The 72,089-nt window shown below is 43.6% G+C and overlaps 3 protein-coding genes across 9 annotated transcripts; 2 read left to right on the forward strand and 1 right to left on the reverse strand.

The window, feature by feature from the left end:
- Positions 1-3,004: 3,004 nt before the first annotated feature.
- On the reverse strand, positions 3,005-38,567 carry CtBP (C-terminal binding protein). Of its 7 annotated transcripts, none has more exons than XM_069334346.1 (12): positions 38,473-38,566; positions 37,761-37,813; positions 37,300-37,377; positions 34,067-34,350; positions 33,690-33,818; positions 22,471-22,629; positions 22,021-22,084; positions 21,006-21,130; positions 16,217-16,306; positions 15,809-15,992; positions 11,357-11,791; positions 3,005-3,599 (listed from the first exon to the last, which is right to left on the reverse strand). In XM_069334346.1, the coding sequence occupies exons 4-11, from the start codon at positions 34,325-34,327 to the stop codon at positions 11,400-11,402; spliced, it is 1,404 nt and encodes a 467-aa protein (XP_069190447.1). In that variant the 5' UTR covers positions 34,328-34,350; positions 37,300-37,377; positions 37,761-37,813; positions 38,473-38,566; the 3' UTR covers positions 3,005-3,599; positions 11,357-11,399. The 7 variants fall into 7 exon arrangements, with proteins under 7 accessions (XP_069190447.1, XP_069190445.1, XP_069190451.1 ...); XM_069334344.1 differs by having other exon boundaries at positions 22,462-22,629; XM_069334350.1 differs by having other exon boundaries at positions 15,851-15,992; positions 34,067-34,347; positions 38,473-38,561.
- A 26,156-nt stretch (positions 38,568-64,723) lies between these two features.
- Positions 64,724-65,119, forward strand: LOC138370176 (uncharacterized). The gene has a single exon (XM_069334164.1). It carries the CDS (start codon positions 64,724-64,726, stop codon positions 65,117-65,119), a length of 396 nt encoding a protein of 131 aa, XP_069190265.1.
- Positions 65,120-69,062: 3,943 nt separating this feature from the next.
- On the forward strand, positions 69,063-70,706 carry LOC123758588 (prisilkin-39-like). Its single transcript, XM_045743031.2, has one exon. The coding sequence runs from the start codon at positions 69,063-69,065 to the stop codon at positions 70,704-70,706; it is 1,644 nt and encodes a 547-aa protein (XP_045598987.2).
- Positions 70,707-72,089: the final 1,383 nt, after the last annotated feature.

Here is a 72,089-nt window from a genome sequence, read left to right on the forward strand (position 1 = left end):
ACAAGTAGCAAGACACCACAAGTAGCAAGACACCACAAGTAGCAAGACACACAAAGTAGCAAGACACCACAAGTAGCAAGACACCCCAAATAGCAAGATACCCCAATTAGCAACATAGCACAAGAAGCAAGAACCCAAATTAGCAAGATACCCTAAGTAGCAAGATACCCCAAGTAGCAAGAACCCAAAGTAGCAAGATACCCCAAGTAGCAAAATAGCACAAGTTGAAAGATATCCCAAGTAGCAAGATAAAATAAGACGAGCAATGTCAGAGGAATCAGATTCGACAAGAATTTTATTGAGGGACACTGGGGGTAGGGGAATTTTTTATTATCCTAAAAAAATCAGAACCCGTAAGTCATTATCGACAAAAAGCGCTAAGCCAGAATGGCTACATAGCACTGTCAGTGGTACAGAATTCTGAAGACATCGTAGATATCATTCACGATGCCAATACTGTATAAGAGCAGAAAGGCGAGTGATGTTGTGGCATTAATCACACCCATGCAGTATTCATTAAATCACCATCTTCACCTGCAGAACATCCTGACATTTAATAAATAAGTATGATGGAAAGTATAAGCTATTTTATAAAATTTATTTTCAAATAAGGTGGAAGATCATATCTTCAGTGGTCTTCCTACATTCTAACTAGAAAACTTAAGGTTTCAGAACAGCTGAGTAGCAAGAACTTCAGATGGCATCATGGAACAAGAGGTAACATTTAACAAATTGGCAAAATATAAAAAAATAAAAAGTATTGGACAGCCAATATTGCATTATGCGTATTCAGTCACAGAGGTGTGAGTGTAGTTTCACTTTACTAAACAGGTCACCTCACAGTCTTGCTTTTGTAATGCTACCAGCTCAAGGGAACCATATCCACATGCATCCTGCTGAATGCTTCACTGCCAGCCGTTCTTTTCCCGCAGAATTTCAAGCGACTTCTTTACATTTTTTTAAATGGACAGATGTCTTAATAGCATATTGCAACAAAATCAAAACCAACCAAAAAAAAAATGACAAAAAAAAAAAAAAAAAGAGAGATTTCACCATCACTTCTCAGGTTCTGTGAGCCTGGGGGCTAATACACACACACACACACACCTCGGAATTAAGCTCCTCAAATTTCAATACGCAATCGAAAAAGAGTTTTGGTCAATTCAAATCTCGGCCCCTTCCCATCACAGCCCCAGAGACAAGAGGTTAACTAGATGGCAACAATACCAGTGTGTGTCTTTTATTGACAACTAAGATGTAGGAACTAACTTTTTTTTTTTTTTTTTTACAAAATCTTTACATATGCACAATATTCCTATGTATTCCTATAGAGGTTCAGTTAGAAATATGACTTTTGCAAAGAATCACAAAAAATAAAATGGTTTCATGATATATTATTTATAGCAAGTGTGATATATGTATATTATATATAATATAAATATAATATTATATAATATATATATATATATACACAGTATATATAAATAAGGTGAGTTTCATAGCAGGACATAACTTGGGGAGTGAATGATGAAAGCTACTCTCTGGCTGCTGCAGTTGTTACCTACAGTCATCTTACAGCCCTTGATTCCTGCTCAACTGTTTGAACAATGAACTGAGTATTTGCCACACGGCTCATTTCCACACTATCTGCTGATGACGACTCACTTTAGTATTACTATGTACACAAAGTCCTTTGATTTTAAGGCTTCCAACTCTTTAATGCCGAATATGACTACGAGTTTCAGGACTTGGCACTGAGCAAAATAAAGTTCTGAAATTGTGTTAAGCTTCTGAATACAAATTTTAAAGCTTTAGAATAAAGTTAGCCATGGAAATATTTGTAGTCCGAGTGAGGTTCCACCCGTGCGGGGACGACTGCACTATGTGATGTTACTTAACAACTTTACTTGAAAATGTATCTGTAACAAATAACCAAAGTCGGGTGCTACTTATTGTACGACAAGACAACAATACTGAGGAAACTCAATATTTAAACTCTCTCCCTTTATAATTACTTAACAATGGTAATATCCCGACGCCATTCACACGCGCGCACGCTGTCACATTCACAGACCAAGCTCAAGAATGGACATTTCTACCTGCTGGTCACAAGACCCGCTGCGGCATTTGACCTTTAAAACCCGAGTTTGTGTTCTGGCGATGCTGGACAGGTGTGAACATCACCACCACATGACAGCTTGCTGCTCAAAACTTTCCAGTCTCATCTTCTAAGGAACAAAATCATTCAACTGATAACATCACAAAAATACAAATTATAAAAAATTTCTTAGGATTAACAATCTATCCTTGATTGAAAAAAAATATAGTTATCAAATAATAATTGTGAAAATTTAATTCACAATTTTTTTCATGACTCCTATCATTCATTCATTCATATTGTGTGTGTGTGTGTGTATGTGTGTATGTGTGTATGTGTGTGTGTGTGTGTGTGTGTGTGTGTGTGTGTGTGTGTGTGTGTGTGTGTGTGTGTGTGTGTGTGTGTGCGCGCATGTGAGTGTGTGTCTGTGTGTATATACTATTATATATATATATTATATATACTATTATATATATATACATTATAAGAGGATTATATATATATATATATATATATATATATATATATATATATATATATTATATATATATATATATATATATATATATATATATATATATATATATATATATATATATATATATATATATATATATATATATATATGTATGTATATATATATACACATATATCATACATACATATATATGTCACACACACACACACACACACCTACTGTATATGAATATACACACACATACATACATATATACAAGTATGATGGGTATTGCAAGGTTCCCTGTTGATAACACGAGGAAGATATCTCCAAGATATCTATTCATCAGCCAGATATACTTAGGTAATGTTGTTGAGCTTCATGTCTGCATGAAGAACAGAACACACATTACATAGTTTCTGAAGAAAAAGGAGAATCACTAAGTAATCGTGTTACTTGGATCAATTTTCTTTTTTTTTTTACATTCGTAAGTAAACGACACTGATGATATTTAATCCCATCCGTCTTCCGAACAGGGAAGCCTAAGACCTAAAAATCTCTCCATTTTAGGATTCAATATTTTCATTACATACATTATAAGAGGATTGGAACCTGAGTTACACTATCTTGCCCTATTACAGGAGATGGCCTGTAGTAGCTAATATGGCCCCTTATCTATCTTGACTGGAAAAATAAAGTTAAAAAAAAAATTAACACAAAAAAATAACAAGCAGTGCCATGTTTTGATCCAATGACTTTCCAACACCTGGGCTGTACATAGTCTCGTGCTCAAGACGTCTCAGTCTCTCACTGTCACGACCTCAAACCATCAGCGTCCATTAGCACTTCACGAGGTGTGAGAGACTTCGTCCTTAAAACATCAAGGAACGTGGGAGGGAGGGGTGAGGTGAAGGGGAAGGAGGGCAAATTTGTACATAGACTTTGCACGATCTATGGGCGTCTCTTCGCCCAAGTAGTGTAGCAGCCATCTGCGATTATGTTGACTCAGCTTTCATGGTGGAATGACTCTTGGCTTGTGGTCACCTAAAGAATGAAATCAATCAGAATTAGGCTCAGACATAAATTACAGCATTTAAACATTATTTTTTAAATTGATAAGTATTGAAATAAACTAATACCTTTACTACCCATTATTCACTGTGAATTGTGTCGATTTATATATATATATATATAAAGTTCCATGTCCTCATATATATATTATATAATTGTGTGTGTGTGTGTTTGTGTAATTACCTAAGTCTAGTTACAGGATGAGAGCTACACTCGTGGTGTCCCGTCTTCCCAGCACTCTGTCATATAACGCTTTGAAACTACTGACGGTCTTGGCCTCCACCACCTTCTCACCTAACTTGTTCCAACCGTCTACCACTCTGTTTGCGAAAGTGAATTTTCTTGTACTATATTTCTTCGGCATCTTTGTTTAGTTAATTTAAATCTATGACCTCTGTTTGTACTTGAAGTTCCAGGTCTCAGGAACTCTTCCCTATTGATTTTATCAATTCCTGTTACTATTTTGTATGTAGTGATCATATCACCTCTTTCTTCCGTCTTCTAGATTTGGCATATTTAATGCCTCTAACCTCTCCTCGTAGCTCTTGCCCTTCAGTTCTGGGAGCCACTTAGTAGCATGTCTTTTTACACGATTTAGTTTTTATTATTTTTTTTTTTCAATATTTTCACAATTACACTTGCCAATGATACAGGTCTATAATTAAGAGGGGGTCTTCCCTGCTGCCACTTTTGTAGATTGGAGCTAGGTTAGCCTTTCTCCACACTTCTGCTATGACTCCTGTACACAGGGATGCCTGAAAGATCAGGTGAAGTGGAATGCTGAGCTCAGATGCACATTTTCTCAGAACCCATGGTGAAACTTCATCTGGACCAACTGCTTTGTTCTTACTTAGCTACTTTAGCATATTTTCCACTTCATCTCTAGACACCTCTATCCGCTCTATGTTGTTCTCTGGAATTCTTATTGTGTCTGGTTCTCTGAAGATTTCATTTTGTACAAACACACTTTGGAACTTTTCGTTTAATGTTTCACACATTTTCTTTTCATTTTGCGTGAATCTGTTTCCCATTTTCAACCTCTGGATATTATCCTTTACCTGCAATTTGTTGTTTATGAATTTGTAGAATAGGCCTGGTTCTGTTTTACATTTATCCGCTATCCCTTTTTCAAAATTTCTTTCTGCCTCTCTCCTTACTGCCGTATAGTTGTTTCTCGCATCTTTGTATCGCTGGTATGTTTGGGGGTTTGGCCTCTTCCTATATTGATTCCATTTTTGTGTCTTTTGGTCTCTGGCTCTCTCACAATTTCTGTTGAACCAATCCTATTTTCTGACCCTGCATCTCTGTTTTGGTAATTAATTACCTAAGTGTAATTACCTAAGTGTAATTACCTAAGTGTAGTTACAGGATGAGAGCTACGCTCGTGGTGTCCCGTCTTCCCAGCACTCTTTGTCATATAACGCTTTGAAACTACTGACGGTCTTGGCCTCCACCGTTACAGCAATTTAAAAAATATTACTCATATATTCAGTACATTATTTACACTATAGCAGCAGCACAGATAAGCACCACCACCTGGTATGAATGTTTGTGTGCCTTCATCATATATTTTGCAAAATTTGGCATACATTTCATTTACTTCCCTTCCTAGCAACAAGTCTGTCCAATTGCACTCACTAAAATTTTTTAGAAGTTCCCTATAGTGACGTCTTTTTAAATCGAGTTTATCAACTGTTTCAATGTCCCAAGTTTCTTCTATATGATATCTTGAAGCATATTTAATGTCTAACAGGACATGATCACTCTTTCCTAAGGGAGGAAGGTACTGGATGTCAATTATATCTTCTTTCCTAGTGAATACTAGATCCAGTACTGACGGTACATCTCCTTCCCTCATTCTTGTGGCCTGCTTGATGGGTTAATACAAGAATGACTCCAAAATGAGGTTCACAAATCTACATGTCCTAAAGTCCTCAGTTCTTGCTTCATAGGCCTCCCAGTCTATTGTTTTAAAGTCGAAGTCCCCCAGAATCAACAGTCATGATTTATCTTTATTTGCTTGTGCAATAATCTCTCTCATGACCATTATGAGGCCCTCTCGTTTGTCATCCAGTTCTTCCTTTGTCCATGTGATGCTTGCTGGTGGGCTGGGGTTCTGGGAGTTGTTCTACTCCCAAAGCCTGGCCAGGGCTAGGCTTGACTTGGTCCAACACGCTGTTGCTTAGAGTGGCCCAAAGGCCCAGATATCCACTACAGCCCAGTTGGTCTGGCACTTGCAGAAAACTGTCCAGTTTTTTCTTGAACACTTCCAATTTTGTTATGGGAATATTTCTTATATTTGTCGGGAGGATGTTGAACAACTGTGGACCTCTGATGTTCATACAGTGTTCTCTGTCTATATGGCATCCTCTACTCTTCCTTGGTTCTATTCAACATTTCCTTTCATATCGTTCACTCCAGTATGTTGTTATTTTACTGAAAACATTTGATGTTCTGAAAGCAGAAGAATTACACTATGTTTTGCCTTAGACATTAAGAGGTAGCAGATATACTGTGGCAATTATAATTATAGAAAACAGTACTCTAGGTGAGTAACATTTTAAAATGAGGACAGCTTGAAACACTTGAGATTGAAGGCGAGGGGCAACTGTTGGAACAGTTATCTTTCCCTGGCACCAGTTGAAAGCATATTTCCAAGAGGATTAAGGTTTAGTATGAAAATGGAAAACAGAGACAATAAGTGCAGTTGGATAGGGGCATCATCTCCAGTGTGATAACAAGCTTATATTAGGGAAAACAGTTAGCCATAGAGTTTTACCCCAAGAAGAAACTGGAATAACCCTACAGACAACCTGAGAGACACGAGTCCTGGAACAGGGAACCAGGCTAACCGGATCTACCCAGAGCACGTCCACAAGGTCAAGTAGCGACGCAAAGCCACAACCGGACACAAAACACGATGCACCTCCGGCAAAACTAGCCAAGCATCAACAACCCATGGATAGCTCCAGAAACCAGCCATCTCATTCTTTGCCAGAAAAGGTGGCTAAAAACGAACAAAATGAACCCCAGGACCAAAAAGAGCAAAAACCACTGCATCAGACAAGAGCATGAAGCTTCCCCCACCCGACTATCAGAGGCTGAAGCCAAAAATAACAAGGCCTTCAAAAAAACAATTCCGGACTGAAGGGGCCACTATAAACCAAAGAGAGGAAAGAAATGAGAACACCCAGTCCAAAGACCGAAGCACGGAAGAGTAAGCCAAACCAGTGAGGTACTGTACCTCTCCGGCCCAACCTGCTGAAAGAGGCAGAGCCGTGGAAAAATGCTCGGGTTCAGACACCCGAGCACCTGAAACCAATGCTAGGCTGGCCACCATGCGACCAGGAGAACCAATCTCCCCTAATAGGATTCAAGCCGAGCCAAAACCGGAAGCAACAGCTGGACCGGGGGATAAAGGTACAGGTACCGTCACCTCGACCAGCCCTGACAGAAAGCGTATAATGGGAGACGCCGTGGCTACACCGACATGAAGAAGGCCACCTTTAGGCTCCAAAACATCTGACAAAGCCAAAGGAAGGAAGAGGCATCGACCGTCCACTCATTGGAAAGAGGAATGAAGCAAGACAGGCCAACCGCCAGGACGTTGGAAACCCCCCAAATGTGAATGGTGCGAAGAGCTAAACCCAGAGAACTCGGCATAAGAGCCACCTGAAGTGACCAGTTCCAGAGCCACGGACTGCAGAAACCCCAGTTTAGACAATGAGCCACAGGGGAGCAGTCCCAATGGAGCCAGATCACAGAGCCCCGAGCTAAATAAAATCCACCACAGTACCTGTCACACAGCCGCAAACTCCCGCACTTTGCTGTGAGCCCAACAGAAGGACAGCCCAACGCTCCTGTCTAGCCTGGTGAGCACTGGTCACAAAACCCCAGCCAAGAGACGAGGCTTCAAAGAACATATCGAGTAAGGGAAGGGGAAGGCATCATGGCACCAAACCCCGAAAAACCCAAAGAGGAAGCCGGAGACACAGCAACCGACACAAGGACCCCAGAGGTTGAACCCACCAATCACGAGAGTGGCGAAAGGGCCTGCCCCGGGGATATCAGAACAGCCTTCGAAGCAAATCCCTGCCCAGCGGAAATATCAGCAAGGCAATGTTCAGGCTCCCGCACAGCTGCTCGAGCAACTGCTGAGTGAGGTCCGGGTTCCCCCTCCCTGAAGACAGCAGACGACGGGACTGCAGCCGGAGCAAAGTCACAGGAGGCAGAGAAACGGACATAGTCTCAGAATCCTACATGAGGTACAGCCAAGTCCGAACCAGGGACGGAACCAGATGGGACTTCCGCCAATTCACCAGGAACGCAAACCTGGCAATCTGGGAAAGAGCCAAAGCCCTGGCTAGAAGACATGCCAGACATGCAGACCAGCTGGGAGCCCACTCCAACCAGTCATTGAGGTAGGCCAGAACCTGAATACCTAGGAGATGAAATGGGCCACAACAAGCCTGGTTAAACATATGAATACATGAGGTGCCAGATTCAGACCGAATGGAAGGCAACAAAAGCAGTAAGCCTGATGCCCGGCCACGAAACCTAACCAATCCCTGAACCCCGGATGAATAGGAACGTGCCAATAAGCGTCCTTGAGGTCCAGGGAAATCATTCAAGTGCCCGACTCGAGAAGCCGGACCTGGGACAACATATTCATCCAAAAGGAGGGACAAGGATTTCAACAGTTCAGATGGGACAAGTCTAGAATGAACTGAAGATCTGCACAGTCCCATTTCGGAACCGGAAACAAGTGGGAAATCGACTTGAAGGACTAATCGTTTTGACCACGCCCAAGCGAACCCACTCCAAGATTACCAAACAAAGACGTGGGGAAGAAGACTGCCCTACCAGTCCCGAACCCTCGACATGAGGAGAAGCCACCCAACGCCACCAAACACCAAAAGAGACAACTAGAAAAGCTCACAATTCGTGGGACCAATCATGGACAAACAGAGCCAGCCTCCCCCCCCCATCACCCCTCGAAAGGGCCGATATGACCTCCGAGAAGCAAACTTCTGAACAGAAGGACCACTGTGCCAACCCGACAAAAAAAGCCCCGGAGGACATACTGGCTCATAAACTGGCACCAAAAGCCCACCTCTACCTACCGAAACCCAAGCCTTGACACGACCACCATGAAAGGAGTGATAACACCCCCCCCCCCCCTCCTGGGAGCACCAACAAATTGCAAATGGGGAAAAGCCACTGATAGAAACTGAGCAACACAGTCCTCTAGGAATAACGGGGGACAGAACGGAGATGAAGACTGCAAAGCCAGAGCCCCAAGCTAAATCCAAAGAGTGAGGACGGCTGTCGACACACTAAACGAGGTAAAAAAAAACATAGATATCCCCTCCCGGAGGATTGGCACAAACAGCTTCAGTAGGGCAGCCAACGCCTAAGCAGCTGAACTCAGAACCCCAGCTGAAGGCCCCCACTCAATGCCTCCACATCCTCCGAAAGCCAGTCTGAGGACAGCTCCAGAAGACCGAAAAAGCACAAGACCGAAGCCAAATGACCGCGAGTTTGATAGTCATCCGCCGCCAGGGCAGCCAACAGAGGGAATCTGAGCATGTAACTGCACCAGACCCACATCACAAGAACGCATAGGGGCAAAGAGGCACTCATTGAGAGGATCTCCAGCAAACCCCCCAAAAAACACCTGCAACACCAAAGAAACCGACCACCACTCAAGGGTGCGGGTTCGACAAAACCTGCGCCAAGCTCCAAAAGAGTAAGAGGGCAATCCGCCAGCCAGAAAGACTCCGGAACCACGTACCGCACCCAATACAGGAGACGGATCCATTATAGAGGCATAAACTAGGTCTCGCAGGAGGTAAGCACCAAAGGCCTTCCAAATCTACGTCAGGGGCAGCTCTGGGGCTTCCAAATCTACGTCAGGGGCAGCTCTGGGGCTTCCAACCGGGCTCGTTGCAACAAAGAATATGTAAATTGCAATGAAGCCACTGCTTGACTTTTCAATCGAGCTCGTTGCAAGAGAATATGTAGCATGCAATGAAGCCGCTGCTTGACCCCCTAACATCTTCGGGCAAGGAATGGGTAAAGTGAATAGCAAGCTGAGAATAAATCCCACAAGACTCAGGGTCACCGACTCAACAGGCAGCATAATGGAGGCAGGACGGATGATTGTCACCACGAGGCACAGGCAACGAACAACCTTCAGCATCGCACAAGGCGAGACAGGGCACAGAAATCCATAGTACCTCCAAGCCCAACTGGGTTTTCCAGGACCCGTAAGGTACATTAGCCCTACGGGAAGCCCAAGCACTGGGGCTAGCCAAGCCTGTAAGCCCTGTCTGTTGCAGGCAAACAGACAACCAGAAGTCGCCATGAAACCTCGAGGCAGCAAAGGAGGCCTACCAACACAACCTAGGCAGGCCTAATGGACAGTTAGGCAGACTTCCTCTGCCAAAATCAAGCAAATACATTAAAAACAAAACAAAAAACCCCAAAGCAACACACAAACAAACCGGTCCCCAGAGAATTGTTGACCACAACTGTAAGCAGGCCATGCCAGCAGCAGTGCGCCCCACCCAACAAAAACCCACTCCCAAACTCTCACAAGTTGAGCCTGGCCTCGGGCCGGGCATGGGGAGTAGAACTCCCAGAACCCCATCAAGCAGGTATCAAGCAAATATCCCTACCCGGGGCAAGACAGGAAGCCCAAGACCCCCCGACATACCCCAAGGACAACAACAACAAGTGACAAAGCCCTCAAGCGGGAGCGAGACCCGAACATTCCTGGGAAGATAACCCTGAAATGCAAGGGAAGTATTTACCGAGCACCTAGGTAAGGTAGCCCTAGGCGCATGCAGCCCAGCATACAGAAAACACCTGGCCACCACTCCACACAGCTGGCAAAGCCGCAAACGCAAAAGTCAGTCAGGAAAGCGAGGCCAGAGGAAACTTGTTGACACCAGGCACATCAGTCACGAACTGGGAGGTGAGCTGCCGGCTCGCATTAACGGGCTACCCCTTTTTCCCTTTCGGGGGTGGGGGGGGGGGGGAGGCACTAATGAGCAGGCACGCTGGTTGGATGATGATTTGCTTGTTTATTTTTTCTCTTATCTTTTTTTTTTTGGGGGGGGGGGGGAGTTCTTTGTGTCTGTTCAGACATAGGTTGCAATTTTAACCAATCGAGGGTTTGTATTGCTTAACCTACCTTTCTGGGGGTATTTCCCAGTCAATGGCAGACATGACAATACTCTAAATGTAGTGTTCATATGGCCATTGCTCCCTGCACCTCTCAGAGAGGGGCCAGGTTATGGCTTGTGGTCCCTGGTAGGCATGACAACTACCGGGACTGATGACACTAAACTAATATGGCACACGTCACTTTGGATAGCTTCAGGATGCCGACGGGGCTCCCCATAGTGTACACGCTTGCTGTGTGCCAGTAATTGTATAATGCAATGAACTTTATAATTGGGGACCTGTACTTCCTAGGCTGTAAGAACAGCTCATATTTAGCTACTGTCAAAGCCTTTTATAACTTCATATCACATGTTTACAAGGATGCAGCAACTGTGGCTTTACATATATCACTAAACTCCTCCACTTCACAGGAGCACTATTCTACCATACAAGTTACTTTAAAAAATATAACTGAAATAGCAATGTCAAGACACCTAAATATACTGATTACTTACAAAGTCAGAATGTACGGAGAAACTAAATAAAATGGTGCTACTCACAGCGGAGGGTTGGTAGTTGTAATGAAGGTGGAGGCAGTATGTGTTATGGAGAAGTGGAATCTCGAGGTCCGGGTGGGCCAGGAGGCCCAGTCTGTGGAGAAGCTCTTCCACTGACTGGGACATTAGGAGGCATATGTGGAGGTGGTGGTATCCCAGCCCCAACATGGCTGGTTGGAGGGGGACCAGTGGGCACAGAGTCGTGTGTCGTAGAATGAACCGGCACATAATATGGAGCAGTGCCATTGACTCCACTTTCGCTGTAGTTGCTCATAAAATACTCTTTGTTGACACAGTTGCGTAAAGCTTCGGGTATGCGGCCTATTATTGCACGACGTATTTCACTGGCGGCCATTTCTCGTAATTCATTACTCGAGGCGTCCGAATAATATGCTGCATGTGGAGTACAAATAAGATTTGGTGCATCCTTCAGTGGTCCTGTAAACAATATTAAACAGTGACATTAATTCAACAGTCTCCAAGTACTGTACTGTATTACATACTATCTAGAGGCTGAAATGAAAATCAAATGCTCATTATAAACCTCACATTGCTTTCAATCTTCTGCATACAAACTTGGAAGCATTTTCTTACACTGATGTGGACATACACACATACTAACAAGGTAAATGCATTACGCACCCAATGCCTACATCTTCGGCTGCAAGATACTGCACACTATACATAGAAAATATAGTGACTAATGCAAGTATGAAGTTCCCACCAAGCCATTGAAGGCATGGAAGAAATATAAGGAATACAATATGAATGTCAACAGGAAGGGACCAAGGAGAACCAGAGCCAAATGAGAGAGACGAAGGAATGTATCTTTGAGACCAACACAAGAGTTACACTACAAGAGCAGTACCAGCTGCAGCACAGTCAAGAGTTACACTACAAGAGCAGTACCAGCTGCAGCACAGTCAAGAGTTACACTACAAGAGCAGTACCAGCTGCAGCACAGTCAAGAGTTACACTACAAGAGCAGTACGAGCTGCAGCACAGTCAAATGAGGGTGAAAAAACTAAAAATCACATTTTTAATCACAAGATACAGAGAGAGGAATAAAACCCTAAAGAAAACTGACAGATGTGCGAGGAACTCTGTGAACAGCACAAGCAGACGCTGAGTAAGCCACAGACAGAACGAGTAGATGCTGGGTAAGCCACAGACAGCATGAGGGTTGATGCTGGGTAAGCCACAGACAGCATGAGGGGGGATGCTGAGTAAGCCACAGACAGCATGAGGGGGGATGCTGAGTAAGCCACAGACAGCATGGGGGGGATGTTCAGTAAGCCACAGACATTATAAGAGGATACAGAGTAAGCCACAGACAGTATGATACCTGCTTGATGGGGTTCTGGGAGTTCTTTTACTCCCCAAGATCGGCCCGAGGCCAGGCTTGACTTGTGAGTGTTTGGTCCACCAGGCTGTTGTTTGGAGCGGCCCGCAGGCCCTCATATCCACCACAGCCCGGTTGGTCCGGCACTCATTGAAGCAAACTATCTAGTTTTCTCTTGAAGATATCCACGGTTGTTCCAGGAATATTTCTTATGCTCGCTGGGAGGATGTTGAACAATCGCGGGCCTCTGATGTTTATACAGTGTTCTCTGATTGTGGCTATGGCACCCCTGCTCTTCACTGGTTCCATTCTGCATTTTCTTCCATATCGTTCACTCCAGTATGTTGTTATTTTACTGTGTAGATTTGGTACCTGGCCCTCCAGTATTTTCCACGTGTATATTATTTGATATCTCTCTCGTCTCCTTTCTAATGAGTACATTTGGAAAGCTTCGAGTCGATTCCAGTAATTTAGGTGCTTCATCGTATCTATGTATGCCGTATATGTTCTTCATACTCCCTCTATTTCAGCAATCTCTCTTGCTCTGAATGGGGGAGTGAGTAATGAGCAGTACTCAAGACAGGACAGCCAAAGTGATTTGAAGAGTACAACCATTGTGATGGGATCCCTGGATTTGAAAGTTCTCGTAATCCATCCTATCATTTTTCTGGTTGATGCAATATTTGCTTGGTTATGCTCCCTAAACGTTAGGTCATCAGATATCATTATTCCCAAATACTTTACATGTTGCTTTCCTATTATGGGCAAATTTGACTGCGTTTTGTACCCTGTATTATGTTTAAGTTCTCATTTTTACCGTATCTGAGAACCTGGAATTTATCGCTGTTAAACATCATGTTATTTAAACATCATGTACAGTACCTGGAATTTATCACTTTTAAACTTCATGTTATTTTCTATTGCCCAGTCAAAAACTTTATTAATAACTGCTTGAAGTTTTTCAATGTCTTCAGCAGAGGTAATTTTCATGCTGATTATTGTATCATCTGCAAAGAACGATACAAAGCTGTGACTTGTATTTTTTTCTATATCTGATATGAGAATAAGGAAAAGCAGTGGTGCAGGGATTGTACCTTGAGGTACAGAGTTTTTAACTGCGCTTGGACTCTATTTTAAATGGTTGACTGTTACTCTGTGTTCTGTTCGACAGAAAACTGAGTATCCAGCGTCCTACTTTACCGGTTATTTCCATTGATCTCATTTTGTGTTATCATTCCATGGTCACATTTATCGAATGCCTTTGAGAAGTCCGTGAATACCACATCTGCATTCTGTTTTTCTTCTAATGCCTCAATGATTTTGTTGTAGTGGTCAAGTAGCTGTGAGAGGCACAATCTTATCACTCTAAATCCATGTTGGCCTGGGTTGTCGAGGTCATTGGTCTCCATGAAACTGGTGACCCGACTCCTGATCACTCTCTCAAATACTTTTATTATGTGGGCCATTAGTGCAACTGCTCTATAATTCTTTGCCAATGATTTGCTCCCTCCCTTGTGTAGAGGAGCTGTCTGCTGCTTAAGTGCATCTGGTATCTCCCTCGTGTCCAAATCTGGACCTGGAGCCGAGTGCATGGGCATGTTTTAAATTTGTGAGTGCATGGGAATGAAATAATTAAATAAAAATATCTTAGTGGAAACTCGTGCCACATGGCTTGGCAAGAGCAGACCGGCCCGGGCAAGTGCTCGGCCAAACCCTGAATCTTGCCCGACTTCCTCGCTCCATCGCGGCCACAGTATGTCACATACATGTATTTTTTCCCGTGATCAGGAAATGCATTTTAGCAATACAATACTAGAAGGAAGGAAAATATTTTTTTTTTCTTGTGCACCGGGAGGCTATAGAATATTAACAGCAACACAGCCTTGGGGGTTAATAACACTGGCTCAGTTTATACTATATTCAAGCAATTTTTTTTTTTTTTTTTTTTTTTTTTTTTTGCTTTTGTTGTAGTCCTTCCTTGGCATCCTAGTTCAGAGTGGAGGGTTGTAAGTAAGTGCCGCCATCTTCATGGTTCCCGTTGCTGACATACTGTATGTGAAAGAATGGTGTTCTCTCAGCTAGTCTGGTACCCTATGGCTCTAACATAAGATAAAGTTAGAGAAGATTCAGAAGTATGCCCCAGACTAGAACTGAGAGGTATGAGTTTATGAGGAAAGGCTATGGTAATTAAACCTCACGCTCCTGGAAGACAGAAGAGTTAGGGGAGACTTGATCACCACCTACATAATTCTCAAGAGGAATTGACAGGGTGGACAAAAACTATTTAGCATGGGTGGAACACGAACAAGGGGACACAGGTGGGGACCGAGTACCCAAATGAGTCACAGAGACATTAGAAAGAATTTTTTCAGTGTCAGAGTAGTTAACAGATGGAATGCATTAGGCAGTGATGTGGTGGAGGCTGACTCCATACACAGTTTCAAATGTAGAGCCCAGTAGGCTCAGGAACCTGTACACCAGTTGAGAGGCAGGACCAACGAGCCAAAGCTCAACTCCCACAAGCACAACTAGGCAAGTAAACAGATGCTCGAGAGAAAGATGACAATAATCTTAAAGCACACTATGATTAAATGGGAAATTAATATAAACTATCAAGAGGAGGTACTTACATACCTGCTTACGTATTTGGTTATTAAAAGTTAAAAGGAGCCCTCTACAATGAGGATATTGAATTATCCCTCGTCATAACATCCTGGCAGCAAGTGCCCATACAGTAACTCAATTTCTAAGCTTTGCATACACATTGGTGGTAAGGATAATTATTAAAGTTTACATTTAAAACAGCGTTACTAAACAAAACAGCATTACTATGGTAGACGTTACAGGGAAACTCCTAGCTAGAAAAATATTAACACAATACACTAAGGGGAGAGGAATTAAAAGTAAGCATGCAGACAAGATAATAATCATGGGAAACTACTTGTAAAAGTGTCAAGAAGAGGTAACTTTATAGCTACCACAACACCTGAGAATGAAAAGTTAAAAATGACCTCTACCATAGGTAAACTCCTAGAAGGAAAATATTAACACTATAGACTAAGGGAGGGTGAATGAAGAGTATGACTAGGCAATACCGTGCACTGACAACTCACGCAGCGATTTTAGGGCCAAGGAACTAAATGCTAGAGCATTACCCTGGAAGGGGTTGTACGGTTCATTCTCATGAACATCAAGCGCTGCGGCTCGGATTCTTCCTTCTTTAAGTGCAGAAGCAAGGGCATTTTCGTCTACTAATGACCCCCGTGCTGTGTTCACTAGGAATGCTCCAGGACGCATCTGCAATGTTAAGCCAACTATTTATTATACCTAACATTTGTGGACAAATACGCTTACATACATGTAATATAAAAAGTTTGAATTAATGTACAGTATAGATAAAGAAGCCAACTCATATCACTTTGTAATGTTAATACCATATTTCAGAACAATACAAATATCAATGTGCAAACATCTTAAATACGATACGTAACCAAATACAGTAAAGATATTAAGTTTATTACCTGCTTGATGGTGAAGTCATTTATAAGATGGTTGTTATGTTCATTCAGAGAACAGTGGAGCGATACACAATCACTTCGATATAAGAGATCCTATAAAGATAATACAATATAGAGAGGATTATTTGAAGAAAGTCAAACCTACACCAATTTGTAATATCCTGACTTCTTGCATCTTACTGATACTATACCTACACAATATTATTACCAGAGTTACCATGTTCATGGGGCAGGTAGGGATCAGACAGGGAAGAAAAAACAGTGATGTAAGGTAATAGATATCAAGTGATAAAACATTAAAAATAACCATTATTACTAATCTTTTCATTAAATCTATATTTCCCTGATAGTGTACTCCTATCTGATGATGCACTCCCTCCCTGATGGCGCATTTCCTTCCTGATGATGCACTCCCTCCCTGATGACGCATTTCCTTCCTGATGATGCACTCCCTCCCTGATGGCGCATTTCCTTCCTGATGATGCACTCCCTCCCTGATGACGCATTTCCTTCCTGATGATGCACTCCCTCCCTGATGACGCATTTCCTTCCTGATGATGCACTCCCTCCCTGATGGCGCATTTCCTTCCTGATGATGCACTCCCTCCCTGATGACGCATTTCCTTCCTGATGATGCACTCCCTCCCTGATGACGCATTTCCTTCCTGATGATGCACTCTCTCCCTGATGACGCATTTCCTTCCTGATAATGCACTCCCTCCCTGATGACGCATTTCCTTCCTGATAATGCACTCCCTCCCTGATGACGCATTTCCTTCCTGATGATGCACTCTCTCCCTGATGACGCATTTCCTTCCTGATAATGCACTCCCTCCGGAGTCATAAGGAAGGGAGGGAGTGCGTCACTCCCTCCCTTCCTGATGACGCACACCCTCCCTGATGATGCACTTTTAGCCAAGTCAGAGTGGTCCAGTGGTTAAGTGTCAGCGGCTGGGATTTTCTCGGTCATGGGTTTGAGTCACCTCAGGGCTCCAATTGATTTTCTAACACCTAAGGATTCTATCGTCATACAGACTTTCATATCCATTCAAATTCTTCAACCACTCTTTATCCAACTTTCAATCTTGTCTTTCATGTAGCTTATAGTACTTCACTCTTCCCTTCAAAAATACTGGCTGCCTGCCTCTTCAATATAATCCCTTTTATTTTACCCCTTGTACCCTCTTCATGTTAAACAGTTCTCAAGCATTCTACTAACATTACCACTTTAGCATATTGTGCTTCACTCACTTCTCAGTTACTCCTTCGCTATATTCACTCATACCACTTCTCTCATACACTTCCTCACTGCTGTACCCTTCCCACGCACACTAGCCGTTATCACTAAACCACACATTTCCAGGGCTTAATACTCTTGAGTACTGCCTCTTTCCATGCCCAAGTGTCACTGTGTGTCAAGTTTGAGAGTAGTATACTATTGCTTGGTCCTTTCTTAACTTCTACATTAACATTCCATCCCTTTATTACACTAGCAACCTCTTGCACCACCTCTGCTCATTATCCCCTTATCTTATTTCATTGTACACATTCACTTTTTATTTAATACTGCTCCCAGATATTGAAAACATAATGGCTCCCAATATATCCTCTATCTCTTTTTTTTTTAACATTTCAGGTCACTATCTAGCCACTCTTAAGAATCTACAACGCTGCATTCTCTTCTCTTCTCTTTATACTATAATCTTATTTCTTCCTACTTTCACCTTTCTTCTCTTGCAAATACTATCAAACTGATTCACAATCTTTAGTAATTCTTTTTCCTGGAACATACCTGAAGAGGGCTCTGGCAGTTCTTCTACTCCCCAAGCCTGGCTTGAGGCCAGACTCAACTTGGGATAACATGGTCCAACAAGCTGTTGCTTGGAGCAGCCCGCAGGCCCACATATCAACTACAGCCTGGTTGGTCCAGCACTTCTTGCAAGAACTTGTCTAAGTGCTTCTTGAATTCATCCACCCTTGTTCCGGCAATATTTCTAATGCTTGCTGGTAGGGTGTTGAACAGCTCTGATGTTCAGACAGTGCTTTCTGATTGTGCCTATGGCACCTCTACTCCTAACTGGTTCTATTTTTTATTTCCTTCTGTATCTTTCACTCCAGTATGTTGTTATTCTACTGTGCAAATATGGGACTTGACCTTCAAGTATCTTCCATGTACAGTATATATTATTTGATACCTTTCTCATCTTTTTTTTTCGAAAGAGTACGTTTTGAGAGCTTTGAGACGGTCCCAATAATTTTGATGTTTTATCGTGTCTATTTATGCAGTATACGTTCTCTGCATTCCCTCTAATTCAGAGATCTCTCCTGCTCTAAAAGGGAAAGCGAGTACCAATACTCAAGATGGGACAGCACCAGTGATTTAAACAGTATTAGCATTGCTGTGAGGTCTCTGGATTTGAACGTTCTCATATTCCATCCTATCATTTTCCTGGCTGCCGCTATATTTGCTCAGTTATGTTCACTAAATGTCAGGTCTCTTGACATTATAATTGTCAGATCTTTTACATGTTGCTTTCCTTCTATGAGTAGGTCTGATTGTGTCTTGTACCCCGTGTTTCGTTTAAGTTCCTCGTTTCCACCATACCCAAGTACCATCTTCAGCATACAAACATGTCAATACCAATAACTTATTGCTATTACACTGAACTGTCACTCCAGGTGTTCTTGTTTCTACGTTTAGTAATAACCCATCCATATGTACAGTGTATCCAAGAACCAGGGAGACATTACACAACCCCGCATGCCCACCCTAACATTACAGTATATCCCTCTCCTGCTCTCTCATGTGCTCAGCTATTCATATACAGTAAATGAAATTTGCTGCTATACTGTAAATATACCCTCTCACACCTCATAGATCTTTCAATCTTCTTACAATACCTCACATTCAATGCTATAACACACATTTTTAATGCCATATTGGCAGCAAAAACCATTCTCCCCATTAATAGAAATGTTTCAAAAAAAAAACATTCTCACTGTACAAATCCCATTACCATTTTCTTATAAATAAACAGGCGATGAGTCACAATAACGTGGCTAAAGTATGATGACCAGACCACACACTAGAAGGTGAAGGGACGACGACGTTTCAGTCCGTCCTGGACCATTCTCAAGTCGAAACGTCGTCGTCCCTTCACCTCTTAGTGTGTGGTCTGGTCATCTTCTTATAAATAAGTACTGTACCACAATGACCATAGTCTAATCATCACACACTTTGTCTCCTGCTATGCCATCCGATGCACATCTTTATGGTCACCGCCACCTCAACATATCTAGTTATTAACCTATTCCAGTAGCCTCTTCCTCTAACTTACTCATTGCTTCTCTAATTTCCTCAATAGCCATTAACGTCTGTTCCACTGGTCTTCTTCCACACGCTCCATTCATTACGATACATGTTATCACCACCTATTCTTCACCCTTTGTAACTGTATTCTTTAACATTTCCATAAAATGTTTTCTTATTTCATCAAAAGTACAGTACTCACTCAAGGTTTTAACAAACTCTTTATACAAAACAGTACTGTACCTCTTTTCATTCCTAAACATTTACCATACAGTGTTTCTGCAACTGTTATATTCCATCTTTACACACACACACATCACTGATAACTAACACATCTACACTTAGATATCATCAATAGCACCCAATCACTTCACAAGAGCAGGTGTACAGTGACTTGGTATATACAGTACAGTACAGTATATACAATAATATTCTCTCCCTCCTTACAAACCACTTCTATCCAGCCTTGCCATGTACCATATCCCGGGTGTTGTTCACACTTACTTCCAGCTTTATCACACACTCGTCATGCCGGCTACCATCTTCCTGGTCTGGCTCCTCTCCTACCCTCAATTTCATTCAACCACAGTCTCGCCACCAGTCTACCATCAACCATTCCATCAACATGCTCAATCTCAATACGTTATCCTCAAAATTGTGATCTATTGACCTAAGAACACTCTTTGTGACATTTTCATTCCTGTTCTGTAAACTCTAATGCCATACTTGTTCTTCAGATTACACACTTCTACTGCGACTATACATAAGAGTTGGCACCACCACTCCATGCAGACCTCCAGCCACATTTAATCAAATTTTCTCTAACTTCTCAGCTTTCATTTCATAGGCCAATTTCCTTCCTTTGCTGGTACAGTACTAAACTACGAAGAAATTTCTTAAACCTATGCCATGTTACTGCTAACAAATTATTATATACAGTACTCTTGACACTTCTTTTTTTTATTATTGAAATTATTATTATATTGTAATATTTTTCATAATACGTCTTTTATGATGTGGTTGAGCTAAATTTATGACCATTATATTTTATTGTAGAGAGCAGGCTGCGGGGAGAGCCTCCAGGTGACCTCAAGGTAGGCAGCCGCTCTTATATGTTGTAATTAGAATAGAGAATGACTACAGCTGTATATGTGAACTAAACTGAAGTAGAATTACTGGACAGTGTCACAGGTACAAGCTGCACATTATATCACAACAACAAAATATAAATTACAAATAAAGTCTCTAAATAACAGATGCAAAGGCAAACGTGTACAGTACTTTAGATTATGGAGAACAGTGATGAAGACAAATATTTATGAATAACAATCAGCTGATGTGTATTATTGTCATCGGAGTGCTTACTGACAGAGTACGGACGATACATTTTAATGTCACTGGAATGCAAAAGTGTTAACCAGAGTAAGTGTAACAGTTTGTCTATTACTATGGGTGTGGAAGCCACCTTCAATGTCAACGTACCTGTAATGTGTAGACTCTGGTTATTCCCAGGCTCTTTTCTATACCATCTGATAGGTAGGGGTCATAGAATGTGACATTGAACCCAAACGCCTTTGCTCTTAGTGCCACCGCAGACCCGATGCGACCTGCAACAGATGTAAGTATTACAGTACCAGTTCATGAAAAACATTGTAGCATACCCATCAAAAGTTTCACTGGCCATCAATGGAGGAAGTTCGTCAAGAGTATGTAGCCCTATGTGACATTTGTATTGCATTTACTATATACCTTAACATTAAGCATTTTACGATGCTTATGGTAAAAGCATCACCATTTTCATTGCCCTAATCCTCACTTTGAATTCCTTTACCAAGAAAAGACAGCAGAGTCATGGCATCTGAGTGGGAGATGCTGGCATGCAAATTTGGTGCAGAAAGTATTTAGACTTTTAATGACTTCATTATTTATTTATAGACAAATGTGCCTCACTTCAGACACAAACATGTTACAGTTATGTCTTGAGGAATTGTGTACAATGAGGGATGATGCTCACTTGCCATTAATGTGAATTGTTGTCAATGTAATGAAAAAAAAAGGAAATGGAATGTAATGGAAACACAAATGGAGACGTTCAATTGGCAAAGACGGAAACAAATTTTTTCAAAGACTCAGATTTGAATGAGTCTGATCCCAGCAGTTTACAAGTACAGTATTGTGTAGTATTTCACTGTTAGCCAGAATATGAATGAACTTTACTTGGCAAAACATTTTGTTCAGCAATTTTACTATTACAGTATATAACACAATTAGCATATGTATTATTGGTATTTATGTATGGGCCAAAATGTGTTCAATCAATTGCTGCAAGAAAACTCAAAATTTGATGATAAATAGCCAAAATTCTCCAAAATTTGAATTGCTTCAATATCCTCAATAGGTCTAGACTGATACAGTCCATATCTTGGAGACATTATTGTACAAAATATAAAGGGGAATATAAGTAAAGGCCCAAGAGTGAACTATGCTCAGCACTCACCAAGACCAACAATACCCAGTGTGTCGTCACGTATCCGAGCGCATCCTTGGGCTGCCTCTCGAACCTGGTTTGGATAATAATTATTTGTAAATAGAGATCTCGTAGGTTCTTTATAAAAATGGAAATCAACATTTCTTAATGGACTGAATAAGTCCAGATGAAATTTAATGATGGTGTCAAATGAAATTTCCTCAGATTAAGCACCATACTGAAAATTTATCTTGAATTAAATTTAAAAAATGTGGAAATCTTTCTTTTCAAATACTGTACCATGTTACCTTAATACCTAATAATTCCATTTGAAGGACAAACTGTGATTACAAGCCGCAAACAAAGTTTCTACACACTTTAATGTTTCACAGTTATAACTGGGAAAGGTAAAGCCTGGCAGAACTTTTGTGCGGCACGTAATCACTTTTGATCACAAGTCTATCATCACACCTCCCACACCTGCTCGGGACCCGTAAATTTCTTCCCCTCGCGAACCATGTTGGCCAACCAGTATGTGCGACGATATAGATTTAGAATCAGGCACATGGTGGTGTCTGCCACTTCTTCCACGCCATAACCAGGAACGTTGCAGACAGCGATGCCCAACTCTCCTGCCGCCTGTCAACGACATGGTATGTTTAAATAACAGAAACAATATGAAGATTAGACAAATATTAAGAGGAAGCCTGGAAGGCTCAGGATAGTCACGAAATATTGTATACCCAATGCAAGAGAGATATCAGAATTTGGGTTCTTACTTTCAAATTGAAATTGTATATAAAAATTAGATTCCAGTGCAATAGTGCACTGTGTTTTAAAAGCTTAACCCATATTATACTATAATTTATCAGAATATTTACAAGATAAATAATGGTACAGCAACTGTAGTAGAATTTGCCTAAAAAGCATCCAATTATGCAGAAATTGAAGAAATGTTAACTAGATGTAAATAGAGGTACTGTACATACAAGTACTGTACCAAAATAGTAATCCTTATATCTTTTATCCATATCTTGCCCATGAATTAATTGCACTATAATCAGAATTAAAATTAAAATTTGAAAAGTACTCTGGCCTATGAATGTTTTAGTAAACCGTGTTATTTGTAATAAATTACAACAAGCACGTCTTTTCTAAAATAAATTAAATGATAATAGACCAAACAATATTGCAGGCTTTAGATCATTGGTTAGTGCTTAAGCTGGGAATATAATCAATAAGGGAAGCAACAACAAATTATTCACTCATTTTAATGAGCACTTAAACCATTAAACTACTCAGAACGTCTGAAGGCACTCTGAGGGTTGAGCTATTTTCACTAATTAGGCTACATTTCAATGTGTTTTTAATGTTTTCATCACTCTTTGTGATTTAAAATGAAAATGGTTTTGTTTGGAAACATTTTGACATTAACATTAGCTGAACATTTATAAAAACAACAAAAATATGTCCTTAACAATTGCACCGTGAAATTGTTACCAACAACAGGTGAGCAGTGCAGGGGTTAATACCGGGACAGATCATGAAATCAATGCTCAATATTCTTTTCAGACTGATGTCAGTCGGAGAACGTGTAATAACAAAATGAAAAGCTGTATGAATCTGCTTTGTGGGTTCTGTAGAGGATAAATTAGGAATTTTAGAATGTTAGAAATGTCTTGTTTGGAATGGAGTAGGGCGGTACACAGTACAGAGTGGAATAGAATGGGGCGGTACACAGTATGGAGTGGAGTGGGATGGGGGGTACACAGTATGGAGCGGAGTGGGATGGGGGTACACAGTATGGAGTGGAGTGGGATGGGGGGTACACAGTATGGAGCAGAGTGGGATGGGGGTACAGAGTATGGAGTGGGATGGGGGTACACAGTATGGAGTGGAGTGGGATGGGGGGTACACAGTACAGAGTGGAGTGGAATGGGGGGTACACAGTATGGAGTGGAGTGGGATGGGGGTACACAGTATGGAGTGGAGTGGGATGGGGGGTACACAGTATGGAGTGGAGTGGGATGGGGGGTACACAGTATGGAGTGGAGTGGGATGGGGGGTACACAGTACAGAGTGGAGTGGAATGGGGGGTACACAGTATGGAGTGGAGTGGGATGGGGGTACACAGTATGGAGTGGAGTGGGATGGGGGGTACACAGTATGGAGTGGAGTGGGATGGGGGTACACAGTATGGAGTGGAGTGGGATGGGGGTACACAGTATGGAGTGGAGTGGGATGGGGGTACACAGTATGGAGTGGAGTGGGATGGTGGTACACAGTATGGAGTGGAGTGGGATGGGGGGTACACAGTATGGAGTGGAGTGGGATGGGGGGTACACAGTATGGAGTGGAGTGGGATGGGGGGTACACAGTACAGAGTGGAGTGGGATGGGGGTACACAGTATGGGGTGGAGTGGGATGGGGGTACACAGTATGGGGTGGAGTGGGATGGGGGTACACAGTATGGAGTGGAGTGGGATGGGGGTACACAGTATGGAGTGGAGTGGGATGGGTACACAGTATGGAGTGGAGTGGGATGGGGGTACACAGTATGGGGTGGAGTGGGATGGGGGTACACAGTATGGGGTGGAGTGGGATGGGGGTACACAGTATGGAGTGGAGTGGGATGGGGGTACACAGTATGGAGTGGAGTGGGATGGGGGTACACAGTATGGAGTGGAGTGGGATGGGGGTACACAGTATGGAGTGGAGTGGGATGGGGGTACACAGTATGGAGTGGAGTGGGATGGGGGGTACACAGTATGGAGTGGAGTGGGATGGGGGTACACAGTATGGAATGGAGTGGAGTGGGATGGGGGTACACAGTATGGAGTGGAGTGGGATTTGGGTACACAGTATGGAGTGGAGTGGGATGGGCGGTACACAGAATGTAGTGGAGTGGGATGGGGGGTACACAGTATGGAGTGGAGTGGGATGGGGGGTACACAGTATGGAGATTGGTGGAGAGGGGGGGGGCAAACAGTATGGGGGTGGGGTGGTGCAGGGCACACAGTATAGGGGTGGGGTGGTGCAGGGCACACAGTATGGGGGTGGGGTGGTGCAGGACACACAGTATGGGGGTGGGGTGGTGCAGGGCACACAGTATGGGGGTGGGGTGGTGCAGGGCACACAGTATGGGGGTGGGGTGGTGCAGGACACACAGTATGGGGGTGGGGTGGTGCAGGACACACAGTATGGGGGTGGGGTGGTGCAGGGCACACAGTATGGGGGTGGGGTGGTGCAGGGCACACAGTATGGGGGTGGGGTGGTGCAGGGCACACAGTATGGGGGTGGGTGGTGCAGGGCACACAGTATGGGGGTGGGGTGGTGCAGGGCACACAGTATGGGGGTGGGGTGGTGCAGGGCACACAGTATGGGGGTGGGGTGGTGCAGGGCACACAGTATGGGGGTGGGGTGGTGCAGGGCACACAGTATGGGGGTGGGGTGGTGCAGGGCACACAGTATGGGGGTGGGGTGGTGCAGGGCACACAGTATGGGGTGGGGTGGGGTGGTGCAGGGCACACAGTATGGGGGTGGGGTGGGGTGGTGCAGGGCACACAGTATGGGGGTGGGGTGGTGCAGGGCACACAGTATGGGGGTGGGGTGGTGCAGGGCACACAGTATGGGGGTGGGGTGGTGCAGGGCACACAGTATGGGGGTGGGGTGGTGCAGGGCACACAGTATGGGGGTGGGGTGGTGCAGGGCACACAGTATGGGGGTGGGGTGGTGCAGGGCACACAGTATGGGGGTGGGGTGGGGTGGTGCAGGGCACACAGTATGGGGGTGGGGTGGGGTGGTGCAGGGCACACAGTATGGGGGTGGGGTGGGGTGGTGCAGGGCACACAGTATGGGGGTGGGGTGGGGTGGTGCAGGGCACACAGTATGGGGGTGGGGTGGGGTGGTGCAGGGCACACAGTATGGGGGTGGGTGGTGCAGGGCACACAGTATGGGGGTGGGGTGGTGCAGGGCACACAGTATGGGGGTGGGGTGGTGCACGGCACACAGTATGGGGGTGGGGTGGTGCAGGGCACACAGTATGGGGGTGGGGTGGTGCAGGGCACACAGTATGGGGGTGGGGTGGTGCAGGGCACACAGTATGGGGGTGGGTGGTGCAGGGCACACAGTATGGAGGTGGGGTGGTGCAGGGCACACAGTATGGAGGTGGGGTTGGGTGGGGTGGTGCAGGGCACACATTATAACGTGAGGTTACTTTATGCCTCATCTGCCCTCTAAATCACAAATGGGAAATACTTACTCTATTTACAGTACAGTACTAAAACAAAGAAAGTAGGATGACTAAACCATACGTCACAAAAAGAGGAAACAATGTTTCAGTCCGTCCTGGACCATTATCAAGTCTTGTGATTTCCCAACTTGACAATGGTCCAGAACAGATCAAAACAACATCTTTTCTTCATTTTCCAACATGTGGGTTGATCGTCATATCTTCGGTTACATTACTGTAATGTATTTCTTACATTGAAAGTACTGTAATAGGATAAAACCCACACTTGTGTATTTGTGAATTTTCTGTAAAGATTTACACCGAGTCTTTCACACTCTCCCGAGTTCTTTGTCAGGGTCTGAGTAAGTGGGTAGGACAAGACTTACATCTCATTAATTAGTTGTTGAGATGTAAGTCTCGTCTTAACAACATACTCAGATCTTGACAAAGCACTCGGGAAAATGCGAAAGACTTGGTGTAAATCTTTACTGAAAATTCACATATACATGTGTTGGTTTTTATCCCATGTTGTTATGTCTGTGAGAAGACATTACCGTTACTTAAGGAAAGTAATCTATTCATTACTGTCACTTATTTGTTATGGTTACATGTTACGGTAAAGTGTTAGTCAAGTGCCTGATAATCCTTGGCGTGTAGTTATTTTGTTATAACACTAATTCCAAACTGGGGCAGGCAGATATTTATTGCCACATGACACACTGCCATTGTCATGGCAATATGTAGGGTTTACCCATCCTCTAAATTTCTTATAACTGTCTTCATTAGTTATAGGAAGTTGTTATTAGTTATTCCCCTAATAGCCCTGAGAGCCAGTTTGACATCCATACTGGTATTACATTTTCATTACTCCTTTATATTTTTCTTGCAATGTTCACTTCAATAGTTACCAACTTACATTTCAATGTGTTCCATATTTCCTAAATAGTGCTTATATTCAGAAGTTCAGTCCCATTTGTTACCGATGTCACGGTGCATCTTATCAGAGTTTGCCGCTCTGTAATTCCGAATTACCACGATTGTCTTTGCTATCAGAACCCCTGATCTAACATAAATGAATTTGGCCTCTATCATTAGAACCATATCTAAAATACTGTATTGTCATCCTGTGTTGGGGCTGTGATGATTCAAGTACAATAATTTATTATCAAGCAGTTCAATTAATCAACCCACTTCCTTGTCCACACTAAAGCAGTCTTAGTTATTATTCATTATTGGGTTATTAACTTGCCAATAATACCATTGTTTAAATGTAAACCAGCCGAATTAATTTCACCATAAAAAACAGAATCATGCTCCTAGCTACGTTTTGGAGGTCTATACGCGACACCGGACTTTCTTTCCTTTATTTTTAGTGAATCTCGACAAAGTATATTTTTGTACATTGGTAGTGTTTACTTTTTAGTTCAAGGCATCAAAGCTTTTCCGGAGGATGGTTTTCCACTGAATTAATCCATGTCTCATTCAGACACTCACAGAAGATAATTCAGAAATCGATTCGTCTCATCTTAGCTTCAGATATTTCTTCAAAATACCCTAATGTTAGCCACTGTACAAGTGCCTAACTATATGCTGGCCACTGTGCAAGTGCCTAACTATATGTTAGCCACTGTACAAGTGCCTAACTATATGTTAGCCACTGTGCAAGTGCCTAACTATATGCTGGCCACTGTGCAAGTGCCTAACTATATGTTAGCCACTGTGCAAGTGCCTAACTATATGCTGGCCACTGTGCAAGTGCCTAACTATATCTTGGCCACTGTGCAAGTGCCTAACTATATGCTGGCCACTGTGCAAGTGCCTAACTATATGTTAGCCACTTTGCAAGTGCCTAACTATATGCTGGCCACTGTGCAAGTGCCTAACTATATGCTGGCCACTGTGCAAGTGCCTAACTATATGTTGGCCACTGTGCAAGTGCCTAACTATATGTTAGCCACTGTGCAAGTGCCTAACTATATGTAAGCCACTGTGCAAGTGCCTAACTATATGCTGGCCACTGTGCAAGTGCCTAACTATATGCTGGCCACTGTGCAAGTGCCTAACTATATGTTAGCCACTGTACAAGTGCCTAACTATATGCTGGCCACTGTGCAAGTGCCTAACTATATGCTGGCCACTGTGCAAGTGCCTAACTATATGCTGGCCACTGTGCAAGTGCCTAACTATATGTTAGCCACTGTGCAAGTGCCTAACTATATGTTGGCCACTGTGCAAGTGCCTAACTATATGTTAGCCACTGTACAAGTGCCTAACTATATGTTAGCCACTGTGCAAGTGCCTAACTATATGTTAGCCACTGTGCAAGTGCCTAACTATATGTAAGCCACTGTGCAAGTGCCTAACTATATGCTGGCCACTGTGCAAGTGCCTAACTATATGCTGGCCACTGTGCAAGTGCCTAACTATATGCTGGCCACTGTGCAAGTGCCTAACTATATGTTAGCCACTGTGCAAGTGCCTAACTATATGTTTGCCACTGTACAAGTGCCTAACTATATGCTGGCCACTGGACAAGTGCCTAACTATATGCTGGCCACTGTGCAAGTGCCTAACTATATGCTGGCCACTGTGCAAGTGCCTAACTATATGTTAGCCACTGTGCAAGTGCCTAACTATATGTAAGCCACTGTGCAAGTGCCTAACTATATGTTTGCCACTGTGCAAGTGCCTAACTATATGCTGGCCACTGTGCAAGTGCCTAACTATATGCTGGCCACTGTGCAAGTGCCTAACTATATGTTAGCCACTGTACAAGTGCCTAACTATATGCTGGCCACTGTGCAAGTGCCTAACTATATGTTAGCCACTGTGCAAGTGCCTAACTATATGTAAGCCACTGTGCAAGTGCCTAACTATATGTTGGCCACTGTGCAAGTGCCTAACTATATGTTAGCCACTGTGCAAGTGCCTAACTATATGTTAGCCACTGTACAAGTGCCTAACTATATGCTGGCCACTGTGCAAGTGCCTAACTATATGTTAGCCACTGTGCAAGTGCCTAACTATATGTAAGCCACTGTGCAAGTGCCTAACTATATGTTGGCCACTGTGCAAGTGCCTAACTATATGTTAGCCACTGTGCAAGTGCCTAACTATATGCTGGCCACTGTGCAAGTGCCTAACTATATGTTAGCCACTGTACAAGTGCCTAACTCTATGTTAGCCACTGTGCAAGTGCCTAACTATATGTTAGCCACTGTGCAAGTGCCTAACTATATGCTGGCCACTGTGCAAGTGCCTAACTATATGTTAGCCACTGTACAAGTGCCTAACTATATGCTGGCCACTGTGCAAGTGCCTAACTATATGTTAGCCACTGTACAAGTGCCTAACTATATGTTAGCCACTGTGCAAGTGCCTAACTATATGTTAGCCACTGTGCAAGTGCCTAACTATATGTTAGCCACTGTACAAGTGCCTAACTATATGCTGGCCACTGTGCAAGTGCCTAACTATATGTTAGCCACTGTGCAAGTGCCTAACTATACATTTTGTTATTTATTAAATAAAAGCTCCCAAGTCCACTTTCTCCATATTTTTGTTCATGTTACCATATTGTATTTGGTTTTTTGACACAAAAATTAAATTTTTATTTATATCTTAAATGAACAAAAAAACAGAAAGACCTAATTGCTACACACTTGCCATCAGTTTTAGAAAATAGTGCAAGGTAAAATTCAAATAATTTATTATTTCGTCAATACTACTTAGATAGCTGAAGACAGACCCCCTAGGCTGACTGACATTGAAGTGTACAGGCATAAGTTTGGCATATTTCTTCCTTTATAGAAGAAGCACTGAATATTTCTCAACATGCAATTCTTCAAGCATTATAAAATAAATAATCCCTTCAAAGAAAAGAAACAGTTAAGGAATATTGCATTTATATAACTTTTCACCATATCTAGTATACTGTATATAAGTACAATATCTTCCACTAAATAATTTAAGATCATATGTTGTAAAAACATTTTCTGAAAGAGCATTGCAAATACAGATTACACCACTAGATAGAAAACAATCCCTAGGCTCAGATGCCCCTTGAGGTTATCTTGAGATGATTTCGAGGCTTTTTTTTTTTTTAGTGTCCCCACGGCCCGGTCCTCGACCAGGCCTCCACCCCCAGGAAGCAGCCCGTGACAGCTGACTAACACCCAGGTACCTATTTTACTGCTAGGTAACAGGGACATAGGATGAAAAACTCTGCCCATTGTTTCTCGCCGGCGCACGGGATCGAACCCAGGACCACAGGATCACAAGTCCAGTGTGCTGTCTGCTCAGCCGACCGGCTCCCTGAAGGCACAAACTGTATGGCCAAGTTACTGATGGCTGTGTATGTGTTAAGAATACATGCAGCAGTGCGGCTCATCTGGCAGCCACCAGAAAAAGCCACAAAAACTGGCCACAGGCAATCCATTACTTAATGGTTTGTTTTGATACTTCAACTTTTCTATCCCTTAATCGAGTGGTGTTCTTTTCACTTTTATATACATACCAAACCAGTTCTTTTCAATAAAACAAGTGAGAAAAAGAAACAAAGATAAAGTAAAGGTGAACAGAGAGGAAAGCATTATCATAAAATAGGCGCCAATGTAGGCAATAACCATTACAGTGAAACCACTTTATATAGAGGGATTTCTATATTATTATAATGGGCAACAAAAACAAAGTAGGAAAGTTAAACAATCAACCACGACAAGAAGAGCAATATTGCTCAACCATTTGCGCCAAGTCCTGCTAATTACAAGCCCACACATTCACGCTCAACACTATCACCAACTTCTCTCCTTTGTCCAGACCTCATCAAACTCTGAAAAGAACTCTGGAAAAACTTAACTGGGAAGCCAATCATGAGAGAATAATTCTAACTATCCCAAAACTCTGTTATTGGAAGACTCCAGCAATCAACTTAGAGACTTATCAACTTGGAAAGAAAAGTTTTTAACTTCAGGAAGCTTTCTGCCAAACTTCCGTCAAATGACTAAAACTCCACGACAACTCGGCCTCGGCTTCACATACTGGAGTTGGAAACGACCAGGAACATCTCTCTATTAAATAGTTTCTCGGAAGAAGGACGGCCTGAACCATGATACCTCGGAAAATGAACCCTAACTTACTCTTCTATCTTGAGAATAATCTTATCAATGTCTTCCAAAATGTGCCAACTTTAATCAAGCCGAGAAATTTTTTGAGTTAACTACGAGTCTAACTTTCAGCTTTTTGTTAGCTGTGAAACAAGTTTTATAACTCTCCAAACTTGAGACATTAAAACTTTTAGCACAAGTTGTGCAAGTTTATGGTGGAAAATTGAGACGCCTTAATAAGCACTAGATGGTCATCGTGATCTAAACCTTTGTGCATATAACATGCACACCCAAATAACAAAGCACTGGCCTATATAACATGTAAAGCATAGGCCTATATGACAAATTATACTCCATACACAATTTCAAATATAGATATGATAAGAGCTTGAGAAGCTCAGAAACCTGTACATCAGTAGATTAACAGTCGAGAGGCGGGACCAAAGAGCCACAGTACAACCTCCGCAAGGACAACTAGGTGGAACCAAAGAGCCGCAGTTCAACCCCCCACAAGGACAACTAGGCGAGTACACACACACACACACACACACACACACACACACACACACACACACACACACACACACACACACACACACACACACACACACACACACACACACACACACACACCTGTGCTTCACCCAGATGGTGTGTATCACAATATAACTACAGAAGAGGGAAAATAGCTGGTGTGGGACGACACATGTGTATCCACCCTGGATGACACCTACATATCATATACTTCAGTGCTGAACAGGCAGTTGTGGCCAACCACAGAGGAAGTGGTAACATCAAAATAGTATATCTGGAACTGGAAGGTCAGTACATCTTTGTGTCCATAGCATTCAAGATGCTCAGTCACTGGGCTAGGGGCACCTTGAGCTTTCGCAAAGAATTGAATTCTAGGCTCAGTGACATTATTGGAGACCCAAGAGGAGCTTGTATCTTGTTTCAGCACCTCAGTATGGCGATCCAGAGAGGAAACGCTTGCTGCGTCCTCAGTTTCTGTCCGGAAGTGGAGGAGCTCCAAGAGATCCATAACTTTTAAACCCTATTGTATTAACTAATGTGCATCTTGTAACCTTTAAATATCTAATAAAGCACAACAAAAGACAAAAGGAAGGGGGTGGTAGGAGAAAAGCACACAGAAATTGTATTGGAGAGGACCTAAACATTCCCTCTAATGTGTTATGTGTGAGTTCCTCCGAGGCTAAGGGTCCCCTTCTTCCAGCCAGAGGTGGTACTCCCTCCCTATTTATATAAATATATTATATTATACTGTATATACAGTATATGTACTTAAAGGTTATATGATGTACATTTGTTTATACAACAGGGTTTATTATATTATATATACATCGTGTACATCGTATACAGTACTTATATATACAGTATAATATACATATACATTATATATATATTATATATATATATATATATATATATATATATATATATATATATATATATATATATATATATATATATATATTATTATTAGCCAGTACAAAGGAAGTTGCCCTAGCCGGCAGTAATGAGTTAATACAAGCCAGCATTAATGAGTTAATACTAGCCAGCATTAATGAGGTTATACTAGCCAGCATTACTGAGGTTATACTAGCCAGCATTAATGAGGTTATACTAGCCAGCATTAATGAGGTTATACTAGCCAGCATTACTGAGGTTATACTAGCCAGCATTACTGAGGTTATACTAGCCAGCATTAATGAGGTTATACTAGCCAGCATTAATGAGGTTATACTAGCCAGCATTAATGAGGTTATACTAGCCAGCATTACTGAGGTTATACTAGCCAGCATTAATGAGGTTATACTAGCCAGCATTAATGAGGTTATACTAGCCAGCATTAATGAGGTTATACTAGCCAGCATTAATGAGGTTATACTAGCCAGCATTAATGAGGTTATACTAGCCAGCATTAATGAGTTATTACTAGCCAGCATTAATGAGGTTATACATGCCTGTAATAATGAGGCTACATTAGTCAACAGTAACAATGTTGTACATACTAGCCAGTACGAGCTAGAAAATGAAACTAATCTGATCTTACTTGGTTGGCAAGTCAGGAGACGTCCACGCCTGACCCGGACTATCATATTACTGTACTGGAATGTATACTTAACCAAAACTGTTGTAGAAATGTATACTTACACTCTTCTAATGTTGTCATCTCATCTGGACCTTTCACGAACAAACTACACACACTATGAAATAAACTTAGCTGGACATGCCTTAACTTTAATAATTCACTGTAAGAAACTACACTTATAATGACCCAATCACCGATCATTCCCAGACAATACAACACGTCCTGTACGTGTGTTCACTGTGACACGCACCTTAACATCTACATTGTCAATTCCACTGCCAATTCGAACAATGACTTTGAGGGCCTTGAATTTTTCGAGATCTTCTTTTGTAAGTGTTATGGTGTGCCACATTAGCGCCCCTACTGCTTCATTTAATACCTGGCAGGAGAAGAGCAGCAATTAATAATTAACTAATTGAAACAAATTTTAATTTAATAATACAGTATAGTAGTTTAAAATAATATTGCAAGCAACTACTACTGTATTTTCAAATTTGCCAAATTGTAAATAATGCATTTATACTGTACAGCACTTAATTATAGCAATGGATAACCTAATTAATTTCAGTACCTGGCAACTGGCCTCAATTTCAATATAATGTATCAATTAACTCTTATTCAACTTACTTTTTCGTGGATTTCTGAGGTGGATTGTGCATCACAAAATGCAACGGTTGCCACATCCTTCAAGATGGGCATCTCTATGGCACAGTCCCTGCCATCGAGGAGGGCCACAAGGGGTCGCGCGTGCATTCCGGGGCCATTGGGAATAGGTGGACGAATAGTGTCTAGCCTCGGCCGCTTGTTGCTGGCTAACATGGCTGCAGGAACTGTCTGTGGTACTGGGAACTGACGCTCAGCCCCGACTAACCCCGGGGGCTTGTCCATGCACCCAGACCAAGCTCACACTGCTGTCAAATATGAAGCCAATTTACATGTGCATGCTTAAACAAAAATATACATGAGAAATTAAAACAACAACAAAGGTATCCTGATCTGAAATACCTAGTGAATATGACATAAATATGAAATGTCCCTACAGAGGACGTGTAACAACATATCTCCTAACATCTCTCTCATTCCAGCATATAAAGAGTGTTAAGACTCTGTAGGGGTACGGGTGGAGGGAGGGCCTGCTTAACTATCAGCATCTACAGGTAGCGAGATCTATCCTTTACAGCCATACTGCTTACCAAATTGTACCTGGAGTGTTAAAACAACTTGGAATTTTATCAAGTCTGCTTTTGAAGCTGTGGAGGTTATCTTTAGGTTATCTTGTGATGATTTCGGGGCCTTTAGTGTCCCCGCGGCCCGGTCCTCGACCAGGCCTCCACCCCCAGGAAGCAGCCCGTGACAGCTGACTAACACCCAGGTACCTATTTTACTGCTAGGTAACAGGGGCATAGGGTGAAAGAAACTCTGCCCATTGTTTCTCGCCGGCACCTGGGATCGAACCCAGGACCACAAGTCCAGCGTGCTGTCCGCTCGGCTGACCGGCTCCCAAATGCCTTCTTGCCTTCTTCATGAAGGCAAGAAGGCTTCCTTCTTCTAAATGCCTTCTTCAACAATTTTTTATACAGTGTCAGGATAATGATTTGCTTCTAATGGCCCAACAATTTTGTTTCTGGGATCAAGTACTGTACTGTAGTTGTGAAAGATAAGATCTTCCTGTGCTGCCCTGTCACCTTGAGCTGTATAGTTTTTTTTTACCAGAAAACTGATAAGTTGACTTTTTAGCACCCTCACGAAAGCTTTGATATGTGGTGCTGCCAGTGTGAGCAGTAGGTACGTGGTGCTGCCAGTGTGAGCAGTAGGTACGTGGTGCTGCCAGTGTGAGCAGTAGGTACGTGGTGCTGCCAGTGTGAGCAGTAGGTACGTGGTGCTGCCAGTGTGAGCAGTAGGTACGTGGTGCTGCCAGTGTGAGCAGTAGGTACGTGGTGCTGCCAGTGTGAGCAGTAGGTACGTGGTGCTGCCAGTGTGAGCAGTAGGTACGTGGTGCTGCCAGTGTGAGCAGTAGGTACGTGGTGCTGCCAGTGTGAGCAGTAGGTACGTGGTGCTGCCAGTGTGAGCAGTAGGTACGTGGTGCTGCCAGTGTGAGCAGTAGGTACGTGGTGCTGCCAGTGTGAGCAGTAGGTACGTGGTGCTGCCAGTGTGAGCAGTAGGTACGTGGTGCTGCCAGTGTGAGCAGTAGGTACGTGGTGCTGCCAGTGTGAGCAGTAGGTACGTGGTGCTGCCAGTGTGAGCAGTAGGTACGTGGTGCTGCCAGTGTGAGCAGTAGGTACGTGGTGCTGCCAGTGTGAGCAGTAGGTACGTGGTGCTGCCAGTGTGAGCAGTAGGTACGTGGTGCTGCCAGTGTGAGCAGTAGATACGTGGTGCTGCCAGTGTGAGCAGTAGGTACGTGGTGCTGCCAGTGTGAGCAGTAGGTACGTGGTGCTGCCAGTGTGAGCAGTAGGTACGTGGTGCTGCCAGTGTGAGCAGTAGGTATGTGATACAGAGTGAGGCTTGTTTTCATTTGTATTCCTCACATGTGCCCCAAAGAATGGGGTGATTTGATAAAATACAGTATTATTATTTGGATATTATCGATAATATTATATGCGATAATATCCAAAGCTGACACTGCATGGATTTGGTTCATAAAAAGTTATCATGATCTACTTTCAGTGTCCATGACATTGCTAAGCAGGGCTTCAGAAAAAAAAAAAAGTTCACCACTGATGAATTATTGCCGCAATATTTTATTTGCTCTTTGCAAATGTAAAGATATATAATTGTACTGTACTGCATTTAGTTTTCTTGGGTGGCTTTCAGGTCTTGTTCGTAATTCTTCAGTCTGGTATGAGCGTTTTGGTTCTACTGTATTTTTGATTTCTCAAGTACGATATTGTATTTCTGTAACCATTCTTCTTCTGTACAGTTAGTGGTCTGTGTTCTTTTTCTGTTAGACCTTTTTCTTGTGTTTCTCAGCAACTGAATTTAGTGTGGATTTTTTATACCACTACCATTAATGGCTCTTTACACTGCGTTCAGCTTTGAGGACCCGGGGCAGTTTCCCCCGGCGACTGCTGGATAATTCATGGTTTACTTTGGTCCAGTTAACTGTTGAAGTAACATGCAATTTTTTGGCAAAATTTGGAATTTAGGCAAAATTAACAGTCCATACTTTAAATGACAAATAACAATATGTTACATTGGGTTAGGTAGGTTGTGTTATGTAGGTTATGGGCTATGTTAGGTATGGGTAGTTAGTTAGGGTAAGGTAGGTTATGCTTGAATAGGTGACATTTGGGTGGGTTAGGGTAGGGAAGGTTACATTACTTCAGGCTAGATTAGGGAAGGCTACATTACTTTAGGGTAAGCTAAGAAAAGCTATGTTAAAAGCTACATTACTTTAGAGCAGGTTAGGGAAGGCTACATTACTTTAGGGTAAGCTAAGAAAAGCTATGTTAAAAGCTACATTACTTTAGGGCAGGTTAGGAAAGGCTACACTACTTTAGGGTAAGCTAAGAAAAGCTATGTTAAAAGCTACATTACTTTAGGGCAGGTTAGGAAAGGCTACACTACTTTAGGGTAAGCTAAGAAAAGCTATGTTAAAAGCTACATTACTTTAGAGCAGGTTAGGGAAGGCTACATTACCTAAGGGCAAATAAGGGAAGGCCATGTTATGTTAGGGCAGGCTAGGAAAGGCCACATTACTTCAGGGCAAGTTAAGGACGCCTACACTACCTCAGGGGTTGGTGACAGAGTAGGCCGAGAGCCATCACCCTGTGTGACTGGTGATCACTCAAGCACTCGAGGGACCAAGACTACACTTGAGTAATAGATCAAGTAATAGATTGAGTAATAGATCAAGAGCTCACCTGAATCTTGGAGGTGTTTAAGGCCAGCAGAAGCCAAGGGGAGTGAGATCAATCCTCACTTCAATTCTCCAGCTTCACCTGATGCAAACAAATCCAATTAATCAATTAAAACTACAGTATAATATAAATCTTCAATCAACAATAATCAATGTACAATATTCAATTAATCATTCTTCAATATTAAATCTACAACATAAATTGATTTGCAAAGGAAAGGCAAGTTATCCTAACTATTAATGGTTAAAATATATTTATAAAGACAATTTACGAGGAAAATCTGACTATAATTTATATAATCTCTATCCATATAGGCATCACTCCTCTCTAACACCCTGCTGTGCAATGCAAGATATCAAGATTCAAAAAGTATTATATGCAATAATATATATATTAAAAAAGGAACTAAATACTAGTCAATATTTGCCATTAAGAAACGGTAAGACTTATTAAGGAAGACTTACCTACACTTGGAGGAGTCTGTTATATCGTTCATCTTAAAACACCAACTTGCAACCTACAACATGAAAAATATGATTTATTATATACCCCCTCAGTCACAAAATGTAGAAAAATAAGTATTCAGTGTACAGGGTCAACCCATAATAACTGTACACCTTTGATTTTGATTTGTTTAATCCGTGGCAACGTCCGAAACGCTTTGCGTAATAGTGGCTTTAGGCATTGTATGTACTAGCTCTACCTATAAGTCAAACAATCCTTGTAAAAATTTATTGTATGTATGTACCTTACCTAAATAAAATTGTATTGTATTGTATTGTGTGGACGCGTCCCCTTGTGAATAATCACAAGTGAATCTAATCATCAGACCTAGGTTAACATTTACATACTGTACATAAATAACCTAGCCTGAAGTAGTGTAACCTTCCCTACCCTAACCTACCCAAATAAAAATAAATAAAATAAAATGTTTATTTAGGTAAGGTACATACATACAATAATTTTTTACAAAGATTGGTTGACTTATAGGTAGAGCTAGTACATACAATGCCTAAAGCCACTATTACGCAAAGCGTTTCGGGCATGTTACCCATTCATAAATGTTACCCATTCAAACATGTATAATCATACATAGATATTTCACCCTTCCGCTTGGTAAGGGGTCGAGGCTGGGCGGCACGGCGGGTGTGTGACCCTGGGCAGTGGGGCTCTCACCTCTTGCCACTATTCCCCGAGTCTAGTAGGGCTGCCACTCTCATACAGACGTCTCCAAGACGACTACAAGATGTCCGCACCAATATGTTCCCCTCCCGACGACCCAGCTACTGTGTGGAGAGAGAGAGAGAGAGATGGATGCTGCTGCTGCTGAAGATTCACCCGGCCGACGAAGGCGCCTGACCCGGAGTGTTCACCTCACCACCAACCTTCACCCTCGGGGGTACTACAAGGTAAGTACCCACTACCACCTCTCTCTCTCACTCTCTCTCACTTCTCCGGAAGTTATGCCCAACCACTTGGACGGTAGAGCGACGGTCTTGCTTCTTGCAGGTCTGCGTTTAATCCCCGAGACCGTCCACAAGTGGTTGGGCACCATTCCTTTCCCCCGTCCCTTCCCAAATCCTTTTATTTGTCGATTTATTTGCTCCCAGTTAAACTGTTTATTATTAAATCTCAATTTGCTGGATTCTCCTCCTCTGGGATTCGGGACTGGTTGTGCAGGTCTACTGCCCATGCTTGTTAGAACTTCAATGAAGTTGTGAATCTGAGTAACAGATATTTGTAATCATTATGTTCCTGATTAATTCATTGTTATTAGTGAAACCGAGGTCCAGCGTGTTCTCCTTTACTAGTTGGTTCTACTATTTGTTGGTTTAAGACAAATCTGTCGCATATCCGTAGCAGGTCATTTGCATGTGCCTGTTCATTTAGGCTACTTCCTGCTTGATGGGGGTTCCACTCCCCAAGCCCGGCCCGAGGCCAGGCTTGACTTTCCTGGTATTCTCTCTGATATAACTATATTAGCTCGGTTCTTCCATATTAGGTGCCGTAGGTTGAAGTCCCCCAAGCGAGTCATAACCACAGTACAATAATCTATTTGAGAATGGTCCAGGACGGACCGACCGAAACGTCGTCGTCCCTTCACTTTCTAGTGTGTGGTCTGGTCAACATACTTCATACTTCTTTACTTGTGTGAAGGAGGAAATGTATGTTTATCTCTCAGAATGTTTGGTAATATGTTTATTGTTTGTGATGTGTGTATACGTATGTATTAACACGATGTACTGAACGGGGTGAGAATAGCTTGAGCTACCTCATCCCTTTGTGTGTATTTTATCTCAATAAACTTATTTCAATTTCATACTTCTTCAGCCACGTTATTGTGACTCATCGCCTCCACAGTACAATAAAGCCTCAAGATAACCTAATATCTAAACACTTTAATAAGTTTAACCACAAAACATAATTTTGTATTTATTTCATTTATGACAATAAATGGTAGGCTGCATAAAATGTTTTATCAAGAATTGTATGAACATATATTTAAAACCTGACTGAACTGATAAGATTCTCTCCATTATAAACAAGTCATCCGTCACTGACGCCAAATACTAAAATCCAAAACAGGAAACAGTTTGTTTTATTGAAACTGAAAGCCATTCACAAGCGTCCAGTTATGCCAAGCGTGTGACGTGAGCGGCGTGACATGGCATCACTGTGTATGTGTGTCAGATATACCTCTGGCAACACTAGGGTGCATATATACCTCTCGCAACACTAGGGTGTATATATACCTCTGGCAACACTAGGGTGTATATATACCTCTGGCAACACTAGGGTGTATATATACCTCTGGCAACACTAGGGTGTATATATACCTCTGGCAACACTAGGGTGTATATATACCTCTGGCAACACAAGGGTGTATATATACCTCTGGCAACACTAGGGTATATATATACCTCTGGCAACACTAGGGTGTATATATACCTCTCGCAACACTAGGGTGTATATATACCTCTCGCAACACTAGGGTGTATATATACCTCTGGCAACACTAGGGTGTATATATACCTCTGGCAACACTAGGGTGTATATATACCTCTGGCAACACTAGGGTGTATATATACCTCTGGCAACACTAGGGTGTATATATACCTCTGGCAACACTAGGGTGTATATATACCTCTGGCAACACTAGGGTGTATATATACCTCTGGCAACACTAGGGTGTATATATACCTCTGGCAACACTAGGGTGTATATATACCTCTGGCAACACTAGGGTGTATATATACCTCTGGCAACACAAGGGTGTATATATACCTCTGGCAACACTAGGGTGTATATATACCTCTGGCAACACTAGGGTGTATATATACCTCTCGCAACACTAGGGTGTATATATACCTCTGGCAACACTAGGGTGTATATATACCTCTGGCAACACTAGGGTGTATATATACCTCTGGCAACACTAGGGTGTATATATATCTCTGGCAACACTAGGGTGTATATATACCTCTGGCAACACTAGGGTGTATATATACCTCTGGCAACACTAGGGTGTATATATACCTCTGGCAACACTAGGGTGTATATATACCTCTGGCAACACTAGGGTGTATATATACCTCTGGCAACACTAGGGTGTATATATACCTCTGGCAACACAAGGGTGTATATATACCTCTCGCAACACAAGAGTGTATATATACCTCTCGCAACACAAGCGTGTATATATACCTCTCACAACACAAGGGTGTATATATACCTCTGGCAACACTAAGTTGTATATATACCTCTGGCAACACTAGGGTGTATATATACCTCTTGCAACACTAGGGTGTATATATACCTCTGGCAACACTAGGGTGTATATATACCTCTCGCAACACAAGGGTGTATATATATATATAGCAACACAAGGGTGTATATATATATATATATATATATATATATATATATATATATATATATATATATAGCAACACAAGTGTGTATATATACCTCTGGCAACACTAGGGTGTATATATACCTCTCGCAACACAAGGGTGTATATATATATATATATATATATATATATATATATATATATATATATATATATATATATATATATATATATATATAGCAACACAAGGGTGTATATATACCTCTGGCAACACTAGGGTGTATATATACCTCTGGCAACACAAGGGTGTATATATACCTCTGGCAACACTAGGGTGTATATATACCTCTGGCAACACTAGGGTGTATATATACCTCTGGCAACACTAGGGTGTATATATACCTCTGGCAACACTAGGGTGTATATATACCTCTGGCAACACTAGGGTGTATATATACCTCTCGCAACACTAGGGTGTATATATACCTCTGGCAACACTAGGGTGTATATATACCTCTGGCAACACTAGGGTGTATATATACCTCTGGCAACACTAGGGTGTATATATACCTCTGGCAACACTAGGGTGTATATATACCTCTGGCAACACAAGGGTGTATATATACCTCTCGCAACACAAGAATGTATATATACCTCTCGCAACACAAGCGTGTATATATACCTCTCACAACACAAGGGTGTATATATACCTCTGGCAACACTAAGTTGTATATATACCTCTGGCAACACTAGGGTGTATATATACCTCTTGCAACACTAGGGTGTATATATACCTCTGGCAACACTAGGGTGTATATATACCTCTCGCAACACAAGGGTGTATATATATATATAGCAACACAAGGGTGTATATATATATATATATATATATATATATATATATATATATATATATATATATATATATATATATATATATATAGCAACACAAGGGTGTATATATACCTCTGGCAACACTAGGGTGTATATATACCTCTCGCAACACAAGGGTGTATATATATATATATATATATATATATATATATATATATATATATATATATATATATATATAGCAACACAAGGGTGTATATATACCTCTGGCAACACTAGGGTGTATATATACCTCTGGCAACACAAGGGTGTATATATACCTCTGGCAACACTAGGGTGTATATATACCTCTGGCAACACTAGGGTGTATATATACCTCTGGCAACACTAGGGTGTATATATACCTCTGGCAACACTAGGGTGTATATATACCTCTGGCAACACAAGGGCCATAAGGTGACCTCTCCGTGGAAACCCCCACAAACTTTATCATCATCATCAGGGAGGTTTAGTCAATAAGATTTGTCAAGTTACAAACAACTTGGCTGTGATCTAGCAATGTTATCATTGATCTCGGTTGCAGAAACGAAGCCCCATAAGAACCAGCGTTATGGATGTCTCTATTATTTCTCAAAGGGATTACTTTGTTTCACTGCAAGAGAGAGAGAGACTATCTAAGACTATTTTAGGTAATAAAAAGTGAAAGTTGTGTAAGCCTAGCTGGAGCAGCCTGTCGAGACCGCCCCCCCCCCCCCCCACGAACAACTCCAAAACAAAACTTTTCTGTCAAAACTGATAGCGCCAAGTTCTGTCACACAACTTTTCCTATTAAAACTTCACTTCTCCTTGCCACTCCCTCCTCTCCAGCCCCCTCCCTCCCTCCGTCTCCATCGCCTCTCTCCTCTCATCAACCTCCCTCCCCCCCCTACCCATCCTTTAGGCCGTAGGCTATAGGCATCTTCAATACCCGCCAGTACCACCACTTACTCTCCAGACAAGGAGCGTGCAGGAACCTTGGAGAGTGCAATACATAAAGCCGTGCTGGAACACACCGCCATCCACAATGACGTTCTGTAAGACACCGCCGACCATACAACCAAATACCGCCAACCATGACCAAGACACTTCAAGAGCTCCAGGAGCCTTGGTTGAGGGTAACCAAGGCTCTCTCCTCAAACAATTCCAACAGGAAAACACCCCCTCCCACAAGACACCATTTACCCAACAATATTCTACTAAGGAAGAGCAAAGTATACATGTATGGGGAATATCTGTTAACACCTCCAAAAGATACTCGACATATTGTTGTTGTTTTACATTTAGCTACTCAGAACCAAGTGTCCATGTAGCCCGGGCTATGGTGAGCCCGTAATTGAGTTCCGTTATTCGCGATAACCTTGTTATTGTGATAAAATAACTCTGGTTTCCCTTCAAAACGCATAAATCTTTCGATACTCGAGAACGGGGGTGGTAATTTATTTATATATATATATATGCAAGGTGGTAAGCAAGGGGCGTTTAACAGTTGACCATGCCACTACAGGAGACCAACTGTCCTTACAATACTTCGCCTCAAGGTACAAATATCCACATATTTTGAAATACTTCAGAATAATCTAATAAACATTTATCAGCCACCAACTCCTACAGAACAAGCATAGCTTAGCTTCCAAACACATATACTTGCTTTTACGACTCGCTGTCGTTCCCATCTATACAGCTGTCGTTCCCATCTATACAGCTGACGTTCCCATCTATACAGCTGACGTTCCCATCTATACAGCTGTCGTTCCCATCTATACAGCTGTCGTTCCCATCTACACAGCTGTCGTTCCCATCTATACAGCTGTCGTTCCCATCTATACAGCTGACGTTCCCATCTATACAGCTGTCGTTCCCATCTATACAGCTGTCGTTCCCATCTATACAGCTGTCGTTCCCATCTATACAGCTGACGTTCCCATCTACACAGCTGTCGTTCCCATCTACACAGCTGTCGTTCCCATCTACACAGCTGTCGTTCCCATCTATACAGCTGTCGTTCCCATCTATACAGCTGTCGTTCCCATCTACACAGCTGACGTTCCCATCTATACAGCTGTCGTTCCCATCTACACAGCTGTTGTTCCCATCTATACAGCTGTCGTTCCCATCTATACAGCTGTCGTTCCCATCTACACAGCTGACGTTCCCATCTATACAGCTGTCGTCCGCCCGTACTACTCCCCCTTTCCACACACAAAATAATAATCCAAAGAAAAACTGAACACTGTCACCATCACCTTAAATTGAAACCGTCTTGTCATTGCCACACTTTGTTAAGATGGCTGTCAAGACCCCATATACAGCATAATTAATACGAAAATACATCATACAATTGTATAATAATACGTCCATCTTAGACGGCCACCCACATCTCTTAGGAACTTTAGTCAATAGTATTATTTAATACATTTTCTCACAATATTCTAAAAACCGTTTTCTTTAGGCTATATTATTATTATTATGCTATTTTCTCTAAAGGTCATATGTTAGTAAACATATAATTTCTTTTAAAACGATATCTATAATTATTATATTTTTGTACTACAGTTTTTGATTAATGATGATTTTTAACGCCATTTTAAAAGCGGTTTGAATTTCGCGCTTCCTAGAAATTTGTCAGGAGATGCCTGCCCTCTCAACCAATGGGGATGCCTGCCCTCTCAACCAATGGGGATGCCTGCCCTCTCAACCAATGGGGATGCCTGCCCTCTCAACCAATGGGGATGCCTGCCCTCTCAACCAATGGGGATGCCTGCCCTCTCAACCAATGGGGATGCCTGCCCTCTCAACCAATGGGGATGCCTGCCCTCTCAACCAATGGGGATGCCTGCCCTCTCAACCAATGGGGATGCCTGCCCTCTCAACCAATGGAGATGCCTGCCCTCTCAACCAATGGAGATGCCTGCCCTCTCAACCAATGGAGATGCCTGCCCTCTCAACCAATGGAGATGCCTGCCCTCTCAACCAATGGGGATGCCTGCCCTCTCAACCAATGGGGATGCCTGCCCTCTCAACCAATGGGGATGCCTGCCCTCTCAACCAATGGAGATGCCTGCCCTCTCAACCAATGGGGATGCCTGCCCTCTCAACCAATGGGGATGCCTGCCCTCTCAACCAATGGGGATGCCTGCCCTCTCAACCAATGGGGATGCCTGCCCTCTCAACCAATGGGGATGCCTGCCCTCTCAACCAATGGGGATGCCTGCCCTCTCAACCAATGGGGATGCCTGCCCTCTCAACCAATGGAGATGCCTGCCCTCTCAACCAATGGAGATGCCTGCCCTCTCAACCAATGGGGATGCCTGCCCTCTCAACCAATGGAGATGCCTGCCCTCTCAACCAATGGAGATGCCTGCCCTCTCAACCAATGGGGATGCCTGCCCTCTCAACCAATGGAGATGCCTGCCCTCTCAACCAATGGGGATGCCTGCCCTCTCAACCAATGGGGATGCATGCCCTCTCAACCAATGGAGATGCCTGCCTTCTCAACCAAACTTACACGTCAATGTTTCAACCCATCCTCCAGCCCAGTGTCAAATACTGACTTGATGCAGTTTTTGACTTATTCAGCAGGCAATTGACCGGATGAGTCTCCATATAATAACAGCTTTTTCCTGACATGTAAATTACTATTATATATTGTGGGTTAATGTATCGTTATCTTGAGATGGATTTCGGGGGCTTAGCGTCCCCGCGGCCCGGTCTTCGACCAGGCCGACTTTTTGTTATAAGTGGGCTAAGTAGATTGTAAGTCCAAATACTGACTTGTGTAGAGTTTTTGTATCGGTATTTGAATTGTAAATTGTGAACCTCACAGCGTTTTGGCTGCTGTTAGTTGACTCACAAGCCACTAGACAATGTTGGAAGCCTCGCAGCTGTACAGAGGCTACGGTCATCATCAGGCCGTGTTGTGAACACTCTTGCCTAAACCAACGGAACCAGAACACCTTAACCTGGCCATAAACCCGCTATATATTATAACGTGAATATATTATCCACTCAGAGTGGATAAAACATAAGTATTTGGAGCGTTATTGCAGTGTGTTGATTGACCAATTGCATGCCTGTATAACCTTAATCAATCCAGTAAGTCTATCGTTACAGCGTGGGGCGACGCCCCAAATTTCAGTAAGTTTAGATTAATCTTTCTGTAACTGAATCTTTTCAATACAATCTGGACACTCAAGTCACTGAAAGTCATTCAATGCTTGAATGAATCTGTTTATATAAATTGAATATACCTGTATAATTGATCATATACATTAAGTTAACCATAGCTAACTATGTTATCTTTAATTTATCGACTAAGTTTATCATTGAATATAAATTCATGTACCTAGATACCAGTACTTTGACCAAATTTAAGGTCCTTTAATTGCATATTTACACACATCATACCTCTATAATACAAATTGTTGTGAATATTGGCTGTTGTAATTACAGAGCTAGGCTTCTACTGGACTATGGCTGGACTATGTACATGTTTAGATCCTTCATTTAAACAGTTTAGTAACTGAACACTGGTTCTGAGTCATTTAATCTTATCCTTGTATAAACAACACAACCTGATGTGTTGAATTGTCTGCAGGTGGATTGTAGATAGCCAATCAACTTTTCCATACACCCCTAAGAACCCACTTGCCCCTTACAGCCCACAGTCTGTCATTAGGACTAGAGAAGCTAAGATTTACAACCCTTGCTAAGGACTTTAGTTATATTAATTTGGCATACAGTAATTTTTAATTTAGTACAGTACAAGACCTAAGTAGTTCTCCTCCTAAATCAATCTCGGCAATTTTTCCGTAGCATACAAGGTTCTGAATGATTCCTTACACAGGTCATTTGTCTGCAGGTGGTGAAGGCAGTTCTGATGTTAGCCAGCCTCGCATATGCCGATGTAATTCTTTTTATGTGGGCTTCAGGAGACAGGTTTAGTGTGATATCAACTCCTAGATCTTTCTCTCTGTGCGTTTCATGAAGTACTTCATCTCTCATTCTGAATTCTGTGTGTGTGTGTGTGTGTGTGTGTGTGTGTGTGTGTGTGTGTGTGTGTGTGTGTGTGTGTGTGTGTGTGTGTGTGTGTGTGTGTGTGTGTGTGTGTACTTACCCCCTCCCCCTCCTAAGAGATGCACCCCCACCTCCTGCTACACCCCCCCCCTCTCAGATGAACCCCCCCCCCCCACCCCCACACGAAACTCCAACCAGCTCAAACTTTTTCAGAGAATCCAACTCATTCCAACAAACTTTTGTCTTTAAAACTTCGCCTCGGCTATCACCACACGTGGTGGTAGTTGGTGGTAGTTGGTGGTAGTTGGTGGTAGTTGGTGGTAGTTGGTGGTGGTGGTGGTAGTTGGTGGTGGTGGTGGTAGTTGGTGGTGGTGGTAGGTTACCTTGAGGTGCTTCCGGGGCTTAGCGTCCCCGCGGCCCGGTCGATTGTGGTAGTTGGTGGTGGTTTCACTCTCAAAAATCTTTGAGAGTGCTAAGAAGTAAGATCACAAAATACATGGAATCACAGCATCTCCATAACCCCGGACAACATGGTTTCAGAACAGGGCGCTCTTGCCTGTCGCAGTTGCTGGACCACTATGATATGGCATTAGATGCTATGGAAGACAAACAAAACGCTGATGTAATTTACACAGATTTCGCAAAAGCCTTTGACAAATGTGACCATGGTATTATTGCACATAAAATGCGTTCAAAAGGAATTACCAGAAAAATAGGCAGATGGATCTACAATTTCCTGACTAACAGAACCCAATGTGTAATAGTGAACAAAATAAAATCCAGTCCATCAACCGTGAAGAGCTCAGTCCCCCAGGGTACTGTGCTTGCTCCAGTACTTTTTCTCATCTTCATATCGGACATAAACAAGGACACAATCTATAGCACTGTATCATCCTTTGCAGATGACACTAGGATCTTCATGAGAGTAGACAACATAGAGGACACGGCAAACCTCCAATCAGACGTAAATCAGGTCTTTCTGTGGGCTTGGTGGTGGTAGTTGGTGGTGGTAGTTGGTGGTGGTAGTTGGTGGTGGTAGTTGGTGGTGGTAGTGGGTGGTGGTAGTGGGTGGTGGTAGTGGGTGGTGGTAGTGGGTGGTGGTTGGTGGTGAGTAGGGGATTTTACGACGAGCGACGCGCTCCATTTCTGAGATGGATGACAGACGGAGGAGTTCGATTAATCAGGTGATCCGGGGGGGGGGGGGAATTTCTGGTACCTTTCTCACTCTCGATGTGAGATTTTAGGGGTAACTAATGTATTTTAGAGGACTCTAGCTCTTGGACCAGTGCAAGTCGCAGATGGATGAGAGATGGGTGACCGACGGGTGAGGGGTAATATTCGGGAGACCCGGGTATGGTTTCCGGTTATGCCATGATTATTTTATGTGTCATTATGGGGTGTAGAGAGTGTCCTACACACTGAGATGTGGGTGATGGATGAGTGTTTGAATGCCAGAATATATATATTATATATATGGCTGATAGTGCCATATTGTATTGCAAGATCTAACCCATTTGGTGAGGTTGGTAGCATAAGTGGCGAGCCAGGAGTTGGGCTACCACTTGATATAACCAGCCGAGTCCCGATGGTATTGGATGCAACCTGACTATAACAGCCACAGGCTGGATTTCCTTGTGTGTGTGTATATAATAATTATATTATATATATATTATATAATATAATATATATTATTAAATATGACCGAAAAAGTAAGATTAATAATTCTAACACGAATTTTCTCAATCTTTCGTACATTTCTTTTCACTGTTGGTGGTAATTCAAAAATCAATTCTCCAAAATTCATTTTTATTTTTGGAGAATTGATTTTTGAATTACCACCAACAGTGAAAAGAAATGTACGAAAGATTGAGAAAATTCGTGTCAGAATTATTAATCTTACTTTTTCGGTCATATTTACTAATATATGTCTACAGGAAAGATTGCTACCAAAATATACTAATATTATATATATATATATATATATATATATATATATATATATATATATATATATATATATATATATATATATATACATACATACATATATACACACACACACAAAGGAAATCCAGCCTATGGCTTTAACACTATAGACACCAGTATAAACATTCACACACACACGCACAACTCTCAACGCGCTAACACAACTGTTTTAAATGGTGCCTCATATTTTAAAGTATCCCATGTGTATTATTATTATTTAATATACACGTTTATATATAATATACACGTTTAATATACGTTTAATATATTTATACACGTTTTATATTTATATTTATATTTATATATATATTTATACACAATAATATATATATACACGTTTAATATATTTAATATACACGTTTATATTTATATTTATATACACACGTCGTTCCCTATATAGGCGAAGAAAACGAATCGCGGAACAACTTGAGAGTCGCACCCTATCTCAAGAACGGCGAAGAAGGTTAGGTAGAGAAATAGAAACAATTGAACTCAAGCTACAAGAATCATACAAAACCCAGGAGAGGCAAAGAGAGCAAAAGGCCATCATTGAAATAGAGAGAAATCCGAAATATTTTTTCTCCTATGCAAAATCAAGATCAAAAACCACATCTAGTATCGGGCCCCTGCGAAAGGGAGATGGAACTTTCACAGATGACAACAAAGAAATGAGCGAGTTACTGAGGAAGCAGTACGACTCTGTTTTCAGTGAGCCATTAAATGCACTAAAGATTGATAACCCAAATGAATTTTTCATGGATATGATACCAACATCAAATCACATATCAGACGTCGCCCTATCCCCACTAGATTTTGAAGAAGCCATAAACAGTATGCCTATGCACTCTGCACCAGGCCCGGATTCTTGGAACTCCATATTCATCAAGAACTGTAAAAAACCACTATCGCAGGCCCTTCACATTCTGTGGAGACAAAGTCTAGATACTGGCGTTATCCCTGACATACTAAAAACAGCAGAGATAGCACCACTCCATAAAGGAGGAAATAAGGCAGAGGCAAAAAATTACAGACCGATAGCACTAACATCGCACATCATAAAAATTTTTGATAGAGTGCTAAGAAGTAAGATCACAAAATACATGGAATCACAGCATCTCCATAACCCCGGACAACATGGTTTCAGAACAGGGCGCTCTTGCCTGTCGCAGTTGCTGGACCACTATGATATGGCATTAGATGCTATGGAAGACAAACAAAACGCTGATGTAATTTACACAGATTTCGCAAAAGCTTTTGATAAATGTGACCATGGTGTTATTGCACATAAAATGCGTTCAAAAGGAATTACCGGGAAAATAGGCAGATGGATCTACAATTTCCTGACTGACAGAACCCAATGTGTAATAGTCAACAAAATAAAATCCAGCCCATCAACCGTGAAGAGCTCAGTCCCCCAGGGTACTGTGCTTGCTCCAGTACTTTTTCTCATCCTCATATCGGACATAGACCAGAACACAACCTATAGCACTGTATCATCCTTTGCAGATGACACTAGGATTTTCATGAGAGTTGGCAACATAGAGGACACGGCAAACCTCCAATCAGATGTAGATCAGGTCTTTCTATGGGCTACAGAAAATAATATGGTATTCAACGAGGATAAGTTTCAGCTCATGCGATACGGAAAAATTGAAAATATAAAAACAGAAACCACGTACAAAACGCAGGCAAATCATAACATAGAACGAAAAGGCAATGTAAAGGACCTGGGTGTACTCATGTCGGAAGACCTTACCTTTAAAGAACACAATAAAGTAGCCGTCACAACTGCAAGAAAAATGACAGGTTGGATAACAAGAACTTTTCACACTAGAGATGCTATACCGATGATGATACTTTTCAAAACGCTTGTGCTATCTAGAGTGGAGTACTGCTGCACAATGACAGCCCCTTTCAAAGCTGGAGAAATTGCTGACCTAGAGAGCGTGCAGAGATCCTTTACTGCTAGAATCCACTCAGTAAAACATCTAAATTACTGGGACTGACTAAAGAGCCTAAATCTGTACTCCCTTGAGCGCAGGCGGGAGAGATACATAATAATTTACACGTGGAAAATAATTGAGGGGCTGGTCCCAAACCTGCACACAGAAATAACACCACATGAGACCAGAAGACATGGCAGGATGTGCAGAATACCCCCGTTGAAAAGCAGAGGTGCAACAGGTACTCTGAGAGAGAACTCTATCAACATCAGAGGCCCGAGACTGTTCAACACGCTTCCACTACACATAAGGGGCATAACTGGCCGACCCCTCACAGTGTTCAAGAGAGAACTGGATAAGCACCTCCAAAGGATACCTGATCAACCAGGCTGTGACTCATACGTCAGGCTGCGAGCAGCCGCGTCTAACAGCCTGGTTGATCAGTGCAGCAACCAGGAGGCCTGGTCGACGACCGGGCCGCGGGGACACTAAGCCCCGGAAGCACCTCAAGGTAGCCTCAAGGTAGGTACACCCATAACTTAACCAATCGTGTCTCTCTCTCTTATATATATATCTATTCTTATAGTCGTCTTAAAGTACTGTGTATATATTAATGTAGATTTGGATATCCGTTTCCTTACGCCTAATGTATCTGATCAAATAGTGTGTAAAAGGGGCAAGAGTAGTATATATACTTATCCAAATGATGTTTACAAAATAAATAATCCTTTCTAAGACAACTTCATGAATTAAAGAATCTATCCGTGACATCAATACTACCTTCCATGATCATTTTAACTGTCATTTACACTCTTTAATATGATTTTATACATCAAAATGATACCTTCATAGTCATTAGGAATACTCTCTGTAGTATATCAATGTAAAAACATACTCTCGGAGGCATCAAAGTTAATCTCTAAACATTGAGAATAGTCTACCATTAAATATCAATCATTCTCTCTGTAACATTGTTCTTCATTTAATAAACACGTCGACAGGGGCAACTGTCCCAAAAAATGTTTGGTCATTGCAAGGGCTATTTTCTTAAATGGTGTTTAATGCTTTTGAAGCGTTTGTTGTTAAATACGAGATGTTCAGATGTTTTGTTATATATGTGGGCATTTGTTTGTTTCAAGGGCTAACTGCTCAAATGTGTGTTTATGCATTTTCAAGGGAAATTGATTAAGGTGTTTATGCTTGTGATGGAGGATATTTGTTGTGTGTGTATGATGGATGTTGGGGTGGATGGTGGTGGTGGGGGGGGGGGTGGTGGGGGGGGGGGTGGTGGTGGTGGTGGTGGTGGTGGTGGTGGTGGTTGGGCGGGCGGCAACAAATAGAACATAAGAACAAAGGTAACTGCAGGAGGCCTATTTGTCCCATACGAGGCAGCTCCTATTTATAACCACCCAATCCCACTCATATACATGTCCAACCCACGCTTGAAACAATCGAGGGACCCACACCTCCACCACGTTACGCGGTGATTGGTTCCACAAATCAACAACCCTGTTACCGAACCAGTATTTACCCAAGTCCTTCCTAAATCTAAACTTATCCAATTTATGCCCATTGTTTCGTATTCTGTCTTGTGTTGATACTTTTAATACCCTTAAGGGCGGACGGCAACAAATAGGGTGGGCGGCACAACCCCCCGTGGTGGGTCCCAGTTATACCACGAGTTTTTCTTTTCCCAAGGTATTTTATATGCTCAGGCTACGAGCAGCCGCGTCCAACAGCCTGGTTGATCAGTCCAGCAACCAGGAGCCCTGGTCGACGACCGGGCCGCGGGGACGCTAAGCCCCGGAAGAACCTCAAGGTAAGGTAGTCTGACAATATAATACTTGAAAGTGGTACGAGGACCAGGAGCTTGGATATGAGGGCAGAGTGACGGTTGGGCACAGCCACACGGATAATAGGGGATCGAACGCCGACCCTGCAAGCAGCGAGGCCCTCACCCTACGGAAATAAATGAACGTGAGAATTTCACGATTCTTCAACCTCCTACTAGAAAACACAAGACGGAACTATTGGAATAACTAGCCATTGTAACTAGCCATAGCTATGAGCAACTAGCCATAACTATGAACAACTAGCCACTAACTAGCCATAACTATGAACTAGCCACTAACTAGCCATAACTATGAACTAGCCACTAACTAGCCATAACTATGAACAACTAGCTACTGTAACTAGCCATAACTATGAACAACTAGCCACTAACTAGCCATAACTATGAACAACTAGCTACTGTAACTAGCCATACCTATGAACAACTAGCTACTGTAACTAGCCATAACTATGAACAACTAGCTACTGTAACTAGCCATAACTATGAACAACTAGCTACTGTAACTAGCCATACCTATGAACAACTAGCTACTGTAACTAGCCATACCTATGAACAACTAGCCACTAACTAGCCATAACTATGAACAACTAGCTACTGTAACTAGCCACAGCTATGAACAACTAGCTACTGTAACTAGCCACAGCTATGAACAACTAGCTACTGTAACTAGCCACAGCTATGAACAACTAGCTACTGTAACTAGCCATAACTATGAACTAGCTACTGTAACTAGCCATACCTATGAACAACTAGCTACTGTAACTAGCCATAACTATGAACAACTAGCCACTAACTAGCCATAACTATGAACAACTAGCTACTGTAACTAGCCACAGCTATGAACAACTAGCTACTGTAACTAGCCACAGCTATGAACAACTAGCTACTGTAACTAGCCATAACTATGAACAACTAGCTACTGTAACTAGCCATAACTATGAACAACTAGCTACTGTAACTAGCCATACCTATGAACAACTAGCTACTGTAACTAGCCATACCTATGAACAACTAGCTACTGTAACTAGCCATAACTATGAACAACTAGCTACTGTAACTAGCCATAACTATGAACAACTAGCTACTGTAACTAGCCATACCTATGAACAACTAGCTACTGTAACTAGCCATAACTATGAACAACTAGCTACTGTAACTAGCCATAACTATGAACAACTAGCTACTGTAACTAGCCATAACTATGAACAACTAGCTACTGTAACTAGCCACAGCTATGAACAACTAGCTACTGTAACTAGCCATAACTATGAACAACTAGCCATAACTATGAACAACTAGCTACTGTAACTAGCCATAACTATGAACAACTAGCCATAACCATGAACAACTAGCTACTGTAACTAGCCATAACTATGAACAACTAGCTACTGTAACTAGCCATAACTATGAACAACTAGCTACTGTAACTAGCCATAACTATGAACAACTAGCTACTGTAACTAGCCACAGCTATGAACAACTAGCTACTGTAACTAGCCATAACTATGAACAACTAGCTACTGTAACTAGCCATAACTATGAACAACTAGCTACTGTAACTAGCCATAACTATGAACAACTAGCCATAACTATGAACAACTAGCTACTGTAACTAGCCATAACTATGAACAACTAGCTACTGTAACTAGCCATAACTATGAACAACTAGCCATAACGAGGCTAGTGCGCCTCGCTAACAAGGGCACTATAAGCAAGGTGGCCTCACAACCCACTGAAAAGATCAGTAGGTGGTGAGCAGTCGTCCAGGTGCGGGCGGGTGACGCCTCGCTACCAGTATACCCTAACCTGCTTCACGGCCAAGATGACCATCTCTAACTTATGGTCTCTATTGTATTAGCTTCCGTCAGTGTCGGCAGCGCGCCAAGTCTGATCAACTCCCTACAGGTCTGGTTAGGTGTAAAGGTTTGTCAATATTGCTGCTATTGCGGCATGCTGCAGAACACACACGTGCACGCACGCACGCACGCACACACACACACAGGACCAAAGAGGCAGAGCTCAACCCCCGCAAACACAACTAGGTGATTATACACACAGAGGGCCCCAGTGGCTGGGTGGACAGCACACTGGACACGTAATCCTGTGGCCCGGATTCGATTCCCGGAGCCGGCGAGAAACAAAAATGGGCAGTTTCTTTCACCCTGATGCCCCCTGTTACCTAGCAGTAAATAGGATCCTGGGAGTTAGACAGCTGTTACGGGCTGCGTCCTGGGGGTGTGTGTCGGGGGGGGGGGATGGGGGGGAACTAGTTAGTAAGAGTTGATTGATTGACAGTTGAAGGCGGGCCGAAAGAACAAAGCTCAACCCCCTCAAGCACAAATAGGCGAGTACACACACACACACACACACACACACACACACACACACACACACACACACACACACACACTCTACCAGCCACGAACCAGCCTTCAGGAAGATGGTAATGTATCTATAGAAGGGACTTCTACATTACAACCCTCATTTGCAGATATACTTAGAAGGACCCCGGAAGTTGTTTCTGCAGTACAGGAAATTGCCATGAAAGTTGCTACTTCTCAGGAAGCAGCAAGAGCACTAGCCGACTGATAGAGAGGAAAAGAGCAGTAATTGTAGTAGGTATTAAGGTGCAAATTGGGGCCAGCCCAGGGGAGAGGAGAGATATGAGAGAGAGCCACAGTTAAAGAGATCCTTGAAGGAGTACAGATGGAGAGGGAAGAACAGACTATAGAAAAGGTTTTCAGGATTGGCCGGTACAACAAAGACAGATCGAGTGACATAAAAGTGGTTTTCAAAAGCGAGGCCACAAAATCAGAAATTTTAGCAAAGTGCAGCCTATTCAATGTACTGAAGTTCAAAAAGGTATTCCTGCAGAGGGATATGACTAGTGAGGAGAGATTGAGGGCAGCAGCAGTGAGAAAAGAACGCAAGGATACAGGAATCAGGGAACCACAGCCCAGAATCCTACTATCCCAGAGGGGAGTGGGGAGTCCTCCACAGGCAGTTCAAGTCCCAGTGGAAGTAGTATCACACCCACCTCCCACAGAGTGGCCACCTGGACCACCCACCCCCCACTCCCCCCTCTCCATCACCACCCCAAACCCTCCCTACTCCCCCAAGCCCCCTTTCTCCCCCCCCCCTCCCCACCACCCTAAGCTCAGCCTTCTCCCCCACCACCCTAAGCTCACCCTTCTCCCCCACCCCCTATCCCCTCCCTTCTCCCTCACCCCCCGAAGCCCTCCCTTTTCCCCCACTCCACTAAGCCCCCTCCCTTCTCCATCACCCCCCAAGCCCTCCCTCTTCTTTTACCCCCACAAGCCCCCCCTTTCTTGCATGGTATGCAAGTTAGGGGGGCTGAGGGAGGGCTTGGGGCTCTGCCCAAGCCCTCCCTCATCCCCTTCCTCCCAAGCCCCCCTCTTTTCCCAAACCCTCTCTTCGCCCCACCCTCGCCAAACCAGATCCTCCCAGCCCCCTCACAACCCAGGTCCCCCCCTACCCCCTCCCCATCCTGGACCCTCCATGATTATCTACTCCAGTGGAAGCAACAGAAACTGAGGATGGACAAAAAAGAGTCAGCTTCAAGGTGATGTACTCTAACACAGATGGAATTTCAAGCAAGGCAAGTGAACTTAGGGCAACACCACAAGAAGTAAACCCAGATGTAATTGGACTCATGGAAACAAAACTCTCGGAAATCATAACGAATGCGGTGTTCCCCCAGGACTACACTGTAATGAGGAAAGAGAGGGAGGGTAGGGAAGGAGGCGGAGTGGCCCTACTCACTCATGAGAAAGGAATGGAGTTTCAAGGAGATGGTTATCCCAGGCTGCAAGGGGTTTAGAGACTACATAACAGGCACCATGATGATGAGAGGACCAAGAGTAGTAGCAGCAGCCATATATAACCCTCCACTAAACGACAGAAGACCGAGGCAAGAGTAAGACAGAAACAACATGGCAGTTAACAATATAATTGAGAGGACAGCCTCTGCTGCCTGTAGAATTCGATCTCATCTGCTCGTCATGGGGGATTTCAATCACAGAAGGATAGACTGGGAGAACAAGGAATCGCATGGAGGAGAAGAAACATGGAGAGCTAAACTACTGGAGGTTGCAACAACATACTTTTTAAACCAGCATGTCAGGGAACCCACAAGAATGAGGGGAACCGATGAACCAGTGAGACTCGACCTAGTCTTCACTCTGAAAGACTCTGACATACGGGAAATTGACTTCGAAGCCCCAGTAGGAATGAACGATCACGGTGTATTGACGTTTGAGTATCTGGTCGAAGAAGGGATTAAAGTACTTGAGAAAGGGAGCTGAAAGCAAAAGGCTAACATTCTGTATGAGAAACTATGAGATAAGAAAATTCCTAATGGATATAACTTGGGAAACAGAGCTCAGGGGAAAGACGACCCAAGACATGATGGAATACACCACGCAGAAGTGTAAGGAGGCAGCAGAAAAGTTTATCCCGGCCCAAACGGAAAAAAGGAAATGCAGATAAGAAAACCATGGTTAAATCAGAGATATAAGCTAGCTAAGCAACTAAGTAAAAGAGAATGGAGAAACTATAGAAATAACAGGACACTTGAGAGCAGAGAAGGTTACCAGAGAGCCAGGAATGAATACGTCAGGGTGAGAAGAGAGGCAGAAGGGCAATATGAAAACGACAGAGCAAACAAGGCTAAGACTCAACCTAAACTGCTGCACAGCCACATCAGGAGAAAGACAACAGTGAAGGAACAGGTAATGAAACTGAGGGTAAGGGCAGACAGATTCACTACAAACGACAAAGAAGTGTGCAAGGAACTTAATAAGAAATTCCAGGAAGTCTTCACATTAGAGCAAGGAGAAGTTCCAGAGATAAGAGAAGGAATAATTAACCAAGCACCACTTGAGAAATTTTAGATTACCAGTGGGCATGTAAGGAAGCTTTTGCTAGAGTTGAATGTGACAAAGGCTATATGCTCGGATGGAATATCGTCATGGATACTAAAGGAAGGAACAGAAGCACTGTGCCTGCCACTCTCCATAGTGTATAACAAATCACTGGTAACAGGTGTACTGCCAGAAATTTGGAAGACGGCAAACGTAGTCCCGATATACAAGAAGGGGGATAGACAGGAGGCACTGAACTACAGGCCAGTGTCCCTAACTTGTATTCCATGCAAGTTATTAGAGAAAATTGTGCAAATAAATCTAGTGGAACATCTGGAGCGAAGGAACTTTGTGTCACAACACCAACATGGTTTCAGGGATGGCAAGTCGTGCCTCACAGGATTAATTGAATTCTACGATCAGGAAGGAAAGAGAGGGGTGGGCAGACTACATATTTTTGGATTGCCAGAAAGCCTTTGACACAGTACCATTCCAGAGATTAGTTCGAAAGCTGGAGATGCAGGCAGGAGTGAAAGGGAAGGTACTCCATTGGATAAGGGAGTACCTAAGTAACAGAAGACAACCAGTCACCGTGAGGGGTGAGGTCTCAGACTGGTGAGACGTCACCAGTGGAGTCCCGCAGGGTTCAGTTCTTGGACCCATAATGTTTCTGATATATGTAAATGATCTACCAGAGAGTATAGAATCATTCCTCTCATTGTTTGCTGATGATGCAAAAATTATGAGGATTAAGACGGAGGAAGACAGTATGAAACTACAAGATGACCTAGACAGACTGAATGAATGGTCCAACAAATGGCTACTAAAGTTCAACCCGAGTAAATGCAAGGTAATGAAACTAGGCAGTGGAAACCCTATTTAGATCAACTTGAAGTGATAGTGGGTCTTCTTCCGAATTAATTTCCCTACCGATTTTTGTATCATCGGCAAATTTGCAAATGTTGCTACTCAAACCGGAATCTAAATCATTTATATATATATATTAAAAACAACAGAGGTCCCAGAACAGAGCCCCGAGGCACTCCACTTACAACATTTTCCCACTCTGACTTAACCCCATTTATACTAACTCTGTTTCCTTTGGTATAGCCATGCCCTAATCCAACTTAATATAGCACCCCAATACCATGTGCCTCTATCTTTTTAATCAGTCTTTCATGTGGCACTGTATCAAAAGCTTTGCTAAAGTCAAGGTACACAACATCACAATCCTTACCACTATCAACTGCCTCAATTATGCTGGAATAAAAAGATAACAAATTTGTCAAACATGAACGGCCATTTATAAAACCATGTTGCGACTCAATTATTAATTTATGTTTTTCAAGATGAAGACGAATTTTATTTGCATTTATCGATTCGAGTAACTTTCCCACAATAGACGTTAGGCTAATTGGTCGATAGTTTGACGCAAGTGATCTATCTCCTTTCTTAAAAACTGGTATCACATTAGCAACTTTCCATAACTCTGGCACTCTGCCTGACTATTGATTTATTAAATATGGTAGACAGTGGGTCGCAAAGTTAGGGAAGACATGATCACTACCTACAAAATTCTCAGTGGATTTGACAGGGTAGATAAGGATAAACTTTCTAACACTGGTGGAATGCAAACAAGGGGACACATGTGGAAACTGAGTACCCACATGAGCCACAGGGACGTTAGAAAGAACTTTTTCAGTGTCAGAGTAGTTAACAGGTGGAATACATTAGGCAGTGATGTGGTGGAGGCTGACTCCATACACAGTTTCAAATGTAGATATGATAGAGCCCAGTAGGCTCAGGAATCTGTACACCAGTTCATTGACTTTGAGAGGCGGGACCAAAGAGCCAAAGCTCAACCCCGCAAGTACAAATAGGCGAGTACACACACACACCGTAATTTTAAACAAGCTAAATGGTGGAGGCCATTTAAGTGGTGGAGGCCATTTAAGTGGTGGCGGCAATAACCTTCAGTAGTTTCAAAGTGTTATATGACAAAGAGTACTGGGATGACGGGACACCACGAGTGTAGCTCTCATCCTGTAACTACACTTAGGTAATTACACACACAGAAGAGAAGAGAGAGTTCTTGCCTTTCTCAAGACCATCACTCCATCAGCGTTCACTCTTAGGCTGACTCGCATCTGGACCTTGTTCGCTCAACAGGTTGACACACGGGAGATCAGGTCAATCAGGTTTATTGGGGTGCTATGTTAAGTTGGATTAGGGCATGGCAATACCAAAGGAAACAGAGTTAGTATAAATGGGGTTAAGTCACAGTGGGAAAATGTTGTTAGTGGAATTCCTCAAGGCTCTGTCCTGGGTCCTCTGTTGTTTATAATACATAAATGATTTAGATTCAGGTTTGAGTAGTAACATTTGCAAATTTGCAGATGATACAAAAATCGGTAGGGAAATTAACACGGAAGAAGACTCACTATCACTTCAAGTTGATCTAAATAAGGTTTTGAAATGGTCAAAAGATTGGCAGAAGCAGTTTAATGCTGATGAATGTAAGGTTCTGAGGCTAGGTAATGATGATAAGAGTTACAAGATACGAGCTAGATGGTGTTGAGATTGCGAAGTCGGATTGCGAAAGGCATCTGGAAGTTATGATTAGTAAGAATTTAAAGCCAAAGGATCAATGCATGAATGTTCGTAATAAGGCAAATAGGACACTGGGATTTATTAATCGAAGCGTTAGTAACAAGACACCTGGTGTGGTTCTTCAGCTATATCTTGCTCTGGTTAGGCCCCATTTAGATTATGCAGTTCAGTTTTGGTCGCCGTACTATAGAATGGATATAAATTCACTTGAACGTGTCCAGCGTAGGATGACTAAGTTAATTCCCCAAATTAGAAATCTTTCATATGAAGAAAGATTAACAAAGCTTAAGTTGCATTCACTGGAAAGGCGAAGAGTTAGGGGTGACATAATAGAGGTTTACAAGTGGATGAATGGACATAACAAAGGGGATATTAATAGGGCATTAAAAGTATCAACACAAGTGAGAACACGAAACAATGGGTGTAAATTGGATAAGTTTAGATTTAGGAAAGACTTGGGTAAATACTGGTTCAGTAACAGGGTTGTTGATTTGTGGAACCAATTGCCGCGTAACATGGTGGAAGTGGGGTCCCTCGATTGTTTCAAGCGCGGGTTGGACAAGTATATGAGTGGGATTGGGTGGTTATAAATAGGAGCTGCTTCGTATGGGCCAATAGGCCTCCTGCAGTTACCTTTGTTCTTATGTTAACTGATGACATGAAGACTCTGACACAGTTGGCTACAGACTCATCCTCCTCTTGTATCATTGTTACCTAATGTTCTTAATGAATAAAGGCTATTGCTACTGATGCATATAACAGGTTCATGAAACAAATGGATCTCTTAGGAGTAGATTTCAACTGAGCTGAGGACGGATTACAACTCTCGCTTGCAGTTTCACCAGGTTCCTTATAGTTACCCGTGTCAGAGTTTCAAAGTACACTCATGAAATAAATGGGTTTCTAGGAGCAGGCATCAGATGAGATGAGGTAGGATAACAGCTCTTGCTTGCAGTTTCACTAGGCACGTCATTTGACAGCCCTTATGAACCCTAGTCTTAATTAAAAGAGAGAGAGAGAGAGAGAGAGACCCACGAGGTGGTTACCTTGAGGTGCTTCCGGGGCTTATCGAGGTGTATCACAAGTTCATGATAGATGAATAACTATGGCCACACACCTGGCTGTAACTATGGCCACACACCTGGCTGTAACTACCAGTAACTATGGCCACACACCTGGCTGTAACTATGGCCACACACCTGGCTGTAACTACCAGTAACTATGGCCACACACCTAGCTGTAACTACCAGTAACTATGGCCACACACCTAGCTGTAACTATGGCCACACACCTGGCTGTAACTATGGCCACACACCTGGCTGTAACTATGGCCACACACCTGGCTGTAACTATGGCCACACACCTGGCTGTAACTATGGCCACACACCTGGCTGTAACTATGGCCACACACCTGGCTGTAACTATGGCCACACACCTGGCTGTAACTACCAGTAACTATGGCCACACACCTGGCTGTAACTACCAGTAACTATGGCCACACACCTGGCTGTAACTACCAGTAACTATGGCCACACACCTGGCTGTAACTACCAGTAACTATGGCCACACACCTGGCTGTAACTACCAGTAACTATGGCCACACACCTGGCTGTAACTATCAGTAACTATGGCCACACCTGGCTGTAACTACCAGTAACTATGGCCACACACCTGGCTGTAACTATCAGTAACTATGGTCACACACCTGGCTGTAACTACCAGTAACTATGGTCACACACCTGGCTGTAACTATCAATAACTATGGCCACACCTGGCTGTAACTACCAGTAACTATGGTCACACACCTGGCTGTAACTATCAATAACTATGGCCACACACCTGGCTGTAACTACCAGTAACTATGGCCACACACCTGGCTGTAACTACCAGTAACTATGGCCACACCTGGCTGTAACTACCAGTAACTATGGTCACACACCTGGCTGTAACTATCAGTAACTATGGCCACACCTGGCTGTAACTACCAGTAACTATGGTCACACACCTGGCTGTAACTACCAGTAACTATGGCCACACCTGGCTGTAACTACCAGTAACTATGGTCACACACCTGGCTGTAGCTATGGTCACACACCTGGCTGTAACTATCAGTAACTATGGCCACACCTGGCTGTAACCACCAGTAACTATGGCCACACACCTGGCTGTAATTACCAGTAACTATGGCCACACACCTGGCTGTAACTACCAGTAACTATGGCCACACACCTGGCTGTAACTATCAGTAACTATGGTCACACACCTGGCTGTAACTACCAGTAACTATGGTCACACACCTGGCTGTAACTATCAATAACTATGGCCACACCTGGCTGTAACTACCAGTAACTATGGTCACACACCTGGCTGTAACTATCAATAACTATGGCCACACACCTGGCTGTAACTACCAGTAACTATGGCCACACACCTGGCTGTAACTACCAGTAACTATGGCCACACCTGGCTGTAACTACCAGTAACTATGGTCACACACCTGGCTGTAACTATCAGTAACTATGGCCACACCTGGCTGTAACTACCAGTAACTATGGTCACACACCTGGCTGTAACTACCAGTAACTATGGCCACACCTGGCTGTAACTACCAGTAACTATGGTCACACACCTGGCTGTAGCTATGGTCACACACCTGGCTGTAACTATCAGTAACTATGGCCACACCTGGCTGTAACCACCAGTAACTATGGCCACACACCTGGCTGTAATTACCAGTAACTATGGCCACACACCTGGCTGTAACTACCAGTAACTATGGCCACACACCTGGCTGTAACTACCAGTAACTATGGCCACACACCTGGCTGTAACTACCAGTAACTATGGCCACACACCTGGCTGTAACTACCAGTAACTATGGCCACACACCTGGCTGTAACTACCAGTAACTATGGCCACACCTGGCTGTAACTACCAGTAACTATGGCCACACACCTGGCTGTAACTACCAGTAACTATGGCCACACACCTGGCTGTAACTATGGCCACACACCTAGCTGTAACTATGGCCACACACCTGGCTGTAACTACCAGTAACTATGGCCACACACCTGGCTGTAACTACCAGTAACTATGGCCACACCTGGCTGTAACTACCAGTAACTATGGCCACACACCTAGCTGTAACTATGGTCACACACCTGGCTGTAACTACCAGTAACTATGGTCACACACCTGGCTGTAACTATGGTCACACACCTGGCTGTAACTACCAGTAACTATGGTCACACACCTGGCTGTAACTATGGCCACACACCTGGCTGTAACTATCAGTAACTATGGTCACACACCTGGCTGTAACTATGGTCACACACCTGGCTGTAACTATGGCCACACACCTGGCTGTAACTACCAGTAACTATGGTCACACACCTGGCTGTAACCACCAGTAACTATGGCCACACCTGGCTGTAACCACCAGTAACTATGGTCACACACCTGGCTGTAACCACCAGTAACTATGGCCACACCTGGCTGTAACCACCAGTAACTATGGCCACACACCTGGCTGTAACTATGGCCACACACCTGGCTGTAACTATGGTCACACACCTGGCTGTAACCACCAGTAACTATGGTCACACACCTGGCTGTAACTATCAATAACTATGGTCACACACCTGGCTGTAACTATGGTCACACACCTGGCTGTAACCACCAGTAACTATGGTCACACACCTGGCTGTAACTATGGTCACACACCTGGCTGTAACCACCAGTAACTATGGTCACACACCTGGCTGTAACCACCAGTAACTATGGCCACACACCTGCTGTAACTATCAGTAACTATGGCCACACACCTGGCTGTAACTACCAGTAACTATGGTCACACACCTGGCTGTAACCACCAGTAACTATGGCCACACACCTGCTGTAACTATCAGTAACTATGGTCACACACCTGGCTGTAACTACCAGTAACTATGGCCACACACCTGGCTGTAACTATCAATAACTATGGCCACACCTGGCTGTAACTATCAGTAACTATGGTCACACACCTGGCTGTAACTATCAATAACTATGGCCACACACCTGGCTGTAACTATCAGTAACTATGGTCACACACCTGGCTGTAACTATGGTCACACACCTGGCTGTAACTACCAGTAACTATGGCCACACCTGGCTGTAACCACCAGTAACTATGGCCACACCTGGCTGTAACTATCAGTAACTATGGTCACACACCTGGCTGTAACAACCAGTAACTATGGCCACACCTGGCTGTAACCACCAGTAACTATGGCCACACACCTGGCTGTAACTATGGCCACACACCTGGCTGTAACTATGAAGAGTGCGCGCTCGTCAATTTATAATTAATAATAACATTTACACAGTCAACTTGACCAACAATTACCATCACAGTTGACGTGCGAGTAGATTAATGAAGCAGACAAGTCGAGCAGACAAGTCAAGCAGACAAGTCAAGCAGACAAGTCAAGCAGACAAGTCAAGCCGACAAGTCAAGCAGACAAGTCAAGCAGACAAGTCAAGCAGACAAGTCAAGCAGACAAGTCAAGCAGACAAGTCAAGCAGACAAGTCAAGCAGACAAGTCAAGCCGACAAGTCAAGCAGACAAGTCAAGCAGACAAGTCAAGCAGACAAGTCAAGCAGACAAGTCAAGCAGACAAGTCAAGCAGACAAGTCAAGCAGACAAGTCAAGCAGACAAGTCAAGCAGACAAGTCAAGCAGACAAGTCAAGCAGACAAGTCAAGCAGACAAGTCAAGCAGACAAAATGTGGTCCGCTCCTTACAGCCTGCGTGTAGCAGCGTCCAATAGCCTAGTTGATCAGCTGTGTAGAAAATTCCACTCATCATGTTAATATTAGTATCTAAGGAATGTATTATTCCATATCATATCTACTGTATCTACATCAGTATCCTTCATCACCATTAGTAAAGTACACCACTGGGACTTAATGCCTGTATTACATGGTAGATGTGATCACAAGATTCTAGAAGCTTCCATATAATACAAAAAATATTGCTGGAACCCAAGTTATAGCTTCCAGTGATGTCATTTCAAACTCCTTAATAAAGAACAAAAGGTACTATCAAGTAGTGTTAATTATCTTTAAATCCGCCAAGTAATCATCTTGTGATATAATTTTATCACAATGATCAATCTCAATAATGAAAATAAACATTTTATAATCCTTGCCGGCGGCAGCTCCACTGTGGAGGGAAGGCCACCAGCAGCCGCCGATGGGAGAGTACCGTCTGGTGCCTGGCGGCCGCTTGTTTACACCAAGCAATGCACGCGTGGGTACGTCGGGAGACATCTCCCGTCACGCAGGGTGCAGTCGCACCTCCACAGATCTCCAGTATCAGCTCTTGATACTGGTAATGGATCAAAAGGGCCACCACTTACGGGCTATTCATGCCCGTGCCACCTCTTGGGTGGCTTAATCTTCATCAATCATCAATCAGCGTGGGTACGGTTAGAGAAACTGTTTCAGCAATGAACAAATCCACATTTTTCAGCAAGATATTTACACATATATTTACCGGGCTGTGGTGGGTATGTGGGCCTGCGGGCCGCTCCGAGCAACAGCCTGGTGGACCAAACTCTCACAAGTCAAGCCTGGCCTCGGGCCGGGCTTGGGGAGTAGAAGAACTCCCAGAACCCCATCAACCAGGTATCACACAAACTATTGATAATCTTCAGTGATAGCTCCCTGAATTCTGGGAGAGGTTTTGAACCGTAATTACGGAGGAATTCCTGGTACATGTATCAAAAATTCAAGAGTGTGGAGGCCCCACCACCACCTCGTCTACCAAGTGAGACGCAACAATGTGAATTGACTTGAGAATGGTCCAGGACAGACCGAAACGTCGTCGTCCCTTCACCTTCTGGTGTGTGGTCTGGTCAACATACTTCAGCCACGTTATTGTGACTCCTCGCCTGCACCAATGTGCACTCCATATCTGAGCAAGCAATTATAATCCTGACAACAACGCTGTCACATCCAAATCATCATCATCAAGCTGCAATATTTATCATTAAAATATTGACCCTTGTTTCAGCAAGAGACCAGGTACTAGGTAGGAGGCCTGGTCGAGGACCGGGCCGCGGAGTCGCCAAGCCCTGAACCCCCCCCCCCCTCCAAAGACCACCTGGCTACTGTGAGCTAGGCTCCGGTTCTCAATTTCAGGATAAGTTATTAATTGTTTTGGAGCTTAGATTGGCCAATTAGCATGCTTTATAACATTAATGCGTACATATATAAATTGAGAGTCATTAGGCAACGCATCATCAGTAAGTTCTGACAATCTTTTCAGTGAATGAACCACCTATATGGCTGAGTATTTATAATTCTTGGGTATATAATTCTTTACTATAACTCTTCATACATTTAATTGTCTTATCTTTCATTAGTATTAATTGTATTCATTAAGAAATGTAAAGTACCAGTAGTGCGAGCACTCAGCGTAATATGGAGAAAGAGCCTGGATACAGGGGAGATACCAGCTGCACTTAAATCAGCAGATATAGCTCCGCTGCACATGGGAGGGAGTAAGGCCTTGGTAAAAAATTATAGACCAGTGCACTAACATCACACATAATAAAAGTTTTCGAAAGGGTGATTAGGAATCAACTTTCTAGTTTTATGGAAAATATGGATTTAGGCTTTAGAGCGGGCAGATCCTGTCTGTCACAGTTACTCAACCACTATGACAAAATCACAGAAGCCCTAGAAGAAAAGCAAAATGCAGATGTTGTATACACAGACTTTGCAGAGGTATTCGACAAATGTGACCATAGGGTGATAGCACACAAAATGAGGTCAATGGGAATAACTGGTAAAGTAGGACGCTGGATACTCAATTTCCTGTCGAACAGAACACAAAGAGTAACAGTCAATCAAATAAAATCGAGTCCAAGCGCAATTAAAAGTCCTTGCACCACTGCTGTTCCTTATTCTCATATCAGATATAGACAAAAATACACGTCACAGCTTCGTGTCGTCCTTTGCAGATGACACAAAAATCAGCATGAAAATTACCTCTGCGGAAGACATTGAAAAACTACAAGATGTCAACAAAGTTTTCGACTGGGCAGCAGAAAATAACATGATGTTTAACAGTGATAAATTCCAGGTACTCAGGTACGGTAAAAATGAGGACCTTAAACATAATACAGAGTACAAAACACAATCAAATGTACCCATAGTAGGAAAACAGCATGTCAAGGATTTGGGAATAATAATGTCTGACGACCTAACATTTAAGGAGCATAACCAAGCAAATATTGCGACAGCCAGAAAAATGATAGGATGGATTACGAGAACTTTCAAATCCAGGGATCCCATCACAATGGTTGTACTCTTCAAGTCACTTGAGTACAGAGAACGTATACGGCACGCATAGACGAGATAAAACACCTAAATTATTGGGATCGTCTCAAAGCTCTCCAAATGTACTCTCTAGAAAGGAGACGAGAGTGATACCAAATAATATACACATGGAAATTACTGGAGGGACAGGTCCCAAATCTGCACAATAAAATAACAACATACTGGAGTGAACGATATGGAAGAAAATGCAGAATAGAACCAGTGAAGAGCAGAGGTGCCATAGGCACAATCAGAGAACACTGTATAAACATCAGTGGTCCGCGGTTGTTAAACACCCTCCCAGCGAGCATCAGAAATATGCCGGAACAACCGTGGACATCTTCAAGAGGAAACTAGATTGTTTCCTCCAAGGAGTTCCGGACCAACCAGGCTGTGGTGGGTATGTGGGTCTGCGGGCCGCTCCAAGCAACAGCCTGGTGGACCAAACTCTCACAAGTCAAGCCTGGCCTCGGGCCGGGCTTGGGGAGTAGAAGAACTCTCAGATTAATTGATAATCTTATGGACGGCCCATCAAGCAGGTATCTATTACCTTAATTTATCAAGTTAGTTTATTTTATTGCATATAATAATTTTTGTATGCAAATGTACATACACCTCGTGTAATTATACCGTGTGCGCAAGATCACATGTTGCTCGGACCAGGCTAGAGGGTGTATAGTTCAGCTGCTAGATCATGAACCTTGCCAGTGCTTGCCGTCATAGAGCTGTTTTATCATAGTCATGTAAGGAATACATGTTAAATGTGTGGGTATACCCGCGGGTATATTGTGTTCTGCAGGTTATGAGCCAGATCACCCTTAGGGACCCTGTCTGCTACCACCCATTACCAGTACCAAGGCTACAGAGGAGTGCACTTACTACCCAGCATAGGAACCTTGCATGCAGCTAAGAGCTTTTAGCATAGGAACCTTACATGCAGCTAAGAGCTTTTAGTTTTGCCCACATACCCACCACAGCCCGGTTGGTCCGGGCTGTGGTGGGTTCATCTTTCCTCAATCTTTGACGGCTTTGTTTACATTTAATAAACAGTTTACAAGCATGATAACTTGCCAATCGACTATTGTTCTTGTTATAAACAGCCTCCTGGTGCTTCGGGGCTCATTACTGTTTAATAATTGTAAACAAAGTCGCCAAAAATTGAGGAAAGATGTACAGGTTCATAAGTGCTTGCATAACTGCTTCGTGAATCTGGCCCCTGGTATATTACCCCACAACATGACGCTAATCTTCGACGCCTCCTCCAGAATAAGACAAGATGGGTAATGAAATACTTATTTCAGTTGGTAGTGCGGATGTATATATGGGGCCCAGGGACGGGTATATGGGGGCCCAGGGACGGGTATATGGGGGCCCAGGGACGGGTATATGGGGCCCAGGGACGGGTATATGGGGCCCAGGGACGGGTATATGGGGCCCAGGGACGGGTATATGGGGCCCAGGGACGGGTATATGGGGGCCCAGAGACGGGTATATGGGGCCCCAGAGACGGGTATATGGGGCCCCAGAGACGGGTATATGGGGCCCCAGAGACGGGTATATGGGGCCCCAGAGACGGGTACATGGGGCCCCAGAGACGGGTACATGGGGCCCCAGAGACGGGTACATGGGGCCCCAGAGACGGGTACATGGGGCCCCAGAGACGGGTACATGGGGCCCCAGAGACGGGTACATGGGGCCCCAGAGACGGGTACATGGGGCCCCAGAGACGGGTATATGGGGCCCCAGAGACGGGTATATGGGGCCCCAGAGACGGGCACATGGGGCCCCAGAGACGGGTACATGGGGCCCCAGAGACGGGTATATGGGGCCCCAGAGACGGGTATACGGGGCCCCAGAGACGGGTATACGGGGCCCCAGAGACGGGTATACGGGGCCCCAGAGACGGGTATACGGGGCCCCAGAGACGGGTATACGGGGCCCCAGAGACGGGTATACGGGGCCCCAGAGACGGGTATACGGGGTCCCAGAGACGGGTATACGGGGTCCCAGAGACGGGTATACGGGGTCCCAGAGACGGGTATACGGGGTCCCAGAGACGGGTATACGGGGTCCCAGAGACGGGTATACGGGGCCCCAGAGACGGGTATACGGGGCCCCAGAGACGGGTATACGGGGCCCAGGGACGGGTATACGGGGCCCAGGGACGGGTATACGGGGCCCAGGGACGGGTATACGGGGCCCAGGGACGGGTATACGGGGCCCAGGGACGGGTATACGGGGCCCAGGGACGGGTATATGGGGCCCCAGAGACGGGTATATGGGGCCCCAGAGACGGGTATATGGGGCCCCAGAGACGGGTATATGGGGCCCCAGAGACGGGTATATGGGGCCCCAGAGATGGGTATATGGGGGCCCAGGGACGGGTATACGGGGCCCCAGAGACGGGTATACGGGGCCCCAGAGACGGGTATATGGGGCCCCAGAGACGGGTATATGGGGCCCCAGAGACGGGTATATGGGGCCCCAGAGACGGGTATATGGGGCCCAGGGACGGGTATACGGGGGCCCAGGGACGGGTATACGGGGCCCAGGGACGGGTATACGGGGCCCAGGGACGGGTATATGGGGGCCCAGGGACGGGTATATGGGGGCCCAGGGACGGGTATATGGGGCCCCAGGGACGGGTATATGGGGGCCCCAGGGACGGGTATATGGGGGCCCCAGAGACGGGTATACGGGGGCCCCAGAGACGGGTATACGGGGGCCCCAGAGACGGGTATACGGGGGCCCAGGGACGGGTATACGGGGGCCCAGGGACGGGTATACGGGGGCCCAGGGACGGGTATATGGGGCCCCAGAGACGGGTATATGGGGCCCCAGAGACGGGTATATGGGGCCCCAGGGACGGGTATATGGGGCCCCAGGGACGGGTATATGGGGCCCCAGGGACGGGTATATGGGGCCCCAGGGACGGGTATATGGGGCCCCAGCGACGGGTATATGGGGCCCCAGGGACGGGTATATGGGGCCCCAGAGACGGGTATATGGGGCCCAGGGACGGGTATATAGGGGCCAGGGACGGGTATATTGTAACACCCAGGACCTTCCCCCCCTTAGAGTTCACACCCAGGGAAGCCTTCTCCAAGAGGTCAGCCCAGATGACCTCCGGTTTATCTTGTATATTGATTAAAAATTCCTGGGTTAGTCTTAGTCAGCATAGTTTCAAGTATGTAATATTTCAGGCAAGGGAATTAGACTCCAGATTCTTATGTGTAAACATCCTTGGATCTCCCCCTTTTGGCCAGGTCAGAGGTCAGTCACACATGTAATTAATAACTCCTCTCTTGAAGAGTGTATGGTGAATGTCAAACAAGCTTATTGAAATATTTCTTGAGTGTTTGTACACGTGTGGCCGACTTCTTACATTCTTGGTGTAGGTAGCAACAGCTGATCTCCCCCCCTCCCCCCTGTGGGGGTTGTATATAGAGGGCCTGTAGGAACATAGAAAAGGGAGAGTGCGGTACACCGGGATCGAGAGCGGGTCTGTGAAGAACATCTCAGCCCGGGAGAGACAGAGGTCTTAAGGTAATGTGTGTGATCTCTGAGGTTTTGTTCCATGTCCAAATTTCTTAACTTTGCCAGTGTTAGAGTAGGATTTATAAGTGATGATTGACATAATTTTGGTCTCAATAAACTTTTGTTAAATTTCCCGTCTGTGTCAATTGTTGAATCCTCTTAGCCTTTTGGATATAGTGGCTGACAACCGTCCCATAATTAATGACAGTCATAGAAAGTACTCTCCAAGTCAAGCAATGCTTCTTGCCTCGTTGCTTGATATAGTCTCAATGGTCAAAGGCAGATGGTGGCAGCGTATTTAATCCTTGTGTTAGCATTTCCTTATTTGCAGTGTACCTTTGGTTCCGGTGTAACCATCATATGTCAGCTCATAACAGTGTTACCAAGTGCAACCAATGAGGAAGTGTTACTCAGGATCAGTAGTGTTTACATTAGTAACTATTTTTTGGTGTACATTATAGTGGTGTTTCATTATGGTGGTACACTGTAGGGCGGTGTTACACTAGGGTGGTGTTACAATATGGGGGCCAGGGACGGGTATATGGGGGCCAGGGACGGGTATATGGGGGCCAGGGACGGGTATATGGGGGCCAGGGACGGGTATATGGGGGCCAGGGACGGGTATATGGGGGCCAGGGACGGGTATATGGGGGCCAGGGACGGGTATATGGGGGCCAGGGACGGGTATATGGGGCCAGCGACAGGTATAAAAGATGATGAGAGAGGAGGGGTAAGTCCCCCCTAAGGTCTCCCTACATCAAGAAACTGTCTACTAAAGTGCCCTTACCCTAACCTACCAGAGGACCCACAACAGAAAACGGGACAGTATGTTAATTCCGCGAGCCGCTGCCATCTTCTGGCTCGACAATTTTTGGC

This window comes from Procambarus clarkii, chromosome 31 (assembly GCF_040958095.1).
Source record: "Procambarus clarkii isolate CNS0578487 chromosome 31, FALCON_Pclarkii_2.0, whole genome shotgun sequence".
NCBI classification, from domain to species: domain Eukaryota; kingdom Metazoa; phylum Arthropoda; class Malacostraca; order Decapoda; family Cambaridae; genus Procambarus; species Procambarus clarkii.

Excerpts from the sequence above, each read along its gene's own strand:
- CtBP (XM_069334344.1), bottom strand. The coding sequence starts at position 34,327 with ATGGACAAGCCCCCGGGGTTAGTCGGGGCTGAGCGTCAGTTCCCAGTA. Across the intron at positions 33,819-34,066 it reads CCTCAGAAATCCACGAAAAA|GTATTAAATGAAGCAGTAGG; the intron begins GTAAGTTGAATA and ends TTCTCCTGCCAG. Across the intron at positions 15,993-16,216 it reads ATGACTTCACCATCAAGCAG|ATGCGTCCTGGAGCATTCCT; the intron begins GTAATAAACTTA and ends TTAACATTGCAG.
- LOC138370176 (XM_069334164.1), top strand. The coding sequence starts at position 64,724 with ATGAAGCAGACAAGTCGAGCAGACAAGTCAAGCAGACAAGTCAAGCAG.
- LOC123758588 (XM_045743031.2), top strand. The coding sequence starts at position 69,063 with ATGGGGCCCAGGGACGGGTATATGGGGCCCAGGGACGGGTATATGGGG.